Genomic DNA, 72089 nt, shown 5'->3' with positions numbered 1-72089 from the left:
GCTGAGGGGGTCCATCTATAGTCAGATGAGGGTGAGGAGGTCCATCCAGACAGGTGAGGGTAAGGGAGGAGGTCACAGGTCCGGGGTCACAGATATCCTCTAATACTTCTTCATTCTAAAAATAGTGCTGTCAGATCAGATGGCTGGAAACAGCGGGAGCAGAGGCGTTCATTCTGGGTTAAATAGTGAATGCCCGTTTTTAGCGCACCCTTCACCGCAAATAGTGAGTGAACGATGGCTCAGCGAACGAAACGAGCGCAGAAACGGAATTTGGGTTCGTTAAGCCTCTGCGTTCGCTGACCCATAGTTCACTCTCTATTTGCGCTGAAGGGCGCACAAACGACTGCGTTCACTATTTAACCCAGAAACGTACTCCAGACGCAGAAGCAAAAAGAGGGAGAGCGGTGAACAACGCACCTGGTTATAATAGCATGCAGCATCATGCCATGGGAGTCAGTCCCATGGGAGGGAGGTTGGTCACCTGGTCACACAGGTAAGAGAGAAAAAAAACGTTTAACTTTTTAACATGAAAAGTTTGTCATTATAAGAAGATATTTACATTATCAGTTGAGAAAATGACTTTCACTTTAGGTATAATGTGAAATATTTCACGTTTTTAAGGTCATTTACATTGTTAAAACGTAAAAAAAAATTCATATGAATATACATTTTTATCTCGTAATGTTGTTAAAATGTCCTATTATAACATGAAAATACATTTATGTAATTAAATCTGTTTTTTTTCTGGCTTTGCAATAATATCATAGATATATAACTTCAAGTTTTCAACTTCAAGCTTTACACTTTTAGTAGGTGGGTATTTTCACTAAAGCTTCTTCTTCTTTATGTTGTAAGTGGTAATTTTCTTTTCTTGTGAGTTATGAGGCAGAGCAGTGATGCATCACCTAACATTTTTATTTCAGTGATTATTGTTGTTAAATCCTCTGTTATTGGATTTGTCTTGAAATCTATTAAAAACCTATGACTGAGCCTCATCTTCAGCTTGTGACATATCTGATAGTGACCATCACAGTTTTCAGAATATCGGCGTTAAAAATAACGGTGTTACTAGTAAATCCGGTAATGAGTAATGTAATTAATTACTATTTGAAACATTGCAACGCTGTTACCAGAAGTGAAATGTGGCGCGTTACTATGCACTGATATCTAACAGCTGTCCTGGCTCACTCAGCCAGGCACTAGAGGTGTGATGTCTGCAGACAAGTCCAGTCTTTTAACAATAAGAACCAATTCCCTGCGAGCCATTCGTTTGCGAGCCGTTTGCTAGCAAGCCGTTCTTATATTCAAATTGCCCATGCTGCCCTCATGCTTCACCTGTGTGCCCCATGAGTCTGAGCTGTCCACGCTGCCTTCACATGAATGACTAATGACATCTCCGAGTTTGAGTTGTCCACAGCACACCCCATTCACTTGAACGCAGCTATGTGTGCAGCTAACTTTAGGGGAGGAGAAATCAGGGAGAGTCTGACTGACTGGACTGGAGACATTTCCCGCTGTATCACGGAGGAGCGACTGAAAAAAGTGGAGATGTGGAATTAACTGGAGGAACATCCGTTCCATCTGAATGAGTATTTTCTAATAAGAGAGAAGTCGCCTCAAGACAACAAAAGTGAGATCACTTGTCTTCCTCAACTCAAATTTGCCAAAGGATAAGCAGTAGAACCCACAAAGGGTGCAACTGCTTTATTATTTCAGGGATGTCTTTATTCATTAATTCATTCATTTTCTGAACCCGCTTTATCCTCACTAGGGTCACGGGGGTTGCTTGGAGCCTATCCCAGCTACATAGGGGCGAAGGCGGGGTACACCCTGGACAAGTTGCCAGTCTTTAATTTTGTTCCAATAAATATTCAGTTAAATGAAGTACCCATCTATGCCGTTCTACTCTATGCAACTGGCCCATGAAACACAGCTCAAAAATCTGTTTTCTTTTACATATTTGAAGGTTTTTCAAAAAAGTAACACAATAGTTACTTTCCTTGGTAACTATTGTTATATTTATGAAGGAGTAATTTAGTTAGTAATTAAATGACTTTTTTGGGAAAGTACCTAGTAAATTTAAGTAAGTACTTTATAAAAGTAATTTGCCCAACACTGCACAGTTTTACATTTCATAGTCTCTGCAGTCAGTTTGACCACTGCTGTTGACTTTCGGCAGCAGTGTTTCCAACTCCTCATTAAGTAAAGAATGAATTGTCTGTCCTAAAAGTCACTAGAATTTGATAATTGATGTCATCGCCTAATTTACATAGTGTGTTTTTTGACTGTGACAGAGAAAATAGTTTGTCGTCATTTAGAGGGAAAATGTGTGTATTTTAGCGTTTGAGTCATTGTTCAAAAGTTGCTGAACAAATTTTAAAAGTAGTAAAATTTGTTTCTAAGCGCTGTTTGAAAAAACTAAGAAAACAAAAAGTTGCTAGGGACTGAAAAGTTCCTAAATGTAGCAACAAAAGTGTTAAGTTGGCATCAGTGTTTTCATTACATAGACATTGTGGTGCTTCGTACATGACTGTACTGGCCAGGTATTACACAAAAGGGGTGAAGTGATACCATAATTATTGTGAACAATATATAATTACTAAATGGATTCATTCATCTGACCAAGCAACCAACAAAAAATCTCCAAACACATCACATGTAAACCAAGCCAATATTTATTGAGAGCAAAGGTGATGGAAAACAGGTTCAATATTTCTTGGCTGCATATGATCCTTCATGTCTGTGAAAATAATAATTGCTATAAGTCTGGATGCTTCAGATATTATTTTAAAGTGTCTCACTGGCCATTGAAAGCCCCCTCCTCATAATAAAGCCTTTAGCTGGTGGGGAAGATGAGGAAGCCGGTGAAGGTGTGACTGGTGGCAAGGCTTGTCACGATGGAGTTGTATTTGGTAGGCTGCAGTGAAACCGTGTCCCCGACCTCCAGCTCAAGAACCGCAGAACCAGATGTCACCAAGAACCCGTCGGAGTTATCGCAGATGGTCATGTGAGGCTCTGCCCCCTTCATGAGCTTCAGACACACCTGGATGACCACACACATACCTTGAGTCGCATTGAGATATTTACTGATGGAAAGCAATTCATCATATGAAAAAAGTAAGGAAAACTGGGGACAAAATGGAAAATGTAAATGAACAGGAAAGTAATGGTAATGGGAACTGAAATGATTAATCGATTAATCAACTCAAATTAATTTTAAAAAATTATGTGACTCCAATTTTCCTTAATTGAAGCTTCATTTCCTTAATTTCATTGCCCCTAAGCATTGGTTCCGCTGTTGTGTTTTACATGGATGCTTATTGTGACACACATGACACAACATGGAGCACAACTCAAAACAGACAAGGACCAAAAGGCAGAAAATGTCTATATGTTCACTTTTCCATCACTAACTCCTCTAAACTTTTAAGCTTTCACACAAACATTAAAAATATTTGTCTTTTTTTTCTGTTGTATGTTAGTTCAGTCTTAAGTTGTTAGTAAGTTATTAAGTTGAAGACTGCAGTTGTGTTTGTTTTGAAGACTGCAGTGCACATGTTGTTAGTAGATGTCATGTGACTTGTTTGTTATACATACATACATACATACATACATTACAGGTCAATAGTTTTAGAACATCCCAATTTTTCCAGTTTTGTATTGAAATTCAAGCAGTTCAAGTTCAATGAACAGCTTCAAATAGTACAAAGGTAAGCGGTGAACTGCCAGAGGTTAAAAAAAGAAAAAAAAAAGGTAAGGTTAAAACAAAACTGAAAAATAATGCACATTTCAGAATAATACAAAAAGGCCTTTTTCAGCGAACACGAAATGGGTTAACAACTTGTGACGGAGCGGCTGTAGGCATCACGTCACTGTCGCTTGCACGGTGTGTTTTTCCCGTGTCTCTGTGGGAGGAGGCGGCATGTGTAGAGCGCTGGTGTCCTACAGAGCCACGCTACAATGGACTTGCTGGAGAGTAGTTTCTCCCCACATCCCTCATTTTTTCTGAACTGTTTTATTCCCCGGTTAGTAGTACGTTCGAGGGTGCACACTCGACGCCTACACTTAGATTCACAGACTCACGAACTCACAGACTCACCGAGACACTGATGCTGTCATGTCCTCCGTCTCCGTTCACCACTTTGGGTGGCGAACCGGGGCACTTTTATGGTGCATTGTGGCGCGCCGTTAGAAGTCAGGTGACCTGGACTGTTTTTTTTTTTTTTTTCCTAATCATTCAGTTATGTTGGTTTTCATGTTATTTACATTTAAAATAAACACCACATGAAGGGCATTTTGATGGAGTAATATTTCTGTTAATGAATTGGTAAATAATTTTTTCCTGAGCTTTGAAGTTTTTGTTAAAACCCTCTCTTTTATTGATTTGGTATGCCCAGGGCTAAGGGTATTTAATGAGGGGTTTTTCTTCCAGACAGGCAGATATGGTTTGGTCTTGGTGCTGTGGACTTCCTGTGAGGGTGGATGTTTGTATATACTTTTGTTTTTTTTGTACTGTAATTAATGTTTTTGCACATTTGTTCTGGTCGGAGGGGTGTTAAATAAAATCACAGAAAAGAGTTTGAAGACTGAGCCATCATTTTTTTGAACCTGTGAAACCCGATCCCCTGACACAGCTTACAGCAGTTCTGCAACAAGAGAGGTTGATCCAGCCTCAAAAGTTGGTGCTACCAATTCTTACAGGTGTCCCAATGTTTCTTAATTACTTACAACCCCCTCTCTCTGCATAAAAGTAGTGTTGGAACACACTTTGGTACCATGGTAGCATTATTTGAGTATTAGTTGTGAGCAGTAATTGTACTGCAGAAATTAGTGTGATACTATAAAAATGGCGAGGAAAAGGCAATTAACAATAGAAGAGCGACAGACCATCATAACACTTAATTATATCTGCCAAAGGTGGCCACTTTGATGAGTCAAAAGTTTAGAATATATATTGGTTTCTAAATTGATTCCATGATTTCTTTTTTAACTTCAATTGCTTATTTGTTCTATTCTTTAATTTCAGAGTAAATTGAGACATTAAAGTGCATCATTTTCAATGAAATTGTGGAAAAATTGGGTGTTCTAAAACTTTTCACCGGTAGTGTGTGTGTGTGTATACATATACATATATATATATATATATATATATATATATATATATATATATATATACATATATAGTTATTGTTGTTATTTCTATGTTATAACTATGTTTTCTATGTTATTTCTATGTAGATATTTTTGAAATATATTTTTTTACTTTTATACTTTTTGTGCTTGTTGTTTCAGCTGATTCTGGAATAAAGGAAAAGTTGTTTGCCATTTGCCATTTTCAGACATGTCTTTTTCACATTTTTACTATCTGATTACACGAAAAGTGTGTTCAAATAATTGTTAAATTGAACTGAAGGGAAGAAAATAATCGCTACATTAATTTGCTATGCACACAATATTTTATTGTTCAATAATAATAATAGTATTATTATTATTATTATTATTATTATTATTATTATTAATAATAATAATAATAATAATAATAATAATAATAATAATAATAATAATAATAATAATAATTGTACTTTTACAGTAACAACACAGTGACAATGTCCATACTTATAAAATAAACTCACCAAGAAGACGAAGACATGAATAAATATTCCATTTAATTGAAAATGTGCTAAGACTTACTCTGCTCTTTGCAGATATGTGGTAGCTGAAGAAGTAGAGTCCCTTAATGCTGCATGTGAACGTCCCATTTGTCAGAGGGTCTCCTCTAAGCTGTTGATCCAGGTCTTCTAAATACTCTCTGCACATACATCCAAGTTTTAATGATGATGATTTAAAGTTGCACATGATTTTTTGTATGTACTTTACTGTAATATGTGAACTACTATCATGTCTTTTTCCTCCTTCTCATCTTTTATTTGTTTTGTAACTCTTTAGAACACTGACTTGTTGAAGTTCATGGCGGTGTCAAGTTCAGGTGGGTACACCATCTCTCGTTTGTAGGAGAAAAAGGAGTGCTGCTGGTTGGTAGGGTTGAAGGGCCGCCCCTTCTCCCCTGGTCGACCTGGAAGACCAGGAGGCCCAGGGAGACCAGCGTCCCCTTTTAGACCAGGTCGTCCTGGGGGTCCACGCAGACCTGGATCTCCCTTCTGTAGTCTGACTAATGGATCCGCATCACCTGCTCATATAGGAAAATACAGAACAGGAAAATGACACTCATAAAGATAAACAAGTGTGTCAATCCTTTATAATTTTTATTCTGTGTCATGTTTCTACTGAAACATGTTTGTGCTGTTTTGCAATGGCACACAATGTAAAAACATCACAACCACAAAATGTATAATACATTTCTCATATTTGCATTATCATATTCCACTTTAATGAAGAAAATTAATGTTTATAACCAGCCAAAATGTCTTCATTGTTACATGTGAACTTTTAAACAATTTTACTTTGCTTACAATTTAAGCTTATAACTGACTCTGATCTAAATAGATCCATAAAAATACATCTCACATTTATCTGAACAATACAGTTAATTTCAAGTACTTCATATCAAATGGTCAGAATTGATCTTCTTTACCCCACAAATCTAATTTTAGAGAATTTCCCCACTTTCGGAAAGTGAAACTTCTTGCTATTCACTGTTATTCACAGTGGCTGCTACAACTGCTTAAATTTACTTTCATACCCGCTAGAATATGTAAATAACTGAAATAGTAAGTAGAAAATGTGGGGGGAATTATTTATTATTCTTAATACTATTTATTGAGTAAATTAACAGAATTTCTATCATGATTTTTTTTTTATTGACGATCTGTATTTGTGGTATAACTAAGTGATTTTTCCACAACATAATTCTGACAGATTATTTTGTTATTCAGTTTGTAAATTTTCAATACCTGCCACAATTAAAACTTGTGAAACACTTGTCCACTTTTTTTTTTTTTTTTTTTTTTTTTTTTTTACAGATAGTGTTAATAATAAAGACCTGGATCTCCCTTCTGTCCTTTGGGTCCATCTCTACCATTGGGTCCATGGAGTCCTGGAATACCAGGGATCCCTGGACTGAAGGCGCTGCAGGACATCTGTGCGACAACTGGACCAGTCTGAGCTAAGAGCAACAGGACTGCAGTACCACAGCTCAGCCACTGGGGGGCCTCAAAGCATAAAGCAGGAAACATTTTTATGCTACAATGACCAAGCTGAGAAATTTATAGAATTATAGATGCAATCAAGGCTACAAGACTGATTCAATGTTTTCAACAATAAATGAAAAATGTCATATGTAATATAACTTTTGATATTTACATTTTATGCAAAGCAAGTGTATTTATATAGTGTATACGATATAAAAAAGGCAACTTGGAGTAATTTACATAAACAAAAAAAACAAAAAAAGGCAATAAGAACAAAGTAAATAAACCTTTTAACATCCACTGAGTGAATAGAAACTTCAGGGTTAGGGTTAGATTTGAGCCAGATTTAAACTGAATGTAAAATAAAAAAATATAATTTAAAAACATAAACAAGAACAAGTTCCCTTTCAAAAGGTTCAAGTCTAATACATACATTTCTATATTTCTTCTACTCATACTGTTTTAACAGTGTTTAAAGGGTTAAAAATGTAATAGAAAAAGACCAAATAAGGGAATATTCCTATTAAACCATATCTTTGTGTTTGTATTCACACTTTTAAACCACATTAAATACAAACATGAGCATCTGATTTTGCATAAGATGCCAACAGAATTCTGTCACTATAAAGAGTGACTGTCAAATAAGCTAAAAATTATCCAGTAAAGCCTGAAAGGTTTGAGGTTGGAGTGTCTCCTTAGATCTGTTTAATCTGAACAGTCTTTGCTGCATTAGAGACAGATGTTTAACAGATGTTTAGAGGCTGAATTTGACAACAGCTCTGAAACCCCTTCAGCCATTGTCTGTCTAATCATCTGTATCTCTGATGGGTCTTGTGTTTAGGAGGGTCTCACCATGTCCAGGTACTGCGTTGTTTCCTCTGTTTTGGCTGTTTCTGTGCTGGAGTGTCAGGCTGAAGCAGATCGGAGTGGATTCACAAATGCAGCAGACTTTCGATTATACAAAAAAGTACAGATCAGGAAGCGAAACAGGACAAAGTGTGTTATGGTGATGATGTGATGAAATGTGGCTTTTGGGAGTCGACCCAGAACTTTGAAGGGCTTTTCTGGAACAAGCAAATGATATTTGAACATTGCATTTAGTACTTTTCTCTTACGTTTCAATGAAATTTGTGAAGTAAGGGAAAGAAAATTGTACATTACCACTTTCACTGATATGCACTTTTCACTTTTGTTTCAAAATTCAGCAACTGTTCAGACTACCCTAGCAACTTTTTTTGTTTTTAATCAAAAAGCATCGAGCATCAGATTTTGCAACTTTTAAAATCTGTTTGGAAACTTTTAGCAACTTTTGAAAAGTGACTCAAATATTAAAACACACACATTTGTCCTCTAAATGACACCAAATGATTTTCTCTGTCATAGTCAGAAAGTCAAAAGTTCTAGAACACCCCAATTTTTCCAGTTTTGTATTGAAATTCAAGCAGTTCAAGGCTTGAAATGGTATGCGCTGAACTGCCAGAGGTAAAAAAAAAAAAAAAAAAAGATAAGGTTAAACAAAACTGAAAATAATGTACATTTCAGAATTATACAAAAAGGCGACCAAGAAATGGGTTAACAGCACAAAGCAGTTCTGCAGCAAAGGAGGTTGATCAAGCCTCGAAAGTTGGTGCCACCGGTTCCTACAGGTATCCCAGCATTTCTTAATTACTTACAACCCCCTCTCTCTGCATAAAAGTAGTGTTGGAACACACTTTGGTACCATCCCTTTGTGAGCATTATTTGAACAGTACTGTACTGCAGAAATTAATGTGCTACTATAAAAATGGCGAAGAAAAAGCAATTAACGATAGAGGAGAGACAGATCGTCATAACACTTAAAAATGTTGGTCTTTCCTACAGAGAAATTGCCAAGAAAGTCAAGGTGTCAGTAAGTACAGCTTCCTTCACCATCAAAAGGCACTCAGAAAATGGGGGAAATGCTGAAAGGAAGAAGTCTGGTAGACCCAAAGCCACAACAGAATCAGAAGACAAGTTTCTGAGAGTCAAGCACAGCTCAATAGTGGTTGTAGTAAGCAAGTCTCAGTTTCGACTGTGAAGAGAAGACTTCGAGTTGCAGGTTTGATGGGTCGAGTTGCAGCAAAAAAGCCATTGCTGAGACTTCAGAATAAGAAAAAGAGGCTTGCCTTCAGTAGTCCACTGGCGATGGCCGGTGGAGTACTGAAGACTGAAGAAGGCGTTATTGACTGATCAAAGTTTACAGTTTAGAAGCAGAGAAAAGAGGAGGAAGAAAAGTAATGAGGTAAGTACAGCTTGTACTTACCTCATTACCTCAGGATTACTATTGCAACAACACATCCTCAGTAGGGTAAAACTAACCTGTCTCACGATGGTCTAAACCCAGCTCACGTTCCCTTGTTACAATATTAAAAAATGTTGGATGTTACTAGTTACAGCTAGCTGAACTGAAATTAAGCAAAGTTGGCTAATAATGGTACTGTAGATGATTAAGATGTGAGATATCTGCTAAGGTGTGTGGTTTACTGCCGCTGAACTGGGTTATATATGTTTATAAGTTTCTATGTGGTTTATATATGGGTCATTCCAGAATTGGAGGACATTTGGGCTTCAAAATTCTTGAAAAATAAACCTTCACTTTTCTAATTTTCCATTATATATTCATCAATAATAGGTAATAAACTATCAAAGGCTTGATTGGCTCAGCTTACACATCAATGGTACAGTTTTTATTACATGATTTATTTGGTGTTTGTAATACTTGGTGCAACCCTGTTAAGGAACTAAGGAACCTGAAAAAAGTCCATTAATTAATTTCTTAAATGTAATTCCTTTTCCATTAAGTAAAGAAAGTAACATTCTCTCTGAATAACCATTTGGTTTCACATATGACTTGATTTAAAGAAATTTTAGCAACTTTCAAAATCTGTCTCGCCCAACTTTTCAATAGTGGCATGTTTCACCTTAACAATTTCAGTATTTATTTTACAATATTTACTCTGACACATTTTGCATATAATTACATAAACTCTTTAAAGGACAATGGGTCAAACCCTTTTGAGCTGGGAAAGTAATTTATGATTATTTTCAATTAAAATGATATGGTAACAGGGTTGAAATCAGGGTAACCAGGATGACTAGCTACATTATTTGTGATTATAGATCATTATATGAAAGTGACAAGACACTCAAGACACCAAAGACTCAAGACACCAAAGTATTCTTTGAATAACTTTTAATACTTTCTGTCAGCATTATTTCTTGAATAACCCCCCCCCCCCCCCCCGCCCAAAAAAAGAACAAAAAACAATAATAATAATAATAATTAAAACTGCAAGCGGTGTTAAGGCCCTCGCCCTCCCGCACGACTGCCGAGGCCACCGACAGTGACAGGACACTGTATTGGTTGTATATGGTTGGATCCGACATTCTGCAAGATAAGCACAGTGTTATAATTTTGAAAATGACAGCTTCAGCGTGACCTCATCACAGCCATGCCCAACATTTGATCAAAAATGTAGGTGATAACTTTTGATCACACATGTGTGTAGGCGATTTTCACCCAGTTTGGTCCAAATTGGATGTAAACCCTAGGAGGAGATGATGAAAGTATGAGGGGTGGGATTTTTTAGGTCCACACTTCCACCCAATATGGCCAACTTCCTGTTGGGTATAGGGCGGGGCCATAATATAATTTTTTACTTGTCCTACTTGGGCTATGTCTGTACCAAGTTTCATCTTTCTACGTCGAAATTTTTTTGGTGGGTTCCCTAGCATGCAATGTATTTTCATATTCTGAGGGGGTGTGGCCAAGTCATTTTTCAATATTTTGAAAATTCTTCTTTCTGGAAAATTCTACTTTTCCACAGTGTAATTTTCAGTCTGTGTACCATTAGTGGAACACAAAGAGTTTTTCAGCAATAGCGTCATTGTGCCAAAACCCCATTCATTTGAATGGCACAGTTTTGGTGTCGTCATGGCAACACGATTGTAAATAGGGGTGTGTCCTCATTGGCTTTTTGGTTCAGTTTGGCATGAGGGATGTGTGTGCCAAGTTTCTTGATCCTATGTCAAAAAATTTTTTTCACTCCCATTCAAAAACTGTAGGGGGCGTGAGAGAGCCATTTTACGATCCAACTATTCGAGTTACATATGATCGTGTTCAGGTTGTCATTCTGCACAAATGTTACATTGTGTCCAACTCAATCTGACTCTGTCTATGTAAGATATACACAATTCTATATTCTAAAATTGGCTGTTTTGTTGTGAGGTCATCAATGCCACACCCAACATTTGATCAAAAATGTAGGTGATAATTTTTGATCACATGTGTGTAGGTGATTTTCACCCAGTTTGGTCCAAACTGGATGTAAACCCTAGGAGGAGATGATGAAAGTATGAGGGGTGGGATTTTAAAGGTTCATACTTCCACCCAATATGGCCGACTTCCTGTTGGGTTTAGGGTGGGGCCATAATGTAATTTTTTACTTGTCCTACCATAGGCTATGTCTGTACCAAGTTTCATGTTTGTACAATGAAAAAAATTTGGGGAGGGCTCCCATCCGTGTAATGTATTTTGATTTTTGAGGGGGCACTACTGAGTCATTTTGCAATATTTTTTCTTAGCAACATCAAATAAAAAAAAATTCGCCAAGCTTGAATTTTTTGCCAAATAAAATTGACTTTTCGTTAACGTTCAGGGGGTCAAATTTGCGTTGAAAGCGGTGAAAGTAAAATAATAATAACGGAACCATGCAATTTTAATAGGCCCTCGCTGACATGTATGTCTGGGCTCAGGCCTAATAATGGAACCATGCGATTTTAATTGGCCCTCGCCGACATGTATGTCTGGGCTCGGGCCTAATAATAATGGGGGGGGGACTTATTTCAGGAAAATTTTCAGATTCAACTTTAGCCCAGATTTTCTGATGCAACAAGATTTTCTAAGCACTCCTGTGTATTTTTTTTTTTTAATTTTCATCCATAACCCCCCCCCCCCCCGTGAAAATTACTTTTTCAACCCTGAAAACATGGTGTTTTTGTCAAGTTTCAAACCCTCTTCACTTTTGATAAAGTACAATGTAACAATCTGCTCGCGCTGGGCCCTTAAATGTTTTTTTGTGAGACATGTCATGTCTTAAAAGTGCTTTGCACTACAAAAGGTCTAGTGTCAAGGTCAAATTATAGGTCAAAGGTCACCCAAATGGTCCTAAATGCATATTTCATGGAATGAAGCTGTGATGTGGGTTCTTCCAAATGTTGGGCTCAGGTTCTCTCCTCAGAACACATCTATTGACCACAAACAACTGCCATTCCATAAGACACATTAAACAGAACTATTTACACAATGTATTCTCCATATAGACATGTCAAAAATAACAAACAGTAGTTTCACATGACTTTGACATTTACATGTATTTGTCCTGTTGTGGGCGACATAGTGGTGCAGTGGATAGTACTGGTGCCTCACAGACAGAAGGTCTTGGGTTCCATTCCAACACCAGTCCATGGGGGTGGGACCTTTCTGTGTGAAGTTTGCATGTTCTCTCCGGGTACTCTGATTTCCTCCCACCATCCAAACACATGCACTGATAGGTTAATTGATTAATCTAAATTACCCATAGGTGTGAATGTGACAGCGATTGTTTGTCTCTATATGTTCAGTCTGTGATGAGCTGGCGAAATGTCCAGGGTGAACCCCACCCTCACGCATAAGTAGCTGGGATAGGCTCCAAGTGACCCCCGTGACCCTAGTGAGGATAAAGCGGGTTCAGAAAATGAATGAATAAATGAAGCGTTGGTGATTCCCTCCTAAATGTGTGCTAGTGTTTCCCGCCACACTAATGGCGGCAAATTCAAATGGAATGTACATATTGCAATATTTAGTCTCTAATGTCGCTTTGAAAGGGCCAAAGGCCTTGGGGGATCCCACCAGGAAACCAGAGGGAAGAGAACTTAGGACATATTTGATAAAATGTCAGAATGGTATGAATTTTTGAAAAAAACTAGGCTTTTTGGTGACCTTTAATCTACAACATGACCTTGACATTAGACTGTTCATAGTACAAAGTACTCTTACGATACAATATGGCACTTACAAGATCATTAAATGTCCCATCATGAACATATTTATACATTGCACCAGACAAAAGAGTGGAGAAGCTGTGAAAGTTGCAATTTTCAGAGTTAAAAAAGTAATTTTCGGAGTGGGGTGTGTGTGTGTGTGTGTGTGTGTGTGTGTGGGGGGGGGGGGGTTGGATGAAAATTTCAAAAAAAATTACACAGGAGTGCTTACAACATCTTGTTGCATCAGAAAATCAGGGCTAATGTGGTATTTGATATTAAGCCTCCCCCCCATTATTCAGGTAACTTTCTCCTGGCTTTACTCCTCTTATGAGCCTCTCTCCAATCCAACGAAAAAGTTGGGCACGCTGTACTCTCTCTTTGTTCTGGTGGTGGTTGCTTGTCTTTCAAAGAGGGGAAGCTCATAGTTGGCTTACATCAAAAAAATTAAGTTATTAAAACATAAATTCGGCCCTCCGTTCCTTTTTAAGATAACGGTCAGTGATCATACCAAGTAGGCAACAAATGATATTAAACTCGAACAAGAAATGATTAAATTATGTAACTGAAACAAGAAAATGTTGAAATTACTGTATGTTAAATTGAAACAAGGAAGTACAATGAGTGTGTTTTAATTACAGTGCAAGAAATGAACAAGTAATTTTGTAGTGGTTTCTCTCTCAATTTCACAAGCAGAATGCATGACGGTATTAAACTGAACTCTGTCAAGTGACGGAGTATATCTCAAAATAGCAGTCAATCAAAGGGGATTGAGCCTTTCAACTGATCCTCCAATCAGCACGTGGAAGCCCAGTGTCCAGCCCAGCTGAGGTCCACCCACAGCTCCATTCACACCCAGAGATGCTGTCCGGGGGCGGGACAACATCTTGGCATTCATCCAATTACCGTCCAGTTTTGATTCAATGAAAAAAACTGTTCCAAGAAGTCCCATTGAAGTGCATGGACCCTGACCATCTACGGGCACATGCATTGACCATAGATCGTATGAGAAAACAGTGCAACTGGAATGTATGAGAAGTTAACAACATCGAATCTGTTGATTTGTGATAAAGCTTAACATGTTCTAACACATTTGTAGTCAATGAAATGTCAACACAACCGTACATGACCATTTAAGTTTTGTAATTTTAGGGGAAGCTGAGCTTCCCTTGCAGTCTTTGAGAAATCGCCTCTGGACCTTTCTGTGTGGAGTTTGCATTTTCTCCCCTTGTCTGCGTGGGTTCTTTCTGGGTACTCTGGCTCCTTCCACCATCCAAACACATGCACTGATAGGTTAATTGGTCAATCTAAATTGCCCATAGGTGTGAATGTGACAGTGATTGTCTCTATATGTTCAGCCCTGCGATGAACTGGTGAAATGGCTAAATTGCCTATAGGTGTGAATGTGAGAGTGATTGTCTCTATATGTTCAGCCCTGCGATGAACTGCCGAAAATTCCAGGGTGTACCCCGTCTTCGCCCGTAAGTAGCTGGGATTGGCTCTAAGCGACCTAGTGAGGATAAAGCGGGTTCAGAAAATGAATGAATGAATGAATGAAGTGTTCGTGATTCCTGCCAAAATGTGTGCCAGTGTTTCCTGCCACACTAATGGCGGCAAATTCAAATGGAATGTATATATTGCAATATTTTGTCTCTAATGTGGCTTTGAAAGGGCAAAAGGCCTTGGAGAAATTAGAAAATTTCACCAGGAAATCAGAGGGAAGAGAACTTGGGACATATTTGATAAAATGTTGAAATGGTATGAATTTTTTTTTTTTAAAAACTAGGCATTTTGGTGACCTTTAACCTACAACATGACCTTGACATTAGACTTTTCATAGTACAAAGTACTGTTACAATACAATATGGCACTTACAAGATCATTAAATGGCCCATCATGAACATATTTATACATTGCACTGGACAAAAGAGTGGAGAAGCTGTGAAAGTTGCGATTTTCAGAGTTAAAAAAAAGTAATTTTTGGGGTGGGGGGTTTGGATGAAAATTTAAAAAAAAATTACACAGGAGTGCTTAGAACATCTTGTTGCATCAGAAAATCAGGGCTAATGTGGTATTTGATATTAAGCCCCCCCCCATTTATATATGTTTCTATATGGCTTACTGCTGGTTAGCTGGTTTATATATGTTTCTCTTTGGTTTACTGCTGGTTAGCTGGTTTATATATGTTTCTATTTGGTTTACTACTGGCTGCTTTGTGCATCTCCTCTCCCGCTTTGCACATCTTTGCATTTTTTTCACGTAAGTGACGTTGTGTATGGATCGTGTTCGTTCACCTTATGAGCTACATGCTAGCTTTTAAATAATAATAGTCTTTTTAATGTTTTGTTTGTTCAATAAATTCTTTTAAATTGAAACCGTCTATGCCCCATGTGGTATTTGTCAAATCTGAACCTGTGAGCCTTTTACTAATTTCCTGGGGTGCAATTCCCCAGGTGGTGTTGTCGACCTACCTTTCCCTGCACTCGCCACACATGCAAGGGAAGAGAAATAAAGTAAAGAAACCTAGGCAGTCTGAAACAAATTTTCTTCCAGACCTCCCCCAGGGAAGAGACAGCAGAAGTCTTGAAGAAGATCGAGAAAAGATGGTCCAGGAGAAGAGAAAAACAACCCAAAATCTGGCCTACATCAATGATGCAATGAATGCCACACATGCACTGTAATTTGATTACTTCTAATGTGACCCAGAATATACAAACATAGAAATATTTAATCTTTTTTAATCAACAGACGCAAGCAATAACTTGATCTATATTATGGCTAACACAATATTTGACACATAAACCGATCTTTCCTGTACGCCACTCCTGTATATTATGATATTAAATAATGCTTAAACTGATATGAATTAACCTTTTGCTAAACCGACATTGTCCAATCACACATCCTAGCTACTGTGACTATGCAAGCAAGGTCCATCAAGCCGTGCACCTCTGACCACAAACCTCTATAGACATCAGTGCCTCTGACAAGCAAAATGGTTAAGCTATGTGCCTATGGCACATGTAAATCAGACGGATGTGCCAGGATTTTGGCTGTTTTGATGATAATGCATTAATATCAATCCTCAGTGGATTGCTGTTCATTTTAGTTGTTACATGGCCATACCTTGTTTAAAATGTCCAACAATAAGGTGCTTTCATTCACTTGATTGAACTGTTGTGCTCAGCAGACTGGAAATTTGTGTTATCCATATTGGCTTCTCCATTTCACAGTTTCGAGGGAGAGTTGTTTTTTGGGATAAAACTGGTATGTTAAACTTCAAACATTTATCGTAGACCGGACAGCATCTTCATTGTTTGGTTTGTCTAAGTTGCGCTATGAGGTTTAGCCTTGCATCAGTCATGTTTGGTGAAGTAGACTACTCTTGGGTGTGAAACCGCTCCAAGGATGTTAATAAGAAAATTATCTATAATGCATTTTCACCGCTGATATAAAATCATCTAAAAAGCTGTGCCCTCGGTCAACCTACCTCAGGAGCAAAAGATAATTATTCAAGACTCTGCTTGTTGTATTTCAGATAAAGATCATGGGGTTTCTGCCCTTTTTGCTGTAGACTGGCATGCTTTAGCCCCAACCGTTGTAGTGTCCCCTTCATTTGACATTTTAATATTTTGAACGTATCCCTCCATTACATATTGCAACCCCTTTTGCCTTGACCTGGAGGATATTCGCACAGGTATTACTCTAAAAAGGAGTTTCTCTGCCATTCCTCACCATAGCTTTCACTGTCTGTGTCAAGTTGTTTGTCGGACTAACAACCATAACTAAGGGGTGTGTGGTCAATTACATATTTTTATATAACTACTTAAATCATAGTAGTACATACTGATTTGTTAAACTTACTGCCTTGTTACTTAGCGTGTATGAATTATCATTACAACATAACAAAACAGTGACATATCAGTCTGATGTAAACATTAATAAAACTCAATAAACTGTCACACAAGGCAACTCCATGTTCTCCTTGTGTGATGGTCAGCGACAGGTCAGGATAGTCTGAGGACACAGATCATTGAGGTTGAAGTTAATATTAATTATTAATGAAATGTGCACCTTGAGACAGGTCTCCGCTGTACATCACATATCTGACCACATGTCAGTTGTAGTACTGATATGTGAAAATGTAGGTGACTTTTAACTTGAACTAACACTGTAATGTGACTTCTCCACATAGATTGTCAAGGAATTCACCAGGCTCATGTCGATAGATATCAATAACTTCTATGAGGGTCTGGACAGCCATCTGCATAAACTTCTTCAGTTATTCTGCTTGAAGCACTTCAAGGAAGTTCAAGAAATGACATCCTTAATGGAGAGTCTCAACAAGGATGTAAGTACATAATTGTTATAGTTGTGGTCCACCTTAATTGTGCAACCCCACTGAGAAGAGGGACCAGGATGTAGATTATGACAGATAGTAAACCTGTAATTAATGTGCTTGGATAGGCACTTTGAAACCAACTGAATGAATAAGAAAATGAAACAATATAGCTGGCTCTTTAAGATGGTGGAGATGGAGAGAAACTCTGAGTTTGTTGAATGAAACTGTCAGAAGGTCAGAGTTTAAAGGGGTAGTTCAGAATTTTTGACATAGGGCCATCATTTGAGGGTTGACAAAAATCAGTGCTCTGATATTAACTGCATTCATGTATCGCATTTTTGCAGCCATCAAACCAAAGGAAGAGAGCAGCAGCTTTGCAGGGACTGCCATGGTACATGGAGGAAAATCCTTCTACATTGATGAAGAGATGTGAGGTAAGTAGCAAAATGTTGTTCAGTGATACAAAAACCAGTTCACAATGTGTAGGGTTACACATATTTCAGGCATCCTCTGTGTGGATACACTATAGGCCCTTTTCCACCAAAAGCCCAGGAACTTATTTACCAGGAACTTATTTGGGTAAAAGAATTCCTGGCATTTCCGCCGGACCCCAAAGTTCAGGGTAACTTAATCAAATCAGGTTGATGATGTATGGGGGAGCAGTAAAAGAAACTGTAGTACTATTCATGTACATTCACGAACTCAGCTCTAGGTCAGTACAATGACACTACTTTAAGTGGACGGTTTGGGTTTAACATTTTACTGGTTGTTGAATCGCTTAATCCATCTGGAATACATTTTAAATGAAGTAAACCATCATTACATATCCGTAATTTCTGTTTAAAAATGGTAGAATAAGTATTTTTAACTTCTTCTTTAACTTCCTTAAACTAAATCACTTCTAACTTTAAGTGTGATGTTCTGTTTCATTTCTATTGTTTTATAGATACAGTCCAGGTTCAACCCTAAAGTTAGACACATTTACTCAAATGCCTGCATTTAATTCGACTGCATATTACTTATAAAAGCACTTATACTCTACTTATATTTTGATGCCTTGTAAACAAACAGACAGTATTAAGTTTTTTTCTTTTTTTTTTAAATTAAAAATTGAAACAAAACAAAAGGTGAAAAAAAACCCAAAAAAACAAGGTGCCTTGAGATTAAAAGGGAAATAAACATCTGTGAAAAATTCAGGTTTCTGGACCAGTGCGTGTCCAGGACAGCCGGTCTGGAACTCAATGGTCCCAGTCCCTTTTTCATTTTCCTACATGAAAAGTAATAAAAATGCTAAAATGAATAACAGAACACATGATGACAGATTCCTACATGTGATGTGACATGTGAAATATCTGACCTGGGCCATTGCAAAAGACAGCAGACGATGGACGAGGGCACAAACAAGCTGCAGGTTCGGAAAAATAGGCAAGTCCATCCGGTCCATTTCAAGTGGAAATCACAATACATAAAGAATAAATCAGTGTTCGGCTCACAGCAACAACACAAATACATCCAGTTCTCTGATTTAGGTTTAGTGATGCTAAACTGTGCTCGACTGTTGATCAGTTAGTATTAGGTTAACTAGACTTCACTTTTGACTTAACAGCTGATGTTCCGCTGACTACTGTAACAGCATGGAACCAACTAAGCATAAGTGTAATTTTAACAATATGCCTCAGTTTATCATTTCCACTTGTTCATTATAACGTACAGATCACAGTGGATCTACAAATACACACAACATTTAGTATCAGGCAGAATGTTGTTAAAATTGCACTTATTGTTCTTAACACATTTAAGGTTGTTCACATTTGTTCTGATTATTCATGTTTTTTGTGAAATTATACTTTGTTTTAGTTACATGAAAATATTTACATTTACAAAGAGAAAAATGTGGAGTTGTGAGTATTTATAGATTATTATGATTATTATTATTATTACTGGTCTGACCCACTGGAGATTGAATTGGTCTGCATGTGGAACCTGAACTAAAATGATTGTTAATTTCTCAATATCTTTTTTTGCATTTCACAAATTCATCCCAAGGGCCAGCCGGGACCTTTGGCGGGCCAGATTGTTTGACACCTGTGTTCTAGGGGCCACATTCAGCCCAATTTAATCTGCAGTGGGTTGGACCAGTAAAATAACAGCCATGACAGCCAATAAATAATGACAACTCCAGATTTTTTAGTGCAAAAAAATAACATTCAATTATACTAATATTTACATTTACAAAATATCCAAATAAAAAGGATGTGAATAACCTAAAAAAAATGCAATTTGTTAAGAAATATAAGTACAATTTTATCAATATTATGCCTCGACTTATCATTTATACATATGCATTATAGGTCAGATCTGCAAAGGCACAGGACATTTAGTAACATATTGTTAAAATTGCACTTAATTTTCTTTAGACATTTCAGGTTGTTCATATTTGTTCAGGTTATTCACATTTTATTGTTACAGGATAGTTTGTTAATGTAAACATTTTCATAATTTAATGTTTTTTGCACTAAATCAAAGGGAAAATGGTATTGTCGTTGTTTATAGGTTATATTATTTTTAAGTTTAATGCCCTAACTTGCACTTTGCAAATTCATCTTGCGGGCCGGATTGGGACCGTTGGCGGGCCAGTTTTGGCCCCCAGGCGACACCTGTGTTGTAGAGTAAACAGGAACAGCGTGGAGAATTCCGTAATGTTTGAACGTGTTCATTTTCTGGCTGACTTTTGAGCAAATTTCTCAAGTTTCTATTATATTATTATTTATGTGTGCAACAGTTTGTGAGGAACCAAAAGAAAAAGTGTTTTAGAGGGTGGCTACCTTCCCAAGGAAGGTCGTTTTTGTTGGAAGTTGGACTTGTTCAGGTTTTAATAATGGTCCATACTGAATTGTCTTTTCAGGTAATTTTTCATGTTTTAATATTTAAGTTTGACTGGCTAATTCTCATGTAGATTCTTTGTAGAAATTTGTTTACTTACATTTTTTAAATTAGCAGTTTCTGTAACTCAAGTAGATTGGCAATAGAGCATAAGCAAAAAAAATAATGTTGCCCTAACTTGATAAAATAAGTTCAAACAACATCTTTTTTAGTTCTCATTTTCGAGTTCAACTTACTTTATACAGGAAGTTGAGTCAACAGACTGCATGTTGCATCAACTTGTGTTTTAAAGTGTAATAAACTTGACACTACATGTCGACTGAAATTAACTCAGTCAAAGCAACAAGATGACTTCACTTAGTTAAGTTGAGTCAACTAATCTTTTTTACAGTGAGGGGTTGGAAGTAATTAAGAAACATTGGGACACCTGTAGGGATTGGTAGCATCAACTTTCGAGGCTTGATCAACCTCCATTGCTGCAGAACTGCTTTAAGTTGTTAACCCATTTCTTAGTCGCCTTTTTGTATAATTCTGAAATGTTCATTATTTTTCAGTTTTGTTTAACCTTACCTTTTTATTTTTCTTTGGGTTTTTTTTTTTTTTTTTACCTCTGGCAGTTCACCGCTTACCTTTGTACCATTTCAAGCTGTTCACTGGACTTGAACTGCTTGAATTTCAAAACAAAACTGAAAAAACTGGGGTGTTCTAAAACTTTTGACCAGTAGTGTGCTTTAACACTTTGTTGGTACATTTAGTGATTTTTCAGACCCCTCTAGACTTAAGTATCAAAAAAGTGACTTGAGACAAATCTATCAACTTTTTCTTGTGTTACTGGAGACTTCTCGAGACTGACGTGAATCATGTATTGTCTTTGTCAAAAATCACTGCACTGAATATTAATCACTCCCATCGTCATTGACAGTTTTCTCTATTGTCTCTTTTTGGTTCCTTTTAGATTGTTAATGTAGACGGAAAATTAAAAATGTTATGGTTAAAAATGTTCATGTTTTACTGTGACTTGTTGTAGGCTTTGGTTAAAAACCAAACTCAAGAAAATGAAACTGAAAACTGAACAAACAAACAAACAAACAAACAAACAAACAAATAATCTAAGTAGCTCCTCCAGAGTGTCTCTTTTGGGTCACTTTAGCCAATCCCCAAACCCAAATAAAGACGATATCGTTCATTTGTAGTTCTAAACATAAACTCACTTTTTGTCTCTTCCACAATGCATTGCTCATTATCATAGTTATTATCTGTAACTTTTATTGTTTAACTCGTGTTCTGGTGTCAAATAAGACCTCAGCTGCTGCTAAACCTTCACAAGTGAGCGTCAATTCATCAGTGAATGTTCCTTGGGTCTGAGTCTGTCTTTAAAGGTCTTGGGTATAGAAGCATCTATGTGTGCTGTGTTTGGCTTTGATTGACAGGTGTGATTGACAACTCACCCTCCTACTGAGTCAGACTTTCTGAGCTTCTGATTAATTACTAAAATGCATGCTTTCCTGACAGACAGCCCCACTCTAGTTGTAGTTAATAGTTTACACTAGTAGTCCATAACCATACAGTACTGTACCATGGATGTGTTTACACAGTGATCAGTATCCTGATTGTGATTACAATTCTGAAGCTTCCTGTTTTTGTGTTTTTTCAAATATTTTTGGTTTGACACCATGGTTTCCAATATGTTTATTTTATGATATTTATCTGACAGATTACACAACAGAGGAAATTGAACTGTTTCACTTACTCAGGAATATCTTAACCCAATCGAGGAAAAAACTGATGATAAAGCATCATTGAAAATATCCTAATGAAAACAGCACATTTTGTTCTGTTTTTCTATGAACTTCCTCTTTGTTTTTGCCAGAATTTCTATCTGGTTTCCTGGCCATGTTCTGCAAACATCAGTGTGAAGGTCAGTATCTGTTCCACATTTAATGTCATTTTCTGACCTGAATTTTACCAAAGAGTGGATGTATATTTTTAATCATTTGCTTAAAATTCATTTTATTTGCCCTTTTTCTACCTTTCTCAGATCAATTTTTTGGAAGGTTTTTTTTGTTTGTTTGCATATTTTATGTTTCCACGGATTTTTTCAGTGGAAAATTCAGTTTCAGTTGTTTTCTTGGACTGGATTATGTTTCGCCAAGTCATTTGATGGAGTTAATCACTGTAAGGTGTCTCATAGTGCTTTCACACCAAACATTGCACCCTTTAAGTACTTTTTTATCCTACATTCCTTATACACACTTTCATTTTAGGCATAAAAATAAGTTGATTAACAAGAATAAAAAAAATTCAATCCATTAAAGGAGTTTAAGGGCTTGTGTTTATGCACTTTAAAAATATGTATGGGCCCTAAAAATAAAACCCAAAATGTATACTGAAAAGTTAATTAAATATACTCAAGACTTTCATGCACTGTGTGATTGAAGCTTCAGTAAAACTATACTATGTGCAATAATTGCTCCAAAGTACAGAACCTACACATGGATTGTTTATTTTGTTTCAACCTTATCAGATTAAAATCGTAATTTATGTTTATCAGTTAAATTTTAGATTAGGTTTTCCTACATAACACTATATAATTTTTATGAAGATGCTTCTGGAAAGTATGCTAAAAAATATTTATCTAATAATATTTTTCTTTAGAGTTGTGTTTAGCAAATAGTCAACTGTAATATATGTATTTCACTCAAAATAATGCAATCAGACACCAATCTGGGAGTGATGATCCCACCCAGTTTTATCATAATTCATACATGAAAAGGTTAATAAAATGCAAAATATTTCATGTAATCACATTAATTTAACATTTTTGTTTTTGGGAGAAATTTAGTTACATTTAAAGGGTCAAATGCACAAAGAATGGATTTCGGCAGCTGTGACATCTCCGCAATTACAACTCTGCTTCCATGTTTCTCTAATATTTTCTGTCACAATACACAGAAATGTATATAGAAATACCCTTCAAAATGGACTCCAAATGTTAATGTAATTCAGGCAGATCTGACACTTAAAATAATCTTATATGTCTGTGAACAAGTATATCTGGGATTTTGCAGAAACATTAGTACTGATGCTTTGTTTGGTGTCACATCGTCTCTGAACTCCAAAACAGACACATTTACACTTGATGACGCAGTGGTAACTTTACAAACAGCTGGTCAGCTCAGATGTGATGTCTTCTTGAACTATTTCACTATGATTCCACGTTAATATGGTCAAGTGTTTAGTCATTCCTTTTTATATTTAACAAGCTGAATCACTACAATATTTAGGTAAAGATTTTTGCTGTCTTCATATCATTAAAAAATATTCAACATCATTAATTAACTTAACAAGATATCATTTAACAGCAATAAATTAGATTTTCACTGTTGAATGCTTTAAACAGATTAAAACATTGTAAAAGTGCCAAGGCAAGGCAAGTTTATTTGTATAGCACATTTCAGCAACAAGGCAATTCAAGGTGCTTCACACAGGACATTGAAATACAACGACAGGGAAAAAGAAACACATTTAAAACATTATAAAAGAAACATGTAAAAGGTGATTAAAAACAGCAAGTAAGAAAACAACACATAAAATAAAACAAAAAACAAAACAAAAAAAAACACACATTAAAGTAAGAATTGCAGTGCAAAGTTTCAAAAGAGAATATAAAATTTAAAAAGTCAAAAGCCTTTTAGTCAAAGGCAGCAGTGAACAGGTGAGTCTTTAACCTTGACTTAAAAGAACTCAGACGGACAGCAGACCCGATATTTTCTGGTAGTTTGTTCCAGATATACGGAGCATAGAAACTGAACCCTGATTCTCCATGTTTAGTTCTGACTTTGGGAACACAGAGCAGACCTGCACCAGATGACCTGAGTGGTCTGGATGGTTCATACTGGACTAGAAGGTCTCTGATGTATTTTGGGCCTAAACCATTCAGTGCTTTATATGCTAGCAAGAGAATTTTAAAGTCTATTCTCTGAGAGACAGGGAGCCAGTGTAGAGACCTCAGAACTGATGTGGTCCACTCTTTTGGTCTTAGTGAGGACTCGAGCAGCAGCATTCTGGATCAGCTGCAGTCGTCGGATAGACTTTTTAGGCAGACCAGAGAAGATACTATTACAGTACTTGACTAAAGACAAATGCATGGACAAGTTTTTCTGTTTTCCTGTTTTCCAAGTTTTCCTGCTGTGACATCAGTCCTTTAATCCTAGAAATGTTCTGGAGGTGATGGTAAGCTGACTTTGTAATTGTTTGTATGTGGTTTTTAAAATCCAGGTCTGAATTCATGACAACACCCAGATTCCTGGCCTGGTCTGAGGTTTTTAACTGAAGTGACTGGAGCTGCATGCTGATTTTAAGACGTTCCTCCTTGGGTCCAAAAACGACTACCTCAGTTTTTTCTCTGTTTAACTGAAGAAAATTATGGCCCATCCATTCAGATATTTGCTCCATGCATTTACCCAGTGCTTGTATGAAGCTATGGTCACCTGGGGACATTGAATTGTAGAGTTGTGTGTCATCTGCATAGTTATGGTAATCTATTTTGTTTTTTTCTTTGATCTGAGCAAGTGGAAGCATGTAGACATTGAACAGAAGGGGCCTCAGGATGGAGCCTTGGGGGACTCCACATGTAATTTTGGTCTGCTCAGATTTAAAGTTACCTATTGACACAAAATAATCCCTGCCCTTTAAGTAGGATGCAAACCAATCAACAACTGTGCCAGATAGTCCCACCTAGTTTTCTAGTCTATCAAGTAATATATCATGGTTGACTGTGTTGAATGCAGCACTGAGACTAAAACTGAAGATCTGCCATGATCTGTGTTAAAGCGAATGTCATTTGATACTTTGAGCAGAGCTGTCTCAGTGCTGTGATGTGGTCTAAAACCTGACTGAAAGATATTAAAGCAGGTGTTGACTGTTGTGAAGTAATTTAGCTGTTGGAACACAGCCTTTTCAATGATTTTACCTAAAAAAGGAAGATTTGGTTTTGGCCTGTAGTTTTTCATTGAGGTCTTTTCTAGATTGTTCTTTTTTTAGCCTAATAACAGCTGTTTTCAGGGTCTGTGGGAAGACTCCTGAGCTTAGAGACACGTTTACAATCTATAACAGGTCAGATGCCATGACGTGTGAAACTTTTTTGAAAAAATCTGTGGGTAAAACATCCAGACAGCAGTAGGAAGAGCTGAGTTGGTGTAGAACAGGGGTCAGCAACCCTGGTCTTAGAGAGCCACTATCCTGCATGTTTTAGATGTGTCCCTCTTCCAACACAGCTGATTCAAATGATAAGCCTATCATCAAGCTCTGCAGAAGCTTGATAATGACCTTCAGGTGTGCTGGAAGAGGGAACCATCTAAAACATGCAGGATAGTGGCTCTGCAGGACCAGGGTTGCTGACCTCTGGTGTAGAATGTCCTCCAGATTTTTGTCATTAAACCGCGTAAGGGTGTTTAAATGGTTTTTAGACAGCACAGATCCTGAACCTGGTGTTGAGGAATTCACAGCCTGTCTAATTTGCAGAATTTTCTCTGTAAAGAACAAAGCAAAGTCATTGCAGGCCCTGGCAGAGTGAAGTTCAGGTGCTATCGACATGGGGGGGTTTGTTAGTCTGTCAACAGTAGAAAACAGTGCTTGAGCATTATTTTGTTTCTGGCGATAATGTTTGAGAAGAAAGACTACCTTGCATTCCTCAGCTGTAGATTATAAGTGTGAAGTTTCACTTTGTAGATGTCAAAATGAATCTGGAGATTTGATTTTCACCACCTGCGTTCAGCTTTCTGACACTCTCTTTTTTCATTTTACACTGCCTTGGCATTTCTCCATGGAGATCTTTTCTTACTGGAGACAACCTTCAACTTAATGGGCGCAATTAACACATTTAACACAATTATCACATTTAACATTTTAAAATTAAAGTTATTCACTAGCTCGTTGACTGAACCACAAGGCAGGGTTGCTGTAGAAGAAAAAAGTACATTAAACATTTTACTGGTGTTTTCAGTAATGCATCGCTTCTTGATAACTTCTCTCTGATTACTTGTGTGCACAGAGATAGAGCTCTCAAAGAAAACACAACAGTGATCAGAGAGGGCCACATCGCTCACAACATGTTTAAACCCTTGGAGATAAGCAGGTCCAGAGTGTGCCCCCTGTTATGTGTGGGTTTTGACACATGCTCAGTCCAAAGCTGTCAAGAGTATAGTACAGTTCTTTAGCCCCTCTGTCCTGGGGGTTGTCAACATGGACGTTAAAATCACCAACAATGATTATACAGTCATATTCAGTACAGATTATGGACAGCAGTTCATTCAAATCATCGAAAAAGTCTGCACAGTATTTAGGTGGCCTGTAGACATATACTAATATGGCTCGAGGGGAGGACTTCAGCTGAAGAGCCACATATTCAAAAGTAGAAAAATGACTGAAAGGTAATTTTTTAAATTGGAAAGAGTTTTTGAATAAAACTGCTACTCCCCCTCCTCTCTTATTAACTCTGGCCTCACTAATAAAACTATAGTTGGGAGGGGTTGACTCAATGAGAACAGCTGTGCTGTTGTTTTGATGCAACCATGTCTCAGTTAAAAACATAAAATCAAGGTTGTGTTCCGTGATAAAATCATTGATTAAAAATGTTTTTCCAGCCAACAATCTGATGTTCAGTAAAGCAAGTCTTAATGTCATAGGAACATCCTCTATAATTGTTGGGACAGACTGTGATTCACAGGGAATGTTTTTTAAGTTTAACAATCTAGCGCCGTCACTTTTATGCCCCCAGTTTCTCAGCACATTCACCTTTGTTCTTCTGTGACCAATCAAGACAGGAATTTTGTAAACTGAAAGCAAAAGTGGCCCAATTTATACTCAAACAACACAGGAAGATTAACACTAAATCAAAATAAAAGATATGTGTTCTGATCTGCAGGAGATCTTGCATAAACAAGTTGTATTTTTCAATGTATATGTGGATTCATTGGATTTTCTTTTAAAAATACACAGTTACAACATATTTAATTTACCTACAGTAACAGGAGGTCAAAAAGTAAATACTTGAAGTGTTTTGACAACCACAAAAAGCCTTTTAAGGAAAAGCTGTAATAAATGCAGTGAAAAATTGATTATTTATGTGATACCTCTTCATATTATGTGACAGAAAATAATAATGTCCTTTTGATGAAGGTGGAGGCTTCATATGTTAATTTGCGTTCAGTGAGCGTGCAGCAGAAAGCCAGAGAAGATACTGTAACCGCTGTGTTGCCCTCTCATCCCTCTGTAGTCTTTGGTCTCCAGCCAAATTTCCTGATTCCTGGACATGTAGACGGCCAGGCCACCGGACGTCACCTGGAATTAGCAGAGTGGAAAGCACAATGACAGAATTCAGCTGCTTTTCTCTTTTTAATGTCATTTAACCCTCCCATCAACTGTGCACATCCACATTTGCCTTCTTATCTGACTTTACTGTTTATAAAACATGAAGTGGAATCTTTACACCCCACAAACACATTTGAATGATAATTCAAATGTGTTTGTTTTTTCCAACACATTACTCTTTTAGATGACAATAGATTTTCAAAGTGAAACTGGGGGTTCTAAGTTGGAATGAAAACATGTCAAATGAGAAATGTATAGTGAATGCTTTACAATCATGCACACCCTTGTTTATTCTGCCATTAGTCATCGTTTTTTCTGTTCCCATTTGTGAAGTAAGTGGCACAACCACGCCTGCATCCCACCATGTTGGTGCTCCTGGTCATGTTATTATTATTATTATTATTATTATTATTATTATTATTATTATTTTATTTTTATTTATATTTTTATTCTTTTTTTTTTTTTTCCAAATTGTTTTTAGTTGATCCTCTTTTGCGGCATCATTTCATGTCCACATGTTTCACTTACCCTGATTTTTTTCTAAAATGTGCCAAATATTTACAACAAAGTAATTTCATTATGTGTTTGTTTGCCATCATTTAAACATAAATGAAATGCATTTCAAATATTATTTTGTGTTTTACACACCTTTTTGATGACACACACGCTCAATTTCATTGTGTCCCACAGTGGCATAGAATCAGTTTCCTCCAGAAGTATAAGTCATAAAATTATAAAACTTTTTTTCTTTCATAATTTGATAGACTAGAATAAACTCAATTTTTTTTATGCAATTGAATCTGGTGAAACTGTATTTCTTATTTACTATTTTCTTCATATTTAACATGTTCCAGTACGTAGTAAATTTCCACCCTGTTATATTATGTGTTTAAGTCATCATTTAAACATAAATTAAATGCACTTGATTGCCTTAAAAAAGCACTACAATTCCATAAAAAACATTTACAGGAGGTTACATAATCTATTTTGGCGGGAATTCGGCTGTGGAAACTGAGGTAAGCTGATGTCACTCTCACCTTTTTTTTTTTTTTTTTTTTTATCTAAACATGTTGCACCTGTATGTCTCCCTCTTAAAGTTCCACCCTGTTATGAGAAGTTATGGGAAATGTTAATTCAGCGGAATTTAAAAAAAAAAAAAACATATTAGATTTAGTTAGTAAAGGTGTGTTAATCTAGTGAAGGTTAGCTAACTGCAGCTAGATTAACTAAAAAAATTCCACCCTGTCGTGTTCCACCCTGTTATATCTATGAACCTACCAAGGTGGAATGGGAATCTAACAGGGTGGAAATTGTAAAGAAAGAGCAAGAGACAGTTGTTTGTTTTCATCCATTCATCCATTTTCTACCGCTTATCCAGGCTGGGTCACAGGGGCAACTGTCTAAGCAGGGATGCCCAGACTTCCCTCTCCCCAGAAACCTCCTCCAGCTCTTCTGTGGGGACCCCAGGGCGTTCCAAGGCCAGCCAAGAGACATAGTCTCTCCAGTATGTTGTAGGTCTTCCCCAAAGTCTCCTCCTGGTGGGACATGCCTGGAACACCTCCCCAGGGAGGCACCCAGGAGGCATCTGAAACAGATGCCCGAGCCACCTCAGCTGAGCCCTCTTAATGTGGAGGAGCAGCGGCTCTACTCCAAGCTCCTCCCAGGTGACTGAGCTCTTCACTCTATCCCTAAGGGTGCTCCCAGCCACCCTACAGAGGAAACTCATTTCGGCTGCTTGTATCCAAGATCTTGTCTTTTCAGTCATGACCCAAAGCACATGACCATAGGTGAGGGTAGGACTGTAGACTGACCAGTAAATTAAGAGCTTCATCTTTCGGCTCAGGTCCTTCTTTACCACACCCAACCGATACGACAACTGCATTACTGCAGATGCTGCACCAATCTGCCTGTCAACCTCACACTCCATCCTTCCCTCACTCATAAACAAGACCCCAAGATACTTAAACTCCTCCGCTTGGGGCAAGGACTCCCCACTGACCCAGAGAGGGCAGACTCCCTTGTTCCGGTCAAGAACCATGGCCTTGGATTTGGAGGTGCTGATCCTCATCCCACTCGGCTGCAAACTGCTCCAGTGCATGCTGGAGGTCTAGGTTCAATGAGGCCAACAGGACAACATCATCTGCAAAAAGCAGGGATGAAATCCTGTGGTCCCCAAACCGGACCCCCTTTGGCCGAGGGCTGCGCCTAGAAATTCTGTCCATAAAAATTCTGAACAGAACCAGTGACAAAGGGTTCTGCCAGAGTCCAACATGCACCTGGAACAGGTCTGACTTACTGCCGGCAATGCGAACCAGGCTCCTGTTTCGGTCATACAGGGACCGGACTACCCTTAGCAGAGGGCCCCGGACCCCATACTCCTGAAGTACCCCCCACAAGATACCATGAAGGATGCGGTTGAATGCCTTCTCCAAATCCACAAAACACATGTGGAGTGGTTGGGCAAACTCCCATGAACCCTTGAGCACCCGATGGAGAATTTGGAGCTGGTCCAGTGTTCCACGACCAGGACGAAAACTGCGTTGTTCCTGCTGGATCCGATGTTCAAAGTTAATAATAGAATTAAATGACTGTGATTACCTGTGGTTAGCGCAGTTTACACTGTTTTGATAAAACATCTCAGTCATTTACAAGGGAGAAAAAGCAGATTTTAGCCACTTGTACTTTTTTTTCTTAATAACAAAATGCAAATATTGACATGTGACAAATAACCAATACCAATTACATATAAGGAGAAGATGATGAGGGGAGAAAGGAAAAAACAAGCTTGAAGCAGTATTACAAAATAAGTTGTTTGTATTGATGTAACAGTTGTGACTGTGGATGTTAAATAACCCTGTGTGGTTTTGTACTGTACTTTCCATGTATATGTGTTAGGCCTGTAACACTACACTTACCGAACTGAACCATTTTGGTACGCACCTGTTTGGTTCGGTACACAGCTGTACCGAAATGGCACAGTATGTTGAGAAGAACAAAAAGGAATGAAAGACTCATTCATTGGATGTGAAACTTTAAATCCAGGCAAGTTCTACACGGACATATTGAAGGACCGTATATTGACCTGAAATACAAAATAGCAGCTGCCATAAGTTAAAAAAAAACAAATATGATGTCAACCTGGAAGGAAGATATTGAAGACCCTCCACCATCATTACAGTCCCGTTTGGAATCGCCTCTGGTTCCCAGTGAAAGACAACAACAGGGAAAGAGACGTTAATAAGACGAATGTTGTTTGCTGCCTATGCACAGTAGCTCTCAAACACTTACACTAGCTTTCTCTCTCTGTCTGTCTGTCTGTCTCTTACACACACTCACACTGCATAATACAGGAATAGAACCCGGGAGTTGGACGTTGAAAGTATGTAAAGTTTCACCTTCGTTTCATGCCAGTGTTTGTTACATTAGTTATGGACAGCACCCCCATGTATATAACTGCACCCTCCCCTCAGTCCAACCCCCCCCCCCCCCCCCCCTTGTGTTTTTGACAAATGACACCCTGCACACAGACACAATACACAAAGTGGCCTAAACTGTTTGTTAGCTGTCCTAAAATAAATATTTTGGTTAATTTTGTTGTCAGTGTTGCTCTTCAGTTTGTTAAAAGACAATACGAGTTTACCCTCTTCTTAATGTTGCACTTCATGTGGAATTTTTTTGTTATTTAAATGCAGAATGCGAACTGACAGAACTGTGATTGATTTTTGTTGTTTGTTCAAAACTACCTTTTTGGGAAAAGTGCAATACTAATGTTTAAAAAAATACATTTAGTAATATTTTATTTATTCTATTTTCTATTTGATTTATGGCAGCAGAATTATATTACTCCAGTTTTTCTATATTCTATTATCTCCAAAAATTAGGGGAAAATGTTCAGAAATTCATAATAAATGCATTAAAGACATTTTGAGGGGTTTTCTTTCTTCCCGTAAAAAAAATAAACCGTGGCTTTCAAAACCGAAAACGTACCGAATCAAAAATTTTGTTTACCGTTACAGGCCTAATATGTGTGTATAGAACAAGAAAAGTTTACTGGGTAGTCTGAAAAGTTGCTGAATCTAGCAACTAAAATACAAAGTTGTCATGAGTGCTTGTAGAAGCAAATAACGCAATAACGACTGATGATGTAATAACGGCCGATAACATAAGAAATTTGCCATTTTTAATGGATTAGATGTATATAGAGCTTTTCTATTAACGCATACTCAAAGCGCGTAAAATGTGGGCATATGTGGGCATGTCTGTATGTGTGTAAATACAAGCATGTTCCTATATAACATTCATCCATGCTGTCATCCTTATCATTAGTGATTAAAAACAATAACGGTAATGACAACATTACAACAGTAATAATAGTTATTATTACCACTATCATAACCATAACCATAAACACTGTAGTGATAATAACAATGAAAGTGAAGAAAAATAGTAGTCATTTTGAACAATATGATAGTAGGAGTAGTTGAAGGAGGAAGAACTAAAAGAATATTTCTAAAATCACATGAACACAACCCAATGCTTTCCCAAGACACTAGTTATTGCGAAACCAAACAAATGCTGAAAATCAGCAAAATGACACCATCATCTAATTTGCGCAATCAGAAATGTGCATGTAATTCTAATGAACAGTGTAGGAGAGAGGAATTCCGTTGTAGGAGAGAAAAAGGTGAGTATAAAACACCCTAAACATGTTTACAACAACAAATGAACTATACTCTGTCAATACTAATAATGTGACTCAAAAGAGACACAATGGAGGAGTTACTTAGGTTAGTAATTCATTTGTTTGTTTTTTTGTTCAGTTTTCAGCTTAATTTTCTTCTGCTTGGTTTGGTTTTTAACCTTTCGGTCCACTTTGGACCCTACAACAAGTCATGGTAAAAGACGAACATTTTTAAACAACATTTTTAATTTTCCGGCTACATCAACGATCTAAATGGACTGAAAGGAGACAATAGAAGTATAGTGTCACTGGTAACGGGAGGGATTTGTAGTCAGTGCAGTGATTTGTTATGGACAATGAAAGAATGTCCAAAAGTCTCCAATAACACCAGAAAAAGTTGATAGATTTGTCACCAATCGCTTTTTGATAGTCTCCAGAGGGGTCTGAAAAATCACTAAATATACCAACAAAGTGTCTAAGTTGGAAACACTGACTTTTAGAGCTAAGCAGACAGAGTGTGTTTTTCTGACTGTGAAAAATAAAATCATTTTGTATCATTTAGAGGTAAAATGTGTGTGTTTTAGCGTTTGACTCACTTTTCAAAAGTTGATGAAAATTTTCAAACTAATTTTAAAATATTTGTTGCTAGGTGCTTTTAGAAAAAGAAAAGTTTACTGGGTAGTCTGAAAAGTTGCTGAATCTAGCAACTAAAATGCAAAGTTGTCATGAGTGCTTGTGGAAGCAAATAATGCAATAACGACTGATAACGAAATAAAGGCCGATAACCTAAGAAATTTGCCATTTTTAATGGATTAGATTTATATTACACTTTTCTATTAACGCATACTCAAAGCACGTAAAATGTAATAGGCCAATAACGTCATAACTGGCCAATAATGTCATGAAAGTTCCGAACCGAAAACATAATAACTTTTGGCCAATAACGTAATAACTTATTACGTTTTTAATTTTTGGTCTACATTAATGATCTAAATGGACTGAAAGAAGACAATAGAGAAAACTGTCGATGGCAACGGGAGTGATTTATAGTCAGTGCAGTGATTTAGAATGACAGAATGTCCAAAAGTCTCCAATAACACAAGAAAAAGTTGATAGATTTTACATTATTGGCTGGTTATCACATTATCGGCCTGGTAAAAAAAGATTCTTTGCAAATAACTGAGCCAATAACGTAAGAATATATTAATATCACTGTATTTAAGTTTCATTTATTAGATATAACTGATAAAATCTCCCTCTCTTTCTCTCTCCCTCTCTCTCTCTATGTATTTGTCTGTTTAACTTGATGGTTAAAATGATCTCTAATCCTGTCTGCTGCTCCTTAGCCTTTCAAGGTATCTCCAAACGAAGTGGAAGCACACGTTTGCAAACATGGTATGATACAATGGTATCATACAATGGTATGATATGAAATATGTATGACATGTAACTCACTCTTGAAGACAGTAATTTTTTTTCACTGTTAACCCTGTAAAGCCGGAACCATTAAATCACTGACAGAAAATTCCTATGCTTTGAAACTGGAGCCTTTATTGGTCCTTCTGAACAACCAAAAAATAAATAAAATAAAATAAAATTTCAAATAATTTCTATGTATGTGTTTCAATTTGTATCATATTTGATACACTGGGTTTCAATACTCAAATATTATTATTTCTGAACAATCTAACATATAACAAACATATCTAACAAACTGGTAATTCCAAACATACATAAGATCAATAAGATCAATATCAGTTATCATGATACAAGTTACGGGGTTGATGCAATGTGAAATTACTTAATATTTCATAAATCTATGTTTTAGTAAAACCGTGTTGAAAAAGCGTATCAAATTTGATACAGCAGGTATATGAGGTCATGTAACTCTAAATCAGTCAATTGTAATTTTATTGCATTTCATGCATTATACATATCATTAAGCAACATACAGTGGTTTTTTTTATTTTTCAAGTAAACTATACAAATATTTAAATTGCATAATTTGGTACATTTAGTGCAACAAATTTAGATATGGGCTTCTATGAAACTGCGTTTATTTTGGAATCTGGCACTTTTCCAGCTTTTTAGACCCAATAATAAAAGAGAAATGTAAACATACTTCCCCCAAGATGTACCTAATGATGACCTCAGATAAATGCAAAAAAAAAAATTATATTCTTGCTCTGAGCCATCCCAAAATACATTAGTTTTTAAAATGTATTGGGACCTAAACTGGGTCATGAGAAGCTACCTAGGTGTCATATTTGATCTGATAACATGGCTGTAAATGGTCTTATAAAGCGCTATAAATAAACACATCTGTAGGATCGACACAATAAATGTGTGTTCTAATCCAGACATGCTGGTTTTTCATGAATCTCAGTCTCATTCTAGGTTTTGCGTATAACCCATTGTGCCCATTCACGTTACATGTGGAACCTGCCCATTTAAACACATGTAAATCACAAGTGATTTTGCAACATCGGTCATTTTTATGAAACACTCTGCCTTATGGGTACTTATATGAAACTGGTCCCTAAAAGCAGGACAGATGGGCTAAAACTTCAAACCAGATGTAGACTAACTGACTATACCTAGCTAACTGTTCGCTAGTTATTAGCATGATTAACTATTACAGTTTGATAACATTAGAGGGAATAAACATTTTTTAGGGTTTGTCCCATATTTGATCTATTCAATTTATCTACAAAATTTATCAGAAGTCATCAGCTAAAACACACACACACACGCGCGCACACACACGTTATATCCTTTTGCAACAAACACATAAGATTGTACGTGGCATATGGAAGAATTTCAACAAAATTAACTGTTCACCAAAGAAAATTGATCACTGATGACCTTTCAGCATGTGTCCTAGAAAGGAAGCAAGGAAGTTTGGACAACTGAAGAAAGTCAGTGTCACACCATTGCCATCTAGTGGTCAATTATGGGAAATCAAAAAATACTTAACAGTGAAAAAAAAAAGTACTATCTTCAAGAGTGAGTTCCATGTCATACATATTTCATATCATACCATTGTCTATGTTTGCAAACGTGTGCTTCCACTTTGTTGGAGATAGCTTGAAAGGCTAAGGCGCAGCAGACAGGATTAGAGATCATTTTAACCATCAAGTTAAACAGACAAATACACAGATACACAGATAGATACACAGATACACTATATTACCAAAAGTATTTGCTCACCTGCCTTGACTCGCATATGAATTTAAGTGACATCCCATTCCTAGTCTATGGAGTTCAATATGACATCGGTCCACCCTTTGCAGCTATAACAGCTTCAACTCTTCTGGGAAGGCTGTCCACAAGGTTTAGGAGTGTGTTCATGGGAATTTTGGACCATTCTTCCAGAAGCGCATATGTGAGGTCACACACTGATGTTGGACGAGAAGGCCTGGCTCTCAGTCTCCACTCTAATTCATCCCAAAGGTGTTCTATGGGGTTGAGGTCAGGACTCTGTGCAGGCCAGTCAAGTTTATCCACACCAGACTCTGTCATCCATGTCTTTATGGACCTTGCTTTGTGCACTGGTGCACAGTCGTGTTGGAAGAGGAAGGGGCCAGCTCCAAACTGTTCCCACAAAGTTGGGAGCATGGAATTGTCCAAAATGTCTTGGTATGCTGAAGCATTCACAGTTCCTTTCACTGGAGCTAAGGGGCCAAGCCCAGCTCCTGAAAAACAACCCCACACCATAATCCCCCCTCCACCAAACTTTACACTTGGCATAATGCAGTCCAACAAGTATCGTTCTCCTGGCGACCGCCAAACCCAGACCCGTCCATCAGATTGCCAGATGGAGAAGCGCGATTCATCACTTCAGAGAACGCGCCTCCACTGCTCTAGAGTCCAGTGGCGGTGTGCTTCACACCACTGCATCCGGCGCTTTGCATTGCACTTGGTGATGTATGACTTGGATGCAGCAGCTCGGCCATGGAAACCCATTCCATGAAGCTCTCTGCGCGCTGTTCTTGAGCTAATCTGAAGGCCACATGAAGTTTGGAGGTCTGTAGTGATTGACTCTGCAGAAAGTTGGCGACCTCTTCACACTATGCGCCTCAGCATCCGCTGACCCAGCTCCGTCAGTTTACATGGCCTACCACTTGGTGGCTGAGTTGCTGTCGTTCCCAAACACTTCCACTTTCTTATAATACAGCTGACAGTTGACTGTGGAATATTTAGGAGCGAGGAAATTTCACAACTGGATTTGTTGCACAGGTGGCATCCTATCACAGTTCCACGCTGGAATTCACTGAGCTCCTGAGAGCAACCCATTCTTTCAGAAATGTTTGTAAAAGCAGTCTGCATGCCAAGGTGCTTGATTTTATACACCTGTGGCCATGGAAAAGTGATTGGAACACCTGATTCTGATTATTTGGATGGGTGAGTGAATACTTTTGGCAATATAGTGTAGATAGATAGATAGATAGAGAGAGAGAGAGAGAAAGAGAGAGAGATTTTATCACAGTTATATCTAATAAATGAAACTTAAATACTATATTAATATTAATATATTATTACGTTATTGGCTCAGTTATTACATTTGCAAAAATGTTTTTTTACCAGGCCAATAACATAATAGCCAGTTAAAAGTTATAACGTTGTCGGTTCAGGACTTTTATTACAATATTGGCCAGTTATTACATTATTGGCCAATAACATTGTAAAAATGGCAAATTTATTACGTTATCGGCCATTATTGTGTTATTGGTTGAGGCCTCTTTAGTTGGCACTAACTATTGCAGACTGAACATCAGATAAAGACCTGGGGCCTCATGTACATAGGGTGCGTACACACAAAAACGTAGCATACGCACGTTTCCATGTTCATGTTCAGATGTATTAAGAGTGAAACGACCGTGGAACCAACTTCATGGCTGGCGTACACATGTTTCTAGCGCTTTTGAGCCATTGGTGATGCTGGGAAACTGTTAATAATGTGAAAAGGGTAATTCCTCAGAGTGATATGCACATTAGAGATACACAGATGAACAATCAACACACCCAGGTGTTTGCAGTTGGATGAATGGATATAAAAGTATGCATGTATGTACGTAATGGTGCAGAAAATACCAGTAACAACAATGGCAGCTTTGGCACTACTGGAGTATATTGCCAATGGAGCAATGTGAAGAGAACAGGTTTTCAGAGACCAAGAGGAGTTTCGGTTCAGGACGACGACTGGCTCCTCAGGAGCTTTAGGTTCCCAAGGGCAATCCTCTTAGAACTGTGCACGGAGCTGTGGCCATTCTTGGAGCGTGACACAGCCAGGAGCCATGCCCTACCTGTGCCTATACAGGTGCTGACCACACTGGACTTCCTAACCACAGGGTCATTTCAGAGGGAGCTGGCTGACCAATCGGGACTGTGCCGGCCAACACTGAGCAGATCCATGCCAGCTGTGTGGAATGGAAATTTCTGGATGTCAGCCAGATATATCAAATTCCCATACACTTCAGTTGAACAGGCCAACATAAAAGCACAATTTGCAGTGACAGCTGGTTTTCCTAATGTAATCGGAGCTATCGACTGCATACACAGTGCTATAAAGACCATCACAAGATTAATTTGTTTATGTAAACAGGAAGCATTTTCATTCCATCAATGTACAGATCATCTGTGATGTGCGAATGCAATTACGTAACATTGTTGCGAGGAGGCCTGGATCAACACACGATTCATTCATTCTAACAGGATGGTTGGGAACAGGCTACAAACTGCCACAATGAAGGATGGGTGGGTTCTTGGTGAGCAAATCATTGAATTGTTCCAACGTTAATCCTCCTGACATGCGTTTACCATGTGCGCCCTTGAATATCCTCCTATTTTCACAGCATCATTACTTGTCAGTGGTTAAAGTTAGTGACTTGCTATTTTTTGCTGCTTAAACTACAGAATCAGAGCCTTCCAACCCTTCATTGTCTCTGTGTGTGAAGTACTTATGTCAATAAGCACATGCGTAAAGTTTCAAAGTGACTTAATCAGCCTCACATTTCCCCAGTGCACAACTGGATGGAGAGGGGGGAATCCAACCTGCATATTTAAATGGGGTCCTGGAGAGGGAGGAGTCTGGTACTCCAACATATGCAGCCAATTCCACGCTGATTGGGATGTACAAAAGAAATGTGCTTGGATTAAAGCATATGCTCAGTTTCATTCATGTGGATTTTTTGTGTGTATAGAGTTTTCTGGATTGAAGCATATGCCAGGTTTCAGTATGAAATCCATGCAAGTCTTTGTACATGAGGTCCCTGAAGTTTTGGAGATGCACTGATCCAGTCATCATCATCATTTTATTTTGTCCATTCTGGTGTCATTTGTCACATGGGTGATCAGTGTATTAAAAGATGTAAAGGCAAAGACACACCAACTGACTGCTGATCATCACCAAAAAAGTAGCCTGACTGAGCAGTTGGCTCCCGTCTCCCCAACACAGTCAAAAAAGTGTGAAGAACACACCAAATTGACCACTGACTTGAGTGTATGTCCTGCACTTGCGTGAGACGTTAAACCGGAAAATGACGAAATATTTTCACCTAGACCAAAACACAGAGCAGTGTCATCAGTCGTTGTCAGCAGAGAGTGTTAAGTAGTCAAGAAGGGTTGATGTTGTTGTACTTGTTGAATGGATGGCTAGCAATAAGAACATACTGGCGTTGTCAGCTCTCAGGGTTCTTCTTGTGGAAGAAGAAAAATTTTGCAGGTGAAAACTGAGGAGAAATCACACTATGCTAACAATGCTAACAGTATTCACTTCATGGAATAAATGAAGCCCATAGAAAACACTGACTGGCACTCGTTCAGATATGATATGAGCAGTGAATGGCCAATTATAGAAGACAACAATAGTGTGAAGTACCTCAGCATAGCTGTATTCACACGTAAACTTCTCATTCACTAGTCAAGGGCTATCCCTCCACCAATCAGATTGGTTTGACTGAACAAGTGGTAGTGGCTGCTTACACATGTTGAATTGGCTGTAAAAACTGGCGAAAGCATGGAACACACCAAACAGACTTATGCCACCGACCTCACCAGACTGCCCGACAACGTCCGACCGCTGAAAATCGAGTTGGTGTGTCTTCGCCTTAAGATGTAATACAGCTTCCTTCTATAGCATTTCCAGAGGGACAGGAGAATGCATTCCTATCATAGCATCTATAAGCTCATACTTGTCTTTTGTGGTGGCGGTGATCGCAGAATGATGCCAGCAGGTTCTGGTCCAGCTTTAGCAGCACACAGAGTCGATCCTCTAAAGAGGCATGGTACACAAAGTAGTATGTTCCTGCGACGCGACATCTACAAAAACAAAAAGAATGCTTTTGTCCTGGTCAGTAAGATGGCTTCAAGGACTTTCACTCTTGGCAAAGATGGTAAGGGATGATAAAATGATGACAGGAAAGGCTGTGTCACCTGAAACGTCCTGTATCTGTGTTGTAGTCGTTGTCGATGTTAGTGATGACTGTGGTGAAGCGAATGATGCTGCCTCTGTCAGGGAACTCATTGGTTCCTCTGGCCACACTGAAGGCCGCCTTCTGCTGGATGCCAACAGCCCTGAAAAAACACAGCAAAACACCAGTATTGACCTGGAGAAACATGGTATGTTCCACATGTTAGCCGTAACAGTAATAATTAAAGCTGCAAGCAGCATTGGGCGGGACCTCGTACTCTGGCGGGGTTCTGCCTCCCATGCCACCACCCATTACCCGTCACGCCTCCCTCCACCCGTTGTTGTTTTTTGTCAGTTTTATGTTTTTTTTTCTCGCATTTTTATTAACGCTTTTATTTTGAAAACCCCTTCTGTGTGTGTGTGAGTGAGTGAGTGAGTGAGTGAGAGACAGAGAGAGAGAGAGACTCAAATTTAATAATTTTTTTTGTGTTATGCAGGTTAGATCAGTCATAGTAGTAGTAGTAATAGCAGTAGTCGTGGTAGTAATAGCAGTAATAGTAGTCTCTCTCACACACACACACACACACACACACACACACACAAACAGTTGCTATGAACTCTACAGGGTTGCTAGGGGAGGAGAAACATGGCAGATGCACCTGATCACCACTAACGACCTGTGGAAGAGACATGGGTGTCCATGTTAACATCGGTAGTAGTAGCAGTGGTAATATCTGTAGTAGTAGTAGTTGTAGTAGTAGTAGTAGTAGTAATATATGTAGTTGTAGTAGTATTATATGTAGTAGTAGGAGTCTCACACACACACGGTTGCATCAGAGTCATCGAACAGGGCTACCAAGATCTGGTCCTAACAGACACCACTGCTAAAGGAGTGTGGGATAAGGTTCTGGGTCCTGTAGCTGAGAAAAGAACTGAATTTAGACCGTCATGAGACAGATTAGTTTTACCCTACTGATGATGTGTTGTTCCAATAGTAGTCCTGCTTCAGTATGAGAGGAACCGCAGGTTCAGACATTTGGTGTATGTGCTTGGCTGAGGAGCCAATGGTGCGAGGCTGCCATCTGTGGGATTATGACTGAACACCTCTAAATCAGAATCCCACCTAGACTCTACAGGGTTGCTAGGGCAGGAGAAACATGGCAGATGCACCTGATGACCACTAACGATCTGTGGTATAGACATGGGTGTCCATGTTAAACTAACTACAAAACCACCTGTCAAACAAACTGACGTTAATCCATGACCATACCTCCTATCTCAAAGTTCTTGCATGTCAGGCTCATGGAGAGTCTTGTTGAAGGTACTGATATGTAATATGTAGAGAAAAACAATCAGAACTGAATAAGCAGTGATTGTACAATCATGGGGTTTGTCAAACATGTTAGTGAGAGAAATTTAACATTGGAGTGAATGAAAGAAAAATAGTCCAACTTTGTGCCTGGAGACCCGTAGATCAAAAACTAAACAGTTTAAGATTAAAATGTGAACAGTCTTAGAAAGAAAAGTTTTTCCTACATTTTGATGTATAATTTGTTACTGAAACTCTAGAAATATTAGTTATGAAGAGCTGTTTCTAGATTTTCTTACAAAACAAAAGCCTCTCCACTCTGTTTAGCAGAAAGATTTCAATTAGCTGTCAGCATTCTGTTCCCTGTGTGCATGTGCACCTCCATCTCACATGAACTATATACATATAAACCAACAGGACAAAATTATTAGAATAAGTCACATAATTTAGTGACAGAGATCATTTGCCCCTCACTCAGTTTTTGTCCCTTCCTTGGGCAACAGTTGAGAGACCCTGTGTGCGTTTTACTGGCATTGTGTAGCCCAATGTTTGTGTTTTATTGGTGTTGCTTTAGTCATTGTGTGCATACATGACGTGATGTGAGTGGCTGCCGAACCGGGCCGGCTGCTCTGCAGGAGCCCAGAGACGATTCTCAGCCCAAGAGCACGTCAACAAGCCACAGATACAATGAAACTCCAAAAGAATGAATCACGGTATTAAACAGAAACCCCAACAGGTGCAGCAGCGACCTCGATAGGTGCAGGAGAGACCAAGGTTTAACTCCCTACAGCCCAGAAACGGACTGTGAGCTGCTGTACGAGCAAATGAAGCACTCAGGAAATGCAAAACAATAATGACAACCAATCACTGGCGGAATAGGACAGGCTGCAGGCTGCCCATTCAATCGCAAATAAGAGCCAATAGTAGTGTAGTCTGTTATGTTTTTCTATTGGATAAACATTTTCCCTTAACTTTCGATTGGGTGGAAAAGACAGACATTTGGGTGGGCTGAGCCTAACCTTGCCCATGCCTACCGCTGGCCTCAATGGTAATTCGTTATAAAAGATAACAATTGGTCTCATTTTCTAATTCCATTTATGTGGAAGGACAAACAATAACTTGTAGTTCAGTCAGATAACTCACAAATACAATGAACCAATATAGAATGAACCAATATTATTATTGTATTATTATTATAGAATGAGAATACAAGTGTAGATATGATATTTTATCTTGGCGTTCAGGCTCTGCTACATATTTTCTCCCTGCTCAGCACAATTAGACACCCATCATTAACCTTTAAGAGCAGCTTAATTGTTTTTTAAAATGTGTTTTTTGTTGAGGGACTGCAATTTCAGCCAATTTGGCAGAATGGTTCATATGTTGCCACTTTTCCACTATGTTGTACCGGCTCGACTCAACTCGGCTTTTTGCATTTCCATTACGAAAAAGGAATCTGGTGCCCGGTACTAGTTTTTCGGTATCACCTCCGCCAAGTTACAAAACTGGGGAACAGATACTAAAATGTGACGTGTAAACCCTGCAGACCGCTGATTGGTCAGAGAGTTGTCTCTGTGACCCCCCCATTTTACAAAAAACAGATACGGAAGTTGACAGTAACTTGCGACAGCGGTGGTCGAGGAAATTCAGTCTTTGGTGGCCAGTGTAAAAATTTAGCATGAGTTTGACGAGACAACACGCAACAAGTGTAAATGTAGTTTATCAGCAACTCTCTAAGCAGACGACATGGAAGTAATGCACTGCATTGCTATGACGTCCAGGTACTCTAAAGTTGGTAGTATCCGGTAATGGAAATGGTCTCCAGGAATAGGACCTGGTACTTGAGTCGAGTTGAGTCAAACTGGTTCCACGTTGTGGAAAATCAGCATAAGTGTGTTGCTGTGGCACCATCAGTGGCATGGTAAGACTAGTAAGATCCATCCGTGCACCAGTGCCATGTAGCCGCAGTAGCACAGAGCCACGGTGGCACCAGTGCATATATGGTCCAAAGTGATGGAATTGCTGTCATTTGAAGGGTTTGTGTGCATCGATAGGATGCAGATGGAAGAGAGATTTTCACAGCATACCTGTACATTGCCAAATGGATACTTCCTCATTCTAGACCTGGGGCCTCATGTATAAAGTGTGCATACACACAAAAACCTGGCGTACACCCTTTTCCACACTCACGTTAAGATGTATAAAGAGTGAAATGACCATGGAAATGTGCGGCCCTCCACGTCAAGTCCATAGCTGGTGTATGCACGTTTCTAGTGCTTTTGAACCGTTGGTGACACTTAGAGGTGATACTGGGAAACTGTTAATAATGTGGTAAAGGTCATTCCTCTCACTGATGTGCACATCAGAGCTACATAGATGAACAATGAACACACCGGCACATCATCCTACTGTCAGAGCAGCACATCCACCCACCAGAACCAGACCAACCAGACCCTGGACCCATCAATGCCAATCCTGCCCAGGAGGACATTAAACCCAGCAACAACCATATAAAGAGACAGACACAAAATTCATTGGTTGATAAATGCATTTAATGTAGTGTTAATGTCTGTGAGAACATTTATAAGTCAGTCCAGGTGCTCATTGACTCCACCGATTTTCCTCACAATGTCCTCTTGTGACTTGGGTGAGCATGAATCCATGCCAGTCGTATGGGTAACAGCAGCTGGCTGTGGCGGACCGGAGGATCAGCTAATGCCGGGGAGGCAACAGGAAGCCTCTGTGACAGGAGGTTGATACTGCTTCTCACTGTCTTCTGCCTCATCATTGGAAAATAATAATTTGAGTGATTAAAAATGAGTCAAAGTCTTTGATTTCCTCTGATAATCTGGCAGGATTACGCATGAACCTTTACCTTGTTAAGATGTGATCAGACTATGGTATGACCCGTAGAATGAACAAATGTGTGAGTTACACAAATATTGAATATATATTTATCTGGAGGGTGATCCAAGTCAGCCCTGTGAGACCAGTGTCACCTACAATAGTGGTGACTCTCAGCTCAAACGGGCTAAGTTAGTCTCTTTTCTCCTTCCGCCTGTTTTGTCCTCTGCTTCATGTTCACCTTAATGTCATCGTCTGATTATGCAGTGAAGAGAATCACAGAGGGAATCCCACCTGCTGTTTATACTGATTTGCGTATTTAAATGTAAGCATAGAGGGGGAGGATTCAGGTACTCCAACATATGTGGTTAATTTCACACTGATTGGGATGTATAAAGGAAATGTGCTTGGATTCGGGCGTACGCTCACTTTTTTCATCTGGATTTTTTTTGCGTATGGACTTTTCTGGATTTAAGCGTACGCCAGGTTTCAGTATGAAATCCATGCAAGTCTTTATACATGAGGCCCCAGGGGTGGCCAACCCTAGTGCTGGAGTGCCACTATCCTGCATGTTTTAGATGTTTCCCTCTTTCAGCACACCTCTTTTCAGTTGTTTTCAGACTTTGGCAGAGCTCGATGATAGGCTTATCATTTGAATCAGCTGTGTTGTGCCCCCACAAATGTCTACGAACTCCAGAACTCATACGAACCGGGAGATTTGTACGAACCATCATTCGTATGAAGCTTTGTGACTGAGGCTTAAAGAAGCATCAATAATAACCTCATTAACTTGCAATATTATTTAGGAAAATAGCACTATTTTACACACCAAAAATTCTGATTTGTACACAAAATCCATCCTCCTTTCTTTCCTCAGAAAGAGTTCAACTACTCTGTTGTACAGATTATCTGTGTGGGTACCGGGGGTACGGGTCATAGTTAGTGGAGTGAAAGTGACGGACAAATCCTTTTCCTGGTTGTGACTGGCTTGCTAGCTTCGGAGTTGTCTGACCTTTCTTAACAATGTCCATCTTTTCTGGAGAAGTCTGTCTTGAAAATGGCTTCGACAATAAATCTGCATCCAAATCCATTTCTTCTCCTCCTTCAGCCATTGTGGGCTGACAAAACAGCTATTAAACCACCACAACTATATTTCTGTTTGCGCAGCTCGCTACAGATGCAGTTTCCTAGCTTTGGCTAGTACGCTCTTTGACTATCCAATCACAGGGTGTGAATATGCTGACATTACCGTGTGCCTGCTAGAGGGCCTTGGTGTCGCCAACTCAAAATCTGATTGGTTGAAGCAACAGTGTCATCGAGACTTATGCTTTGCTAGAGGGCCTGCAGAACTGATTGTGAAGGCCTCCAGGCAGACTTCTTTGAGTTTGACCCTGCCTGGCAACAAATGATGGCTGAAATATGATTGGTTAAATGTTTTAATATGAAAATATATGTCTGGAAGCAGCACAACCAGGGGAAAAGCTATGAAAGGACGCAGACAGACCATTTGGAATAATTTAATAAGTATTCATGGACAAAATATAATTAACATCAGTCTGTGATTCAGATTTTTTTTAGGCCAGCAGAGAAGGCCTTGCAGGCCCTGACAGTCCACCACTAATATATGCACATATATAGGCTGCATGGTTATATTTAGTAAGTTTTGCATATGTCAATAGAAATATATAGCTACTTGTGTGAAAGGACTTGACTTGGTTGGGTTACAATGTACTGAACACAAACAAACATACTAGATTTTTCATATAATTGCAAGAAAAAAGTGCTAGAAATAAGCTCACCTTGAGAAAGACCCCAAAAGAATGGTCAGACTTATAATATGGCAGCTTAATCATTTTTGATTACATACCAAATAGTAACTTTGCAGTTTACTATTTTTAATTTGTGCAAGCATTTTATGCAGCAATACCCTTTAATATGATATATACAAATTATGAGTTAAAGCAAGTGGGTATTTAATATACTTTGTGGGATGGTGTACTTGAGCTATCCCACATTTTCTAACACTTTTCAACCTGGTAAATCCACAGGGTTACTCGTTTGGACCAAGCAGTTAAAACATTATTTAAAAAATAATGTGTAATTTATATATTCAAATATAGTTCAAAACCCCTCTCCCTATATGCAAAATATGAAAAAGGAAAGATTGATATGGTGGATCTTAAAAAGACATTACTGAAAAATACACAAAACAGTTTTTTATCTCCTGGGTCTTACACATCAAACATTTCCAGGATTAGTCATTAGCAAGTGCATGTACAATAGCAGCTCTAAAACATCATTGGCAGTTTTTATGTAAGCTAATCAGATATGTCAGATTCATTCACTTATTTGTTTCAAGTTGTTCTATTTGCATATTTTTCTTTTATGAAGGGCAAACCTGCTACAACCCATCCAACCATACAGCTGATGGATAAAGACTGGGAAGTGTCCATCACTGGAGGAGCGCTCAGGGTGGTGAAGGTAGATGGAGTAGGGTTACAATTAAGTGCTACAACTAAGTGACTACAACCAAGGCCGATTCCAGATTACTGTCCCTGCTCCTTAGTCTTTTAAATCTAATCTAACATTTTTAAATTTTCATTAAATTTACTTAATTGATAATTTATTTGAAGCACCAACCGTAACTTATTGTTGATCCATAAAACATTTGTGTGCTCGACATTTTTGTATGTTGACTGTGCGTGTAAACAGGGCCTTAAGGTGCAAAATACAGACAATACACTGTTCATATGTGGCTATTAATGGTAGGTATAAAGGGGGACAAAAGTCAACCCAAGTCTGCAACAAGTTAGCTGAATGTGTTTAATTGCTTGAGTGTTTTTATTTGAAACTGATTAATGAACAGCTCTATGAGCTTGATGCTTTCAGTTTTGTATTTAAGCTCTGAAGGAATTGCAAGACATTCAGCTTATTAATTTAAACTTTGTTGTTTTCAATACAGGTTATAGAGTTGAATTTTGTTAATATTCTTAACTTCATACTCATATATGGTCATGTTTTATGTTTGTTTGAACTTAAAAGTTTAATGAATGGCTTAAAGGCTGAAAATGTAAACAATTGTATTTTACTAATTGATGAATTTGCCTTTTATAAGGTTACATATTACTTAGCAAAGTAATGGAATGGAATGTTGTTGCACACATGCTTCAGTTTAATACTGAGAAGCAGTACTTTGACAAATCAGCTCTATAAAAAAATATCTTGATTAAAATGGACTAAGTGGAATGGTCAATATTTTAAAATATGTATTTTGCTATGATGTTGACAAAATGATTTAATAAATTGTCAAATATATGCAAATGTTTTTTCTCTCTTTTTTAAAAGTATATTTTTGCCTTATAAAGGTACAAAATACCCTGTCACTCCAGAAGTACCTCAGTACGTACTTTTTATGTACGTTCTTAAAGGATGCATATTTGTACCAAGGCATAAGGGTATATTTTTGTCCCCCAGGGTGCATAAATGTCCTTTTAGAGGTACAGAGTAGAAGATACTTAAATGTACCAATCTTCAGAGATACGTGCTTGTACCCTTCTAGGGTACAGTTGGAGTGACAAAGCCTTTGTACCTTTTTAGGTCCATTTCTGTCCCTTGATTTCTTTGTGTGTAGACAGACATTCCTATGTTAAACGTCACTGGTGTAGACACTTGTCCCTCAAACATGTTTGCCCGATGGGGAAGCATCCACCCACTGCAGGATGTTTGTGTCAAAATGTTCAAATAAATTTTTTTTTAAAGGACTTTTTTCACCTCGATCAAAGAAAAAAACATGTTCAAATGCATTTTTTGGGTTTCAGGGTTGTTTTTTTTTTGGCATTCAAACAATTTTTCTGATTACATTTTGTTTTTTTAAGTTAAGTTTTTTTTTAATTGAAAATATTTTTTTTGGACTGAAGTGATATTTTTTGAGATTGAATACTAAAAACACAAATATCCCACCCCTGATACCCCTGATAATATAAAAAAGATGACTTCAGTCAAAAAAAAGATTTTCAATCAAAAAATAACTCACTTCAGTAAAAAAAATCCTTTTCAATCAAAGAAAAAAAAGTGTTAAAATGCAATTTTTTGGATCTCAAATATTTTTTGCTTTCACTTTTTTCTTTGATTAAAAATAAAGAAACTAATCTATCTTCATACATATTTCACAAAGTGCAGCTCTCTCTAATAACTCTGACGTATCTCCTATTGAGAAAGTGTTGTTTAGTACAGTTGGGAGGACTACTTTATGGGGTTCTACGTACACTGCCAGTTATGCCTTTACAAGAGCTCAGAGGAATATAACATGTTACACATTTTTAATACCCCTCGGCCAAATATAGTGCAAAGTTCTGTTGAAAGTTATTCATTCATTCATTCATTCATTATCCTCCGCTTTATCCGGGGCCGGGTCGTGGGGGTAACAGTCTAATCAGGGACGCCCAGACTTCCCTCTCCCCAGACACCTCCTCCAGCTCTTCCGGGGGGACCCCGAGGCGTTCCCAGGCCAGCCGAGAGACATAGTCTCTCCAGCGTGTCCTGGGTCTTCCCCGAGGTCTCCTCCCGGTGGGACATGCCCGGAACACCTCCCCAGGGAGGCGTCCAGGAGGCATCCTAAACAGATGCCCGAGCCACCTCAGCTGGCCCCTCTCGACCCAGAGGAGCAGCGGTTCTACTCCGAGCTCCTCCCTGGTGACTGAGCTCCTCACCCTATCCCTAAGGGTGCGCCCAGCCACCCTGCGGAGGAAACTCATTTCGACCGCTTGTATCCGGGATCTTGTCCTTTCGGTCATGACCCAAAGCTCATGACCATAGGTGAGGGTAGGAACGTAGATTGACCGGTAAATCGAGAGCTTTGCCTCTCGGCTCAGCTCCGTCTTCACCACGACAGACCGGTACAGCGACCGCATCACTGCAGACACTGCACCGATCCGTCTGTCAATCTCACGCTCCATTCTTCCCTCACTCATGAACAAGACCCAAGATACTTAACTCCTCCACTTGGGGCAAAGACTCCCCACCGACCCGAAGAGGGCAGACCACCTTTTCCGGTCGAGAACCATGGCCTCGGATTTGGAGGTGCTGATCCTCATCACGCTCGCTTCACACTTGGCTGCAAACCGCCCCAGGGCATGCTGAAGGTCCAGGTTCGATGAGGCCAACAGGACGTCATCTGCAAAAAGCGGAGACGAAATCCTGAGGTCCCCAAACCGGACCCCCTCTGGCCCCTGGCTGCGCCTAGAAATTCTGTCCATAAAAATTATGAACAGAACCGGTGACAAAGGGCAGCCCTGCCGGAGTCCAACATGCACCTGAAACAGGTCTGACGTACTGCCGGCAATGCGAACCAGGCTCCTGCTTCGGTCATACAAGGACCGGACTGCCCTTAACAGAAGGCCCCGGACCCCATACTCCCGAAGCACCCCCCACAGGATATCATGAGGGACACGGTCGAATGCCTTCTCCAAATCCACAAAACACATGTGCACTGGTTGGGCGAACTCCCATGAACCCTCGAGCACCCGATGGAGGATATAGAGCTGGTCCAGTGTTCCGCGACCAGGACGAAAACCGCATTGTTCCTCCTGGATCTGAGGTTCGACTATCGGTCGGATCCTCCTCTCCAGTACCCTGGAATAGACTTTCCCCGGGAGGCTGAGAAGTGTGATCCCCCTATAGATGGAGCACATCCTCCGGTCCCCCTTCTTAAAAAGGGGGACCGGAGGATGTGCTCCAACTGTTGAAAGTTACTGCCCTATAATTTAGATTAGATTATCTTTGTGTAAAATTTATTACATACATATTTATATTTGAAAGTACTCATATTATAACTGTACAAGGCACAAGGCCATTTAACTTTGAAAAAGTAGATTAAGGTGACCTATTTTCAATAGGCTTCTGCTCCATGCCAAGATGCATCAACAGTACAAATTTGGTGCAGATATCTCAATGCAGTCTTCAGATAATGCGATTATGTCGTTGAATGGACAGACAGATGACAAAACGATTATAAAATACCCCTCAGCTGAGGGGTATTGGTACCAATGGGAAATGGGTGAAAATGGGAGACTGAACTCTGTTACAATAAATGATAATGAATGAGATGATATATGGACCTATGCCAAATCTATTTAAGCTTGGAACCGTGCTAAATCAATACAATTCAAGATTATTCACAGGATACATATGTCCCCTAATCGCAGGTTAATGTTTAACCCCACTTTGTCACCAATGTGTCATAAATGTAAAACAGAGATTGGAAATTTAACATATTGTCTGTGGTTATGTTACAAATTGCAAAGATACTGGTCTGATATTGTAACAGAAATGGAAAAGATACTGGATCTGAAGCTAGAAATGGATCCCATGTCCCTTATGTTATTTTGTTTTTTATGTATTTTTTGGTCCACTTTGGTTGTTTTAAAGTGCTTTACAAATAAAGTTGGATAGGATTGGATTATTCTAGGCCTTCCTGCTAGATATGTAATGCTTAAAAATCAAAGACTTTGTTGTGTAAAGACTGATTGCAGCAAGGAAGAAAATCTTATTGCAATGGATCAGTGATGAAGAACCCACTATAAAGGACTGGCATGATCTTCTGTTTGACCTGGTACCACTGGCATACTTGACATGTGTAATACATTCAAAGTCAAATCAATTTTTCAAGTTTTGGGAACCTTATTTGAATTTTTTAGACCCCAGCATCTCTGACATAATGCTACAGGAATTTTTTTGAAAGGTCATATAAGAGAACTTAATACTGTGTATGTAACTATGTGAAAATGTATGTTTTTGTTAATAACTATTGTGCGTGTGACCGAGCCAGTGTTTTTGTTGTTGTTATTAGGCTCGAGCCCAGACATACATGGACATACGTAATAGGCGAGGGCCTATTAAAATCACATTGTTCCGTTATTATTATTATTATCCTGCATGCAAATTTGACCTCCTGAACGTTAATGAAAAGTCAAGTTTATTTGACCAAAAATTCAAGCCCGGCGAAAATTTTTTTTACTTGAAGTCGCTAAGAAAAAATATCGCAAAATGACTCGGTAACGCCCCCTCAAAAATCACAATACATTACGCAGCTGGGAGCCCTCCCCAAATTTTTTTCATCGTACAAACATGAAACTTGTACAGACATAGCCCATGGTAGGACAAGTAAAAAATTACATTATGGCCCCACCCTAAACCCAACAGGATGTCAGCCATATTGGGTGGAAATGTGGACCTCCCACCCCCCATACTTTCATCATCTCCTCCTAGGGTTTACATCCAATTTGGACCAAACTTGGTGAAAATCACCTACACACGTGTGATCAAAAACTATCACCTGTATTTTTGATCAAATGTTGGGCGTGGCTGTGATGACCTCACAACGAAGTGGCCATTTATAGAAGTATAAAAGTGTGTATATCTCGAACACAGAGTGTCAGATTGAGTTGTTTCCAATATAACATTTGTGCGGAATGACAAGCTGAACACAATGATATGTCACTCGTATAGCTGGATCGTAATTTGGCTCTCTGATGCCCCCGACAGTTTTTGAATGGGAGTGAAATTTTTTTTTTGACGTAGGAAAAAGAAACTTGGCACACACATCCCTCATGCAGTACTGAACCAAAAAGCCAATGAGGACACACCCCTATTTACCATGTGTTGCCATGACTACATCAAAACTACTATTCAAATGAACGGGGTTTTGGCGCAATGACACAACTGATGAAAAACTTTGTGTTACACAAATGGTACACAGACTGAAAATTACACTGTGGAAAAGTAGAATTTTCCAGCTAGAAGACTTTTCATAATACTGAAAAATGACTTGGCCACGCCCTCTCAAAATATGAAAATACATTACGCGGATTGGAACCCACCCAAAAAAAATTTCCACATAGAAAAATTAAACTCTGTACAGACATAGCCCATGGTAGGACAAGTAAAAAAACAATATGACCCCACCCTAAACCCAACAGGAAGTCGCCCATATTGGATGGAAGTGTGGACCTATAAAATCCCACCTCTTATACTTTCATCATCTTCTCTTAGGGTTTACATCCAATTTGGACCAAACTGGGTGAAAATCACCTACACACATGTGTGATCAAAAGTTATCACCTACATTTTTGATCAAATGTTGGGCGTGGCTGTGATGACATCACAACAAAGCGGCCATTTTAGAAGTATAAAATTGAGGATATCTCGCACACAAAGTGTCAGATTGAGTTGGACCAAATGTAACATTTATGCGGCATGACAACCTAAATGTGATGATATTTAACTCATATAGTTTGATCGTAAATGGCTCTCTGGCACCCCCTACAGTTTTTGAATAGGACAAAATAATTTTTTTGGGACGTAGTCAAACAAAATTTGGCACACACATCCCTCATGCCAAACTGAACCAAAAAGTCAATGAGGAAATACCCCTATTTACGATCGTGTTGCCATGACGACACCAAAACTGTGCCATTCAAAAGAATGGGGTTTTGGCACAAGGACGCTATTGATGAAAAACTCTTTATGTTAAACTAATGGTACACAGACAGAAAATTACACTGTGGAAAGTAGAATTTTCTGGCAAGAAGAATTTTCAAAATATTGAAAAATGACTCGGCCCCGCCCTCTCAAAATATGAAAATACATTACACGGATGGGAACCCACCCAAAAATAATTTCATTATACAAACATGAACCTTGGTACAGACATAGCCCATGGTAGGACAAGTAAAAAATTACATTATGGCCCCGCCCTAAACACGACAGGAAGTTGGCCATATTGGGTGGAAGTGTGGACCTATAAAATCCCACCCCTCATACTTTCATCATCTCCTCCTAGGGTTTACATCCAATTTGGACCAAACTGGGTAAAAATCACCTACACACGTGTGATCAAGTTATCACCTACATTTTTGATCAAATGTTGGGCATGGCTGTGATGACCTCACAACGAAGTGGCCATTTTTAGAAGTATAAAAGGGAGTATACCTTGCAAATAAAGTGTCAGATTGAGTTGTTTCCAATATAACATTTGTGTGGAATGACAACCTGAACATGATGAAATGTAATTTGTATAGTTGGATTGTAAAATGACTCTCTCACGCCCCCTACAGTTTTTGAATAGGAGTGAAAATTTTTTTTTGATATAGGAACAAGAAATTTGGCACACACATTCCTCATGCCAAACTGAATCAAAAAGCCAATGAGGACATACCCCTATTTACAATTGTGTTGCCATGACAACACCAAAACTGTACCATTCAAATGAATGGGGTTTTGCCACAAGGATGCAATTGCTGAAAAACTCTTTGTGTTCCACTAATGGTACACAGACTGAAAATTACACTGTGGAAAAGTACAATTTTCCAGCAGGAAGAATTTTCAAAATATTGAAAAATGACTTGGCCACGCCCCCTCAAATATGAAATACATTATGCGGATGGGAACCCACCCTAAACTTTTTTCAATGTACAAACATGAAACTTGGTCCAGACATAGCCCATGGTAGGACAAGTAAAAAATTACAATATGGCCTCACCCTAAACCCAACAGGAAGTCGGCCATATTGGGTGGAAGTGTGGACCTATAAAATCCCACCCCTCATACTTTCATTATCTCCTCTTAGGGTTTACATCCAATTTGGACCAAACTGGGTGAAAATCACCGACATGTGTAATCAAAAGTTATCACCTACATTTTTGATCACATGTTGGGCGTGGCTGTGACGAGCCTGTGATGAAGCAATCATTTTCAGAAGTTTAAAACTGCTTATCTTGCAGAATGTCGGATCGATGCTACAATACAGTGTCCTCTCATTGTCGCTGGCCTCGGCGATTGCGTGGGGAGGCGGTCGCACAGGAGGGCGAGGGCCTTAACACCGCTTGTGGTTTTAATTGTTTTTGTTGTTGTTTGTTTTAAGATGGATGGTAAAGTCTGGGGAATCACAGATTTGTATTGTTACAGAAATGAAAGCTAATAAACATACCTCTAAAAAAACAGCATCTACATGATCAATAAATTACATATAAGGAAAAAAGCTGTGGCAAAAATATTTGTGGGTCTTTCAGGGTTATGTATAAAGAGAACAGATAACCAATAATACATCTCCGTTCCATACCCTGGTTCTCCTGGTTCTCCTGGAGGTCCTGAGATCCCTGAGCTCCCTGGTTCTCCTGGCTCCCCACTCTGACCTCGTTTACCAGGGAACCCCATCAGTCCGGGTTCTCCTTTCTCACCCCTCTGAGGACCAATGGCCTTGTGTCTTGCTATTCCTGTCCAGAATTTTGTACACTGGGTTATTTTACAAAGTAATCCACTGAAAGAACACCTGTTGATCCCTTTTGTATACATGGGGAAAAACTGACCAAAAAGTGGACAGTGGCCTAAATTTGAGACTTTTGCAAGAGCTTGAAAATTTGTACAGAGCTATATATGCATCTCATTGGATTTGATTGCAAATACATGTCCCTCTATGTACACTTCCAGTGTATTTCATCACTATGACATTTAAATGGATGGATGTATAAGTCTGTGTTGGTCACCTGGCTCTCCTTTCTGTCCTTTCTCTCCTTCACGTCCATCTCTACCTGGCAGCCCTGGAATGCCTAAGAATAGATGGAAAAATAGTCAAACAAACAAACAAACAAAGCCAATTTACACACGTGTTAACATACCTGGCATCCGTGGATCCCTGCTGCTGGACAGGTCTCCATGGCAATTAGCGGTGGTGTGACCAATGAGACGATGGCTCCGATCCAGAAAAGGTAATGATGATGCATGATGGAGCACCTGACACGCAGAATGAGAAATGACAAGGATGGAACAAAATTACATACAGAAGAAAAAGAAACAAAAACAGAATCAAAAGAAGGCGAAAGACAAAAGGAAAGAGTAGATATGAAAGAAAAGGAAAAGAATGAAAAAGACAACTGAAAGTAAATCCTTTACAGATACATATTGACTTTACTAATCCCTAGGTGGAAATTCATAAATATATTTCTCATGTATAGAGAAAGTACAAACTGAATATGCTCAATGTCATAACTAAGAACAATAAAATGCAAGTAAAATACATATTGGCAAATAACATATCATGCTGGACTTGACACAACTGTTGAAAATTTAAAAAAAAAACCAAAAAAAAAACCCCACTCACCTCAAACACAGACTCAGAAAACTCAAATCCAAAGAGCTGTTCAGAAGAAACAAAACTAAAGCTGGGAGTCCTTCAGATGAGGAAGACGACTCAAAACCAAAGAATCAGCAGATTATTTAGTTCAGTCTGTACTTCTGCATTTAGAGGCATGCATTAATGCAACTTTACAGCAGACTTTGGCGATAATTCACATTATATTCATAGCTTTTTTTTTTAAACATTAGCTTGTGATAATGTTTTATTTCCTCAGTGTAAATATGTAATTGCAGGCCTGTTATTTCATGAAAATGGAAACATTTATGGTGTTAAAGGCCTGATTCCTCGTGATTATGAGAAAAGTGAACCAGTTTTCACAGGAAGCAAACCCATCTTAAATTTCTCAGGCTAAGGAAGTAAACTTGTCATGATCTCAAGTAGAACTGTAGCTATCAATTATTTTTTAATCCATTAATCTATTGATTATTTTTCTTTGATTCAATTAAACGATGATTTGAATATCCCAAAAAAAGTAAAAAAAAAAAAAAAAAATTTAAAAAAAAAAGTGTGAAAAAGATGACTGAAAAAACATCCTTTATTCCAGAACCAGTTGAAACCACAACAGCAAAATGTACAGGGGTTGGACAAAATAATGGAAACACCTTCACCTCAAGATGATAATGCCCCAATCCATACAGCTAGAATTGTTAAAGAATGGCATGAGGAACATTCTAATGAAGTTGAGCATCTCGTATGGCCGGCACAGTCCCCAGACCTCAACATTATTGAGCATTTATGGTCAGTTTTAGAGATTCAAGTAAGACGTCGATTTCCACCGCCATCGTCTCTAAAAGAGTTGGAGGGTATTCTAACTGAAGAATGGCTTAAAATTCCTTTGGAAACAATTCACAAGTTGTATGAATCAATACCTCTGAGAATTGAGGCTGTAATTGCCGCAAAAGGCGGACCTACACCATATTAAATTATATTTTGTTGATTTTTTAAGGTTTTTCCATTATTTTGTCCAACCCCTGTATATAGAAGTAAGAGGATATACCTATACAGAAATAAGAAGAGTGACACACACAATCAGTCAGTAACCAGCCCTTGCTGGATTTATGGACTTGTGGCAAGGTGAGATTTCTTTAATTTACCAGCTTCACTTTCCACTGTGACAAACCAGATTAACTCAATGATAAAGTTAAAAAGGGGTTATTATAATGACCAACAGGTGGCCTCAATGAAAAAAGACCATTAAAAATCCTCTAAACATAAGAATTCAGTTTGGGGCCTGTGGTTACCCCCCAGTTCCTGGTCAGTCTCCGCCCCTGCACAGTCCCATGTGGTGGCAATCACTCCAAGCTGCATGAGCGTTTGCTGAGGAGGGGTGTGTCCGGTGTCCCCGTTGGATCAGCGACGCTCCAGGCTGGCTGGCCACTTCCTTGTCCATGCTGGGGCGATGTAGCTGCTGAGGTAAAGTGCAGGAAAGCCACATACAGATTAATCGCTGACAACACACACGCCACAAAGAGTGGGCTACGTTCCTTTACTTAGCTCATTGGTTCACGTTGTACACTCTCGTCCGATCTCCTCGCCAGCTCATCTGGATCTGCTGGTTCTTAGGAGTAACCTCACAGCAGATGATGACCCTCAACTGGTGCATGGCACAGACACACACACTTCAAGAAAGAGAGGATGGGCGCATTTCTTTACTTAGCTCAAGTAGTTGGTCTTACTCGGACAATGTCAGAGTAGGACCACTGGCAGAGCCCCGCTCATCTGTTCAGTCTATTACCGGTACCTTGGTCCATCCTTGGTTGGCTCCAAGTCCTCTGTAATGCTGTCCACCTACTCCACTCAGTCCACATATTTATACCCAGGTGCCAATCATCAGTATCCAATCAGATTGGAATAGTGTCAGTGGGAGATTGATTTCAGGTGTTCTCCATCAATATAGCCCCAACAGAGTCACACATGCATGCAAGTTATTTAGCTGAAAGGTGAAAAACAGATATCCACACAGCCAACTGAAACTGCAACCACACAGCACAACAAACCACTCATGTTAGTAAAATTAAAAAGGAATCAGGGCAATATTTTAGGAGGCCCACTTTATATACCCTCCCATTTGACAATAGTACCAAAGAAGGACTGTTTATAAGTAAAGTACCAGGCACATGCACACATAGGGCCCAAAGGGGGCTTGAGCCCCTGCCTTCTTTGCCTTGTAGAAAAAGTGCCCTTTTTACTTTTAAAAAATAAATAAATTCCTGTTCTGCACAGGAATGTAAAAGAAAACAGCTGTATAAAAATGCCACGGTTATCTACTGTACACATTTCCTTGTCATGGTATTGTATGTGTATAGAGTCTGATGTTGCTTCTTTGTCTGCGGTCTCTCACTGAGGGGTGGGGCTTCCCCATGCTGCACGCGCACACGCTTGTCCGGAGAAAGAGAGAGAGAGCAAGAAAAGTACAAGCCACGGTCACATCTCCACTGTGTAGTTACTGCAGAGATGAGACAGGACAGTGGATTGACTTCAACCTTTGTGGCTTATCAACCCAACCCCCCCCCAACATTACTTAAATGCATTGAATCACAGTGGAAACAGGGGGAATCATTCACTCCGCTTGATTTTACTGACAATTTACATTTGTTTCCAGATATTGAGTTTATTGTGCCTTTGCTGCTGTGATTCTACAGTAGGAACAGGAAACTCAAACAGCAGTCACAGTAGGACTGTTTTATGTGCAGCCTGTACTATTTTTTTTTTTTTTAAATGAAAGCTGCGTTAATGTGCACCTTGGGAAAAATATCATATTAGCCTTAGCTTACCAGTTTGAAAGTTATGACTCGGTTTTGGGGAGTCGGGAAATTGTTCTAGTTTATTGTGTAGCTAATCTCAGGTCTCAGACTATGTTAGCTATGCTACATCAACAACAAATTATTGAGATCAAAATGTTGACTGCAGTCCTGTAGGCATGCAGGCTTTCTCTACAAACAGGACTGTTTTTCTAGTATTTATTTCTATATTTTTGTCAATGTTCAATGTTTCATAGTTGAATGTTCATGTGGTACAATCTTTATCTTCAACAATATATAGCCTGATAGTAAGCCAATGTTTTATTGCTTTTTAGAATTGCAGCTGAATCGCGTGTCCTCCAAACCTCAGTATTATGATACATTTTGACAATAATTTGATGACACAAGAGAAACAGCAATTGCAACACTCACAGCTACACAATAGACACAGCTATGTTGTTGTTGTTATCTATGGCTACTTTATTAATTTTACATTAAGCCACATATTGTGTTATTAAGGCCTGAAAAAAATTTGGCACACACATACTGCCCTTTTGTGACTTTGAGCCCCTGCCTCTCTATAATCCTGTGCACGTCCCTGTAAAGTACTGCATATATTTGGATGAAAGTGATGTTGTTCTACATTAGATTTGTATGTACAAGTACAAGAAATAAGGATCAGTGGAATCATTTTCAAAACCTAAATTTACAAATCACATAAAATAAATAGCAGAATTTGTAATTTGTATGAACAATTTTGAAAAAGTTAATGTAATGTGTTCCATTTCTCACAAACACACAACAAACACACAACTCATGGATGGAAATCACAAATTGGTATAGCAATAAATAAAACTGCACAAAAATCATGAAAAGGGGTAAAACTAATTAAGGGCCCTTTTAGGAGTTCGAAAAGGAGAATGAAAATACAATTTACAATCACCCACTGAGTCTATCACAGAGATAGATAAAACAAAAAGATGGGCCTTAAACATGTTAGTGACAGGAATTTATCATGGGAGTGAATGAGAGAAAAATCGTCACTCTTTGTGCTTAGAGGCTTCTAGATCAAAAAAGAAACGTGTGAATAGTCTTTGAAAGAAAAGAGTTTTTCCAACATTTTGATGTATAAATTGTTACTGAAATCCCAGAAATGTGAGAGTCATGAAGAGTTGTTTCCAGATTTTCTAACATAAAACTCAACCCTCTCTACTGTAAATTAGAGTGAAAAGAATTCAGCCAATCAGCTGTCAGCATTCTGTTCTCAGTGTGTGTATGTGGTTTGGTGTATCGCAGTTTTGTGTGAAAATTGTACATGATATCGTACCATCCAACTACCAGCCTATAACCTGCCTCAGCACCACATGGAAGCTCCTATCAGGCATCATAGTGGCTAAGATGAGTAGGCACACAGAGCAATACATGAGCAGAGCACAGAAAGGAATAGACAACAACACCAGAGGAGCCAAACACCAGCCACTGGTTGGCAGGGCAATTGTCCAAGACTGTAAGACGAGGAACACCGACCTGTGCACTGCCTGGATTGGCTACAAGAAAGCCTATGACTCAATGCCACACACATGGACACTGGAGTGCCTAAAGCTGCGTAACATCAACAGGACACTAAGAGTGTTCATCCAGAACTCGATGAGGCTATGGACCACGACTCTGGAGGCCAACTCAAAACCAATTGTGCAGGTGAGCATCAGATGCAGTATATATCAAGGAGATGCTCTGTCCCCCCTGCTGTTCTGCATAGGCCTAAACCCCCTCAGCCAGATCATCTCAAAGAGTGGCTTTGGGTACCGGTTCTGAAGTGGAACAACCAGCCACCTCCACTACATGGATGACATCAAGTTGTACGCCAAGAATGAGCATGACACTGACTCACTGATCCACCTCACTCGGATCTACAGCAAAGACATTGGGATGTCATTCGGACTAGATAAATGTGGGTGGATGATATCTAGAAGAGGAAAGGTGACCACAACTGAAGGGGTTCAGCTACCTGAAAGGAACATTACAGATGTACAGGACAGTTACAAATACCTGGGGATCCCACAGGCAAATGGTAATCATGAGGAGGCAGCTCAGAGGTCAGCCACAGCCAAATACCTACAGAGGGTGAGGCAGGTTCTGAAAAGTCAGCTGAACGGCAAAAATAAGATCCAAGCCATTAACACCTATGCCCTGCCCGTGACCAGATACCCTGTTGGCATAATATCCTGGCCACTGGAAGAGATACAAGCCACTGATATCAAGATAAGAAAGCTCCTTACCATACATGGAGGGTTTCACCCTAAGTCCAGCATCCTGAGGCTGTACACAAAGCGAAAGAAAGGGGGCCGAGAACTAGTAAGTGTTAGAACTACTGTCCAGGAGGAAATGGCAAACCTCCAGGAATATGTCAAGAAAATGGCCCCCAATGACCAACTGACAAGTGAATGCCTCAGGAAACAAAAGCCCAGTAAGGACGAGGAGCCCGAGGGGCTATCATGGAAGGACAAGTCCCCGCATGGCATGTACCACCGGCAAATTGAAGAAGTGGCTGATATCAAGAAACTATACCAGTGGCTGGAAAAAGCTGGACAGAAAGACAGTACAGATGCATTACTCATGGCCGCAGAAGAAAAGGCGTTGAACACCAGAGCAATAGAGGCCGGAGTCTACCACACTGGACAAGACCCCAGGTGTAGGCTGTGTAGAGAAGCCCTTGAGACAGTCCATCATATCACAGCAGGGTGTAAGATGCTTGCAGGCAAGGCATACATGGAGCGGCATAACCAGGTAGTGGGCATAGTGTACAGGAATATCTGTACTGAGTATGGACTGGAGGTCCCAGGGTCCAGATGGGAGACACCCCCGAAGGTAACAGAGAACAAACATGCCAAGATCCTGTGGGACTTCCAGATCCAGACCGACAAGATAGTGATGGCCATCCAGCCTGACATTGTGGTGGGGGATAAACATCGGAAGACAGTGGTAGTGATAGATGTAGCAATCCCAAGTGATAGAAACATCAGAAAGAAAGAGCATGAGAAGCTCGAGAACAACCAGGAACAACATAAGAGATCTCAGTCCAAAATGGCGCAGTCCTAGGAACTGCTAAGATCCTGCACAGAACCCTCAGGCTCCCAGGCCTCTTGTCGAGGACCCGAGTCTGAAGGAGACACCGCCCAGGTGGGCAAGAAGAAGATGATGTATATATTGTATTAGTATTAGGCCTGTAACGGCATACATTCCAAACCGAACTGTTTCGGTATGCACCTGTTCGGTTCGGTACACAGCTGTACCAAAATGGCACAGTATGTTGAGAAAAAGAAAAAGGAACGAAAGACGTCGTTCGATGCGGAACTTTAAATTCACGCAAGTTTCACATGGACATATGGAACTAGTGCACAACGACCCGAAATATGAAATAGCAGCTGATATAAGGTTAAAAAAAACAAATATGATGTCAACCTGGAAGGAAGAGACTAAAGACCCTCCACCATCATTACATACATGTACATCCACACCCACACACCTGCTCCATCAGCCCCCCCACACCCCAGCACACACTGACACGCACACACACAATCCCTCATTCATACTCTTAGGCACACATGAGCACCCGTTCACACACACCAACACACACCAACACACCCACACACACACCCATACATAAACGCACACACGAACGCATGCACACACTCACACACACACACACACACACACACACACACACACACACACACACACACACATAAACGCACACACGAACACATGCACACACACACACACACACACACACACACGAACACATGCACACACACACACACACACACACACACACACCCCAGGACTCCCAGGCACTAGCCAGACACCAGGGCACGCACCCGCCCACCCCCGCAGCAGCAAGCCCAGGCCAGCACAGACACCCCGGCACATGCTGGGCCCCAAACACATGGGGGGGGGGCAGCTCCCAGAACCCAGGGGGGGGGCAGCTCCCAGAACCCAGGACCCAGGAACCCCACCTTGTCCACCCCCCACCAGCCCAGCCACCTGACCCGGGGGCCATGGCCACCGACCCAGGCCCAACCCGGAGCCCCCCGCCCCACCACCACAGGGCAACCCCGGCAGCGGGTCCACCTCAGCCCCAACAGGAACAAACACCAAGCTATCCCCAGAGCAGGGCAGTCCAGACCCCCATCCCGAGAAACCATTAGTGACCCGTAGCCCTGCAGCACCTCCCGCCGGCCTCCTAACACTCAGAGTGCTGTGATAGAGCTAATCACAGGGGTCCAGAGAGAATGAGATTGGTCCAACTGATTGTTTGGAGAGGCAGATATTATCTCATTAGTTATGTGATCTAATAGAAGGTTCCTAAATTGGTTAATGCTCAGATTAGCTTTTGTTTTCCAATTCACAAGGATAGGTTTCTTTGCAATGCATAAATCAGTGAGGACCATGTGTGAGGTGTTAGTATCCATGTTGGTGTGGCCCAGGTCACCTAGTAAACACAGTGTGGGGTGGGCTGGAATATTACATCTGAGCCATGTTGACAGGTCCTCTCATACCTGAAGCCAAATCTCTGGACAGGTGCACATTGCCACAAGGCATGTATGTAGCTATCAACAGAGTTACCTGTGCACTGTGAGCAGATATTTGGCTGTGTGAGAACCATCTTGAACATCCTTTGTCCTGTATGATGAATTCTGTGAAGAATTTTGAACTGAATTAGTTGTAAATTCGAGTTTTTAGTCATTTTAAATGTATTTGAACATATTTGTGACCATGAGTTTTGATCAAAATCACGGATAAATCTGTCTCCCATTTTGAAGTCGGTAGGTAGATTAAGTCATCTGTTTTAGCATTAGCATTAAGCCATCCACACTCCAAAGTTTTGGATACTAACTTTGGGGTGCGGAGGTTCAAGAGTTCTGCTACCTTGATTGGTAGTTGCAGGTTTAACTGGTTAGGGGTATATTTCTTACCTATAATAGATTTGATTTGGTGATATTCAAAAAATTTGGTGCTGCTAATCCCATGTTGCAAAGTGAGCATGTCAAATGGTACTGTCACATCCCTGTCTACTCTGCTCTTTCTCTCTCTCTCCCTCTCTCCCTTTCTTTCTCTCTCTCTCTTACTTCTCAGCCACACCTCCTCATTACTCTGCCTGTCACACCTCCTCATCAGTTTATCACTCTCACCTGTGAGCCCGGCTGGGCTCATTAGGTAGAGGGTATATATTCACCTCTCTCTTCTCTGTTCTCTGCCAGATTGAATCTACCATCGTGTGTTACTCTCCAGCGTTTTCTCCTGTCTGCTTTTCTGATCCTGACCCTGTTAGTTCCTGACCTGCCCTGCCTGCCACCTGGAGATCCACCTGCCCGCCTGTTTGACCACATCTTCCTGTCTGAGCCCCTGGTAACCGACCAGCCCCTGTCTGACCACGTCTCTCCGCCTGACCCCCGGATACTGACCTGCCTTCTGTCCTCCGACCTCCTCTCCTGCCTGCTCCCTTCTGGTCTCGTTTGGATCTCCTGGTTTCTGACCCATCGCCTGTCTCTGGTTCACCTGTTGTCTGTCCCTTGTCGGTTGCTTGTCTGCTTTATAATAAAGACTGTGCTCACTGAGCACCTAAAACTGCACTTGGGTCCTCCGTTGTACTTGTTACAGGTACAAAGTTTCCATCCACTATGATATTTTCTAAATGTATTGTTCCTTTGTTCTTCCATTAAGTAAAGTTTCTCATTCTTTTATTTTGCAGGATGTCAGGGTTGTTCCAGATGGGTGTCCGCTTACATGGAATGAGTGAACATTTGTTTATTTTAAGAAATTCCCACCAGGCTGTCAGTGGAGCTGATGTTCAAACTTTTATAACATTTATGACACTTAACAGTTGAACTAATGAATGGTAAGTCAGAGATTGCTAGATCATCACACATTGCCTGCTCTATATCTAGCCATGGCTCATCTAGATAACTAGGTTTGAACCATTTGGAGATATACTGCAGCTTATTGGCTAGGAAATATTGGCCAAAGATGGGAAGGTCTAAACTGCCCCTGTCTTTGGTCTGTTGTAATGTATTTAAACTGATACGTGATTGTTTGTTTTCCCAAAGAAATTTAGATATGTGTGAGTCCAGTGACTTGAACCAACTAGAGGATGGTTTGATGGGTATCATGGAAAATAAAGAGTTAATTTTAGGTAAAACTGTCATTTTGATGGTGGCAACTCTCCCCATGAGTGATGTGGATAATCGCCTCCACCGCAGAAGATTAATCCTCTGTTGTTTTCAAGAGTTAAACATAGTTCAATTTTATTAGTTCTGACAACCTGGGTGAAATATTTACACCTAGATATCTAATATTTCCTGAATGTATTGTAATATTGGGCACACCTTGAAAGTAACAGTTAATTGGCAGAGATGTGGTCTTAGTCCAGTCAATGGAGTAATCCGATATTGATGAGTAGCTATTTATAAGTGTGATCATCTGGTAGAGAGATGCTTGTGAGTTCTGGAGGAAAAGTAATACATTATCAGCATAAGGACTTATTTTGTGATCTATATTTCTGGTACAGATTCCTTTTTATTTATTCCTGTTGTCTAATTGCAGCTGCTAAGGGTTCCATAAAGATGTCAAAAAGTAAGGGGGAGAGAGGACAGCCCTGTCTGGTGCCTCTGTGCAGACTGAAGCTTGGAGAAGTTTGATCATTGGTCCTCACACATGCATGTGGGTTCTTATACAATATCCTAATCCAGTCAATGAAAGGTGATCCAAATCCAAACTTATTTAATGTTGTAAATAGACATTTCCAGTTTACCCGGTTGAATGCTTTTTCTGCATCTAGAGAAATAATTATGGTTTCCAGATTGTGTATGTTAGAATAATCTATGAGGTTAATTCATCTGTGTGTGTTAGTTGAAGAGTGTCTACCTTTAATAAAACCTGTTTGATCTGGATGTATTGTGAAAGGAGTTATTTTCTCTATTCTTCTGGCCAGAGCTTTACTGATTATTTTTAGATCTACATTGATTAGTGAGATTGGGCGGTAACTGGATGGGAATGTGGGGTCTTTTCCTGGTTTTAATAACACAGTAATGTTAGCTGTGTTCATATTTGTAGGTATTTCGTTTTTCTCCTTTATTTCTAATATCATTTTGTGGAAAGTGGGTGCCAGAATAGTCCATAATTCTTTGTAGAATTCTGCTGGAAAACCATCTGGACCTGGAGCTTTATTATTGGGCATATGTTGAAGAGCTTCTTGGAGTTCACCAACAGAGAGAGGTGAGTCCAGAGATGTTCTCTGTTCCTCTTGTAATTGTGGTAGATTGATGTTGCTGAAAAACTGATCAATATTATCGTCTGATGGGTCTATTTATGATGTGTATAATGCTTTATAGAAATCACTTTAAGTGCTATTAATTTTGTAGGGGTCATGGCTAATATTTCCTGCTGGATCTTTAACAGAGTAAATAGTTGCTTTCTCTTTGTTTTTAGTTGATTCGCCAAAAATTTCCCAGGTTTGTTACTATGTTCAAAGTTCTCCAAGTGAAGCCATTGCACCAAGAATTGTGTTTTCTTATTTATTACTTCATTCAGTTCCAGTTTAGCTTTCCTATATTGTTCAGCATGTGCTCATCTGGGGTGGCAGAGTAGGCCTCCTCTAATGATTTATTTTACTTTCTGTCATGATAAGAGCCTACAGGCCACTGTAGCAACTATATCATCACGCACTAAACGTAAACAGGAAAATGTGCTTGTTGTCAGGCTTGATATGTGCCTATCCTGCTTTAAATTAAAAACACCGTTCAGAAGTTGAACTGCCTCTTCAATTATTACTCACTGTACATGACATGGTGTCAGAAGTGGCTGACAGGACACCTGTATAATGGAGTAATGGCAAAGTTCGGACCACCAGAACATTTTGATTTTTCAAGACCGGCTGAATGGACAATGTGGCACCGCCGTTTCGATCGCCACAGAATAGCCTCAAAGCAAAACAAAGACAGCGGTGAGGTCCAGGTAAACCCGCTTCTCTACGCCATGGGAAGAGAGGCAGAAGCCATATATGACTCATTTGTGTTTAGTGATAGCAAGGAGACTGATAATGAAAATGAAGAAGAGGAAGATGCGGAAAGACCCAGGCCACAGTTTGACAGTTTGACTATGACAAAATGATTAAAAAGTTCAGCGACCACTTTGTGCCAAAGCGCAACATGATTCACGAACGTGCATGCTTTTACAAATGAGTGCAGAAGCCCGGCGAATCGGTGGAGGCATTCGTGAGGAGTTTATATGAACTGGCTCAGTACTGCGAGTTTGGAGGTATGAAAGATGAACAAATCAGTGACAGAATTGTGACAAGCATATCAGACAGCGATGTGTCACAGAAGCTGCAGCTTGAAACTAACCTCACACTCGAGAAAGCTATTCAAATAGCAAGGCAAAGTGAACAGATAAAGCAGCAGAACACCAGTATGCGGGCAGACTGCGCACTGGATGCAATGAAACAAGGCAGGCGACAGTTATATGATAAAAAGGGAACTGCGCACAGCCAGCTAGGGAGAGCTGAGTGCCGCGAGCAGACTTCTACTAGCTGCAAAAGGCAACATGGAAAAGTACAGCCCTGCCCAGCAAGAAACAAAAGGTGCAGGAAATGCAACAAAATTAGTCATTTTGAGATGGCTTGTTTCACAAAAACACTGAAAGAAGTAACTGTTGTTCCCGGAGAGTTGGACATAGAGGATCAGTTTTTCCTTTGAGCTGTGAATGAGGACAGTGTCATTGAGCAACATGGTACAGACAAGGAATGGTTGAACTTACCTGTCAACGGCAGCACGGTTGAGTTCACAATTGATACAGGAGCCGACATTACAGTCATGGCACAGAGTGAAGTTAACAAGTTACAACACTGCCTCCATCTGGTTGCTCAGAGAAAGTCACCACATATCACAAGCCCAGGAGGAAAAGTACAGTGCACTGGACAATTCCTGGCCACTAGTCACTACAAGGGACAAAAGTACAAGTTTTGGATAACTGTTATCACTGGCCCTTACGCACACAACCTGCTAGGTGGCAGTGTAGCCAAGAGAATGGGTCTAGGTAAACGAGTTGATGGCATAAACTCTGGACTGTTGGAGGATGTTTTTGGGGACATTGGTCTTCTAAAATGCGATCCAGTGAGGACTGAACTGAAAGCCAATCCTGAGCCGTACTCCATAACAACACCACGAAGAGTGCCTTTTCCCCTTTTGCCACAAGTCGAAGCTGAACTAAAGCGCATGTTAACACTGGGGATAATCGAAGCGGTCACGGAGCCCACTGATTTGTGCGCCCCCATGGTACCAGTTGAAAAGAAGAACAGAGAAAGAGTCAGGGTGTGTGTTAACCTGAAGCGCCTAAATAATGCAGTCAAACATGAAAGGTACATGCTGCCAACGCTGGAGGACATAGCCCAGAACTGGCGGTAGCTAAAGTGTTCTCAACATTGCATGCGTCATGTGGATTCTGGCAGATTCCTTTGGAAGAAAGCAGCAGAAAACTAACTACTTTCATCACACCCATAGGCAGATTCTGTTTCACCTTGTGGGATTTCGTCTGCCCCTGAAATATTCCATAGACAAATCAAGTCAGAGCTATTAAAGGGTCATGACGGTGTGGTAGTTGTGATGGATGATGCACTAGTCTTTGGGACAACTAAAGAAGAGCACGACAAACGTCTAATCAAAGATCTGAAAACAATCAAAGAAAGTGGACTAAAACTGAACAAACAGAAGTGTCATTTCTCAATATCCGAAATACAGTACTTTGGCCACATAATCAGTGCTGAGGGAATGAAACCAGACCCCGACAAAGTCAGGGCCATTACTGAAATGCCAAGCCCAAGAAATGTGGAAGAGCTTCGCCAGGTCCTGGGCATTGTCAACTACGTGGGACAGTTTCTCCCAGACCTGTCAACCAAGTTACATCTGATCACTGAACTGCTCAGGAAGGAGAGTAGGTGGACTTGGGACTATGCACAAGAGCAAGCGTTCAGGGAGGTAAAGGCTATGCTTGTATCAGCACCAGCACTTGTGTACTATCATCCTGATAGAGAGACTGTCATTAGTGCAAATGCCAGCAGCTTTGGCTTGGGAGCCACTCTACTACAGGTACATGAGGGTAAGTTAAAGCCAGAAGCTTTCTGTTCCCGCACTTTTACTGACTCAGAGAAAAGATACTCACAAATTGAGAAAGACTGTCTAGCTGGTGTATGGGCCTGTGAGAGATTTGCACGGTATGTACAGGGCATGGACAGTTTCCGATTGCAAACAGATCACAAACCACTGGCCCCTTTAATAAACACTTATGACTTGGAAAAAGCCCCTCCCAGGTGTCAAAGACTTTTAATGCGTCTGTTGAGGTTTCAGGTGGTTGCAGAGCATGTCCCAGGGAAATAACTGGCCATAGCGGATGCTCTCTCCAGAAACCCACTGAGCAACACAAGTGACAACAGCACTGACAAAGAGATACAAGTTTAGTCACAATCGGTTGTGTCAAATGCACCATTATCACCACAAAAGCTAAGAGAAATCCAAGCAGCCACACAACAGGATGAAGAGTTGACAAAAGTAATCAGCCTAATACAGAAAGGGTGGCCACCCAGACAGTCACTACATCCTAAACTCCATGGCTACTATTCAACGCGTTCACAACTCTCAGAGGCAGATGGACTGGTTTTGTATCAGGACAGACTAGTTATTCCTGCAGCTCTCAGGCCCGATGTTCTAAAACACATTCACAAGGGCCATCAAGGACTAACTAAGTGTCACGCCCGAGCAAGGATGTCAGTATGGTAGCCTCACATCAGCACAGATATTAGACAGCTTGTTACTACATGCAGATTCTGTATTGAGAACAAACCTTCACAAAGACACGAACCTCTCCTCACTACTCCTCTACCTGAAGGACCCTGGCAGCGTATCGCAGCTGACCTATGTGAGTTTGAGAAACAAAACTGATTGTGACTGACTACTATTCCAGAGACATTGAAATAAGTCACCTGTCAATCACTTCAAGTAGGCAGGTCGTTGGTATTTTGGAATAAGCATTTTAATTTGAGATACTGTAAGTAATGCTGCATGTATTGATTTAAAAGTAAGTCATTGTTTACATAGCAGAGGTTTAAGGTATTTATGTTTTGAACACAGCTAAGGCTTAAAAAACAAAGGAAAAAAAATGTATGCAAGAATGATAATCTTTCCTTAGGGGGGAGATGTCATGATAAGAGCCTACAGGCCACCGTAGCAACTACGTCATCACGCACTAGACGTAAACAGGAAAATGTGCTTGTTGTCAGGCTTGATATGTGCCTATCCTGCTTTATATTAAAAACACCGTTCAGAAGTTGAACTGCCTCTTCAATAATTACTCGCTGTACACGACACCTTCTAACTCAGATATTTTTGAAATCTCTTTCTTTTTCTTATGAGAGGAGAAGGAGATTATTTTCCCACGCATTACTGCCTTTCCTGCCTCCCAGAGAACACACGCTGATGTTCCTGATAAGTCATTGTTTTCTATGTATATGGACCATTCTCTTTTAAGGTAGCTAATAAACTCAGGATCTTTAAGTAATGATGTATTAAATCTCCAGTTACGAGTTGGTGGCTTGATGTTCTTATTAACCAGAGTGAGTGACACTGGTACATGGTCGGTGACAGTGATAGGGTGAATTTTGGTTTCAGATATATCACTCATCAGCGAGCTGCTAGTTAGGAAGTAATCTAATCTAGAATAAGAATGGTGGACTGAGGAAAAGAGGGTGTATTCCCTGACGATGGGATGGTGAGAGTGCCAAGCATCGCAAAGACCAAAATCCAGCATGTATTGTTTAACAACTTCTGAGCACTGGTCATGTCTGATATTTCCAGTGGGACTCAGCCTGTCAACTCCTGGGTCCAGAACTGTGTTGAGGTCCCCTCCGATAATGAATGTGCAATCTGAGTGATCATAGAGTGATATGAAAAAGGAGTGAAGAAAGGAGGTGTCGTCAACATTTGGTCCATACAAATTTGCAATACATAACTTGACATTTTGAATTGATAATTTAACTATAATAAATCTGCATGTTTTCCTTTCCTTCGGTGAGGTTAGCAGCTGAGTTCACAGCAGTGGACAACAGTTTTTCGCTAGGGCACAGTGTACACTTTACACTCACATTCCTCCCTTTAGTTTCGACGAGTTGAAAGTAATAGGAATACCTCCATCCCGCCGAAATTATCGTTGGCTGCTTCTCACTCTCTCTTATGTCACCATGCTACCACCAGCCTTTGTAGCATACTGTGTGGAATGAGAGCTCTCAACTATAGTGCAGTCGCAGCTTTTTCACTACCGGATGACTACGGAGCTAAAAACTGTACGACAGCACATCTGTCCTTAAGAAAAGTAACTCTGTGCTGAATAGAAAAAGGAACTATGTTTCATTACCAACTTTTCAGTAGTAACACGTTACACTACTTTTTTTACCTGAAAAAAGTAGTGACATTACTGTAACACATTTCAAAGTAAGGCATTACACACAACACTGGTCTCTTCTGAGTTATGCTCCATTTTGTTTGTGTTGATTCTGGCGTCACGTGTGTCACAATGAGTCTCTGTGTGAAACACAATAGTGGAACCAATGTTTAGCGGCAGTGAAATTACGGAAACAAAGATTTCATTCAGGAAATTGTAAACAAATATTTTTAATCATTCAATCTTTTAATTAATCATTTCAGCTCTACAGGAAATAATGCAAGTCTGTTTACCATAAACGACTGATAATCCACTGAATGGGAAAATATTAACATCTAATAACCAGTAAAGAGTAAAAGTAATTGTTTCTCTCTAATTGGTATTAATTAGTTCTTTCTGCTCATATTTGTTCTACTTGAGGGTGATGGGACAGAAGTGGTTGCAATCTTTTTGCTCATATATGATTAATTTCATGACAATGTGATGCATGTGGTTCTGTTTATGGACAGTTCACGGTAGAACCTAATACTGGTCAAAAACAAAAAAAATCTGATGTGATCATTGAATCTGTATGGAACAATGACTGGAAGTGGAACTGTAGCCAGTTTGGTAGAAAAGATGGACACAACATCAAAGAACCATGATACTACAGAGGATTAAGTGGATATAAAAAATGAAGGTTGTCATCGATTCAGTGTTAACGTTTTTGTAAAATTTTGAGTAGGTTACTTGAATTAACAATTCCTGATTTTGTTAATATTAAATGCCATCCGTTGTTTTCTTTACTGGAACACAAAAAGTAGGAAGCAAGAGGTCATCTGAGGATTAACCAAAACTGGACCAAAATGGGGAAGTACAAAAATCAAAAATGTTTAGCAATCACAACATTTAGAGAAGTCACAAGTTTCTGTTTGATTAAAAACAATAAGTCACCAACAAAGAACTGAACAATTTGCAGATCACTGAGGTCATGGCATTGTTCCAGATTTTACCTCTGACATTTGGAAGTTTAATGCTCCATTTACTTTTCCTTTCAAGGTATAATGTTTTAATGAAGGGAATGGAAATGACTATTTGATAGGTTAATGTACTAAGGTTTTGACTATGTGGTATTTAAAAGTGTATATACATACATATATATATATATATGTGTATATATATATATATATATATATATATATATATATATATATATATATATATACACACACACATATATATATATATATATATATATATATATATATATATATATATATATATATATATATATGGGCATTAGTGACTAGATTTTTTCAGATCGACTTATTTGTCAATGAAGTCGAAGTCGAGTTGACTTGTCATATGATGACGTCATCATATTGACAGGTGTTCAACAATGAGCAACTTGTACTGATGTTCACTGTAACATTAACAATGTACAGTAAAGAGCAGAAAAAAACATGCAAGACACTAGCATCAACAGTGCTTCTCAAACATTTAACCAAAACAAAACATAGACTAACACCTTGAATTTTTCTTTTAAATGAAAGAGAATAATATGAAGTGGGAAAAAGTTAAGATGGTGGCAGCCAAGACACTCAGCATGTTAGAGAAAAGAGCACATTGTCTTCATGAAATAAATGAACCGATTAATCCAAACA

At 39.4% G+C, this 72089-nt stretch overlaps 2 protein-coding genes and 1 long non-coding RNA gene across 3 annotated transcripts; 1 reads left to right on the top strand and 2 right to left on the bottom strand.

Annotated features, from left to right (window-relative positions):
* Window positions 1-2657: 2657 nt before the first annotated feature.
* Window positions 2658-8171, bottom strand: c1qb (complement component 1, q subcomponent, B chain). The gene is made up of 5 exons (XM_030133301.1): window positions 8001-8171; window positions 7001-7169; window positions 5956-6187; window positions 5692-5809; window positions 2658-3043 (listed from the first exon to the last, which is right to left on the bottom strand). The coding sequence occupies exons 1-5, from the start codon at window positions 8001-8003 to the stop codon at window positions 2837-2839; spliced, it is 729 nt and encodes a 242-aa protein (XP_029989161.1). The 5' UTR covers window positions 8004-8171; the 3' UTR covers window positions 2658-2836.
* A 19164-nt stretch (window positions 8172-27335) lies between these two features.
* Window positions 27336-54812, bottom strand: LOC115420048 (complement C1q subcomponent subunit C-like). The gene is given in 7 exon segments (XM_030135206.1): window positions 27336-27753; window positions 39658-39784; window positions 39899-40039; window positions 54146-54299; window positions 54570-54632; window positions 54702-54717; window positions 54720-54812. Coding segments are annotated over 7 exon segments (723 nt in total). The 5' UTR covers window positions 54807-54812; the 3' UTR covers window positions 27336-27618.
* LOC115420049 (uncharacterized) lies at window positions 40439-40819 on the top strand. The gene is made up of 3 exons (XR_003935494.1): window positions 40439-40571; window positions 40616-40617; window positions 40806-40819. It is a non-coding gene; the product is annotated as an uncharacterized LOC115420049 (long non-coding RNA).
* Window positions 54813-72089: the final 17277 nt, after the last annotated feature.

This window comes from Sphaeramia orbicularis, chromosome 5 (genome assembly GCF_902148855.1).
Source record: "Sphaeramia orbicularis chromosome 5, fSphaOr1.1, whole genome shotgun sequence".
NCBI classification, from domain to species: domain Eukaryota; kingdom Metazoa; phylum Chordata; class Actinopteri; order Kurtiformes; family Apogonidae; genus Sphaeramia; species Sphaeramia orbicularis.
The sequence above is the reverse complement of the archived record's forward strand: the minus strand, read 5'-3'. Positions and strand labels throughout refer to the sequence as shown.

What these genes read in the sequence shown, in the direction of transcription:
- c1qb (XM_030133301.1), bottom strand. An exon ending in ACCGCCATGAACTTCAACAA is followed by an intron (nt 5,810 to 5,955) that starts GTCAGTGTTCTA and finishes ATGTATGTGCAG; the next exon opens with AGAGTATTTAGAAGACCTGG. An exon ending in ACATATCTGCAAAGAGCAGA is followed by an intron (nt 3,044 to 5,691) that starts GTAAGTCTTAGC and finishes GTGGTCATCCAG; the next exon opens with GTGTGTCTGAAGCTCATGAA.